The 72,089-nt window shown below is 43.8% G+C and overlaps 3 protein-coding genes across 5 annotated transcripts; 2 read left to right on the top strand and 1 right to left on the bottom strand.

The window, feature by feature from the left end:
• Positions 1 to 21,043: 21,043 nt before the first annotated feature.
• Positions 21,044 to 23,014, bottom strand: LOC146672707 (uncharacterized). Its single transcript, XM_085400900.1, has one exon. The coding sequence runs from the start codon at positions 21,728 to 21,730 to the stop codon at positions 21,044 to 21,046; it is 687 nt and encodes a 228-aa protein (XP_085257026.1). The 5' UTR covers positions 21,731 to 23,014.
• A 25,052-nt stretch (positions 23,015 to 48,066) lies between these two features.
• Positions 48,067 to 71,026, top strand: LOC146672705 (uncharacterized). Of its 3 annotated transcripts, none has more exons than XM_085388650.1 (4): positions 48,067 to 48,152; positions 63,372 to 63,477; positions 66,298 to 67,314; positions 67,640 to 71,026. In XM_085388650.1, exons 2-4 carry the CDS (start codon positions 63,460 to 63,462, stop codon positions 68,270 to 68,272), a joined length of 1,668 nt encoding a protein of 555 aa, XP_085244776.1. In that variant the 5' UTR covers positions 48,067 to 48,152; positions 63,372 to 63,459; the 3' UTR covers positions 68,273 to 71,026. The 3 variants fall into 3 exon arrangements, with proteins under 3 accessions (XP_085244776.1, XP_085244786.1, XP_085244767.1); XM_085388660.1 differs by lacking the exon at positions 48,067 to 48,152 and adding an exon at positions 48,850 to 48,921 and having other exon boundaries at positions 67,643 to 71,026; XM_085388641.1 differs by lacking the exon at positions 48,067 to 48,152 and adding an exon at positions 48,850 to 48,921.
• LOC146672706 (uncharacterized) lies at positions 53,326 to 56,688 on the top strand. Its single transcript, XM_085388629.1, has one exon. It carries the CDS (start codon positions 54,617 to 54,619, stop codon positions 55,763 to 55,765), a length of 1,149 nt encoding a protein of 382 aa, XP_085244755.1. The 5' UTR covers positions 53,326 to 54,616; the 3' UTR covers positions 55,766 to 56,688.
• Positions 71,027 to 72,089: the final 1,063 nt, after the last annotated feature.

Raw genomic sequence — 72,089 nt, 5'->3', positions numbered from 1 at the left:
CAAGGAAGTCCTTTGGGAAAGTGACATGCAGTTCAATGTAGCCTAAGTAAGGCACAGACTGACCGTTGGCACCCTCAACTTCTAAAAGTTCAAACAATGGCTTAATCTCATGAGAGGACAAATGCTGACGATAGTAGGACTCGGGGACTGTAGTCACCTGGGAACCAGTATCTAGCAAACAACTCACTGTGTGACCATTAACTTTCACTTGTGCAGTACTCTTTGTACCAATTAGACCTTTAGGAAAGTCGAAGGAATCTGATCTTGTGTGTGACTTTAGGCTGGCACGCTTTTTAGGTGAAGCTTTTTGTTTAACCTGGGTGGGACGGGTTAATAAAGCATCAGCCTCCATTTGTCCCGCAACGGAGGCAGAATTTAGTTTAAAGAAAGCTGGTCATTCTGCCTGTCCCATATCTGCCTTCTCACTCTTAATTCCCTTCGTTTTGCAACTACAAGGGCAGGATTGGGCTCTGACTCACAAGTGGCTACTATATGTCCATCTTCCCCACAGCGGAAGCAATACCAGGGCTTGGGCCTAGTACTGGGGCGGCTGGGTGGAGGTGAGTTTTCAGGTTTGGCATGGTCAGGTTTTTTATTTTCAGGTTTCCTTGTTCGAACTGTCTTCAGTGTTGCTTGTTTCTTTGGCTTCACAACGGCAGCTAATTGGCTTTTTAGATCGGCAACTTGTTTTTTCAGCTCTTCTAGACTATCTGACTGTGCTTGACAAACATCTGCATTTGTTTCAGTGACCGTCTGTTCATGAGACACTGCTTTCGGTTTCGTGGCGCTAAAGTGTTTCTTCATTCGCGTGTTTTTAACTTCTTGTCGGTTTTCTGCAGTACGCAGGAGAAGCAATAGCTCTGCATAAGTGGGTGGCTCCTTATGCTTTAGCTCCAATTGCAACTCCGTTAGCAAGTTATCATCCCAGCAGCCTCTGTAAAACTGTTTAAGAAGCTGCTTATTTACTTCATGTGGTTCAAGCCCACCTCTGCGCACGGTGTGATTGACTGCCACCTGCAAACGAAGCAGATAAGCAGAGGGCTTTTCACCATGATCTTGGAGGGTGTTCATGAAGCGTACAAACAGTTCCTCACCATCTTCGACGGTGCCAAAAGCTGAATCCAGAAGGTTAAGATAGTCTGCAGGAGTGGCTTCTGGCCCAAGAGGGTGGATGACATCAGAAGCGGGAGCAAGGAGACTTTCAAGAATCTTGCGAGTTTTTTCCAACTCGGACAAAGAAGCATCTTCCATCAACAAGTCAACATGAGAACGCCATGTTTCATAGTCAGCTTCGCTGTAAGGTCTGGGCATCTTACCAGAGAAAGCTCTGAGTCTTAATGTAGAGTGAGCATGTGATGTCTTTTCAACACTCTTGACAACATGCTCGACTACTACTTTCTGAACCTCTGGTGGGTTGAGGTCAGTTGGACTCAACATTTGAGGTGTCAAGTTTGGTCTCATGGGGCGTTGGAATGCGCCCTGAATGGGTTCAGGAGGGTGAGGCAGTTCAGTTAAGACTGAAGGTGAGGCTCCAAGTTGTGTGGATCCTACCACAGGGCAAGTCTGATCAGCAGCATCATTTTCAGGGTTTATCTCAGCTGTCTCAGCAGCTTCGATGGTCTTCCCTATTGTGGATAGGGCCTCCCGCAACACTTCTTCGAAATCCTTCCCACTTAACTTGGCTAAACCCTTCAGGTTGCTAATGTAAGCCTCAGTAACACTGCCCCCTACGGTCTTAGTATAGACGTCAGTTAAGGCTCGAATGCGGTAACTGACATCTGGATTGTCAGTGGACTGTAAGAGGTAAGGCAGCTTAGGTGCTAATATTTCCACGGCTGCACCGGACTCGAACTCTACAATCTGACTTTTGTGGAATGCAGAAGAGTCATCATCGACAGCGAGTACTCTACGAATAGTACCATGTTGCTCCAGAAACTCAAATACCTCTTTGTCTTTATCTCTATCTGTAACACCGCTAACAATAATGGCATTTGGTACTTTAACGGCATACTTCTCGACAAAATCCATTTTCATAGTATGTGAGCGTCTGATCAAGGGTCAAAGAGGATTCCAATGTTGTCACACAACACTCTAGGCTCCTGGCTGGCTCGCCACTTTTTTACTTATGTAACACTGGTGGTGCAATACTAGACCTGTTAGTGCTACTTCTTGCCTTCTTTGCATGTAGTACGGCAGTATAGTTACCTTTAACCACAGTACAAGGACAGAAGGGAAATATGGACCAGATCAGACAGGTTCTAGATTCGTAGGAGCCAAGGGTGTATGACAACAGAGGACTTGTACACAGTAGGTGCAGAAAACACAATTGCATTTATTAACAATTATTAAAGTTGTGCACATTTAACAAAAGTAGAGCGCTCTTCTTGAAAACAAAATAAAATAAACCCCACAAATGGTCGACCTAAGGATATATTGTCTTTTGTGTCTTTTTTAAAGTCAATTTCAGTCTTTCAATGTTCAATAGTCACTCAGTGTGTGTGTAACCAGTCGGGTTACAATCTACCAGTTCATCCGGCTCTTTGGGCTGGGCTCGCCATCCAGTACTGGAAAAGGGATCCTCGATTCTTCTCAGGTCCTCAAAACCAATCCAATCCAAATAAGCAAAGGGAAAAACCTGACCTGGGGACCAGGCCAGAACACAGTAGTTCAACATTTAAGCTATCATGCCTGTAACTTATTATTACTACTGGTTGCTTGTAGTGTTTCTAAATTTCTTTCAAAATATTCTATGTTGTACAACAAATTATTCTCATTTCAAAGGGAAAAAGTACATAGGAAACACACATTTAAAACAATACAAAATAGCTCAGTAGTGCATTAGAAATACACATTGGCTTGAGACTTATCAAGTTTCAGCTAAGTAAAGTGCAGGTGAAGGCACTTAATTTCACATTGCTAATACTTAGTGTGCAGAACTATAATTAGCACCATGAGAGAAGGGAACATGTGCTAACATAACAACATCGCACAAAACCATACATTATACATCAATACCACAGTAATGTGACATAAACCTTTAAAGAACATCTCGTATAAAGTGCAGCAGACTCAGTGCTAATTGCTTTAGCCTCGGAAAAGGCACTTTCATTGCAAAATGGCTAACGGAAGTTAGCATCGGAGCTAGCGGCAAGTAGCATGCTATGCTAGCGCACGTGTGCTGCCTGGGACTTACCATGCGAAGCAACAAATGCTACACGGGGCTTCACAGTGCTCACGTTGGCTCACGGCCTCTGGAATACAGTATCACTCTTATTATTCTTGCCGAAAAAAGGACTTTCACTATCCAGCTAGCTTCTTTGCCACACGGGTAAACTGATCTTTCACCGTCTGTGTCTCTGGCGTATCTGACTGGCACACGAAGGCACACAGGTGTCTGAGCAGCGCACAGACTGGGGGAGGGTCAGACCAGCCAATGATTGGTCGCTGAGTGGATCTGACAAACACACTCTAAAGGACTAAGTCCTGCCCCCACACCATTTATACATTACATATACATATGTACATATTAATTAAACTTATGTTTACATGCTTTTTATCAGTATTTATTATAATTAACTTTGTTTTTATCAATATTTATTCCCATCGTGAGAGTATGAATATTTATACTTTTAATCCTGTTTTTAACACTGGGTTACACTACACAGAGTTGTTACAGACCTCTTAGGATGACACATTCTTTAAATCTACAAATGATTATATACTTCTAAGCATATATGAGTAAATGTTTCTAAGCATAAATGACAATCAACAATACAAACTCTAACATTCCCCCGTTTTTTGGCCTTTATGCTAGAAAAGTTCCCAGTCATGTCTGACAGTTTCAATGCAAACATTTTCATACTCAGCATATGTCAAATCACCCTAAAGTACTGTAAAGATACACAGGTTAACAAATGTATTAGCAGTTATCCTATTCATTGAGCTCATCTCATGGCAAACTGCATCCTACAAGCAAACAAAGAAATTGTTGATTTAATAGTGAAAACAAGAAAGTAACATTTTCAAACACATCTCAGCTTCGTGATGCTTCCTCCAGGTGTGCAAATCACATGTCTCTCTGCAGAGTGGTTTGAGTTCTGCAGGGCGTCATAAATGTCTCTTCCAGTTGTTTCCATCATTGTCCATAGGACCAGAGTCCAAATGTATGTAGAATAAACGTTCAAACATACCAGTTGGTTTTGTTGTTTGTCAACATGGGTCTCAGCTATTTCCAAAGCTGCAGACCTCTCAGCACTCTAGTTTTATGGCCTCCACCAACCCCCATCACCTCGTTCAAGCCTTCGTCCTGTGAGGGGGATATTTATGACTCCTTCATTGTCCACGCTCTGCAGAAAACACCTCCGTGGAAAGGGTGCAGGGTTGTCTTACTGCTGTTATGATCCCAGCAGTTCATAGGAAACTGCTATCATCACCACCATAGCTTCTGGTTCCTGTGCTTTCACAGAATCACGATGTCATCCTCGAACTCCTTCTGTGCTGTCGATGGAGCTTGGCACGCTCCCCTCATTCATCGAGTTTTCATATTCCAACGCTGCTGAAGGTTTAAGGCAGAGCACGTCGTACACCTTAGTTGTCTTCCTCAGCGTCAATATTGAATCTTTCATTTTATTTAAAATCTCCTGGAAGCTCAGTAGCACAGCTCTCTGTGTCATATCTGCTGTGCTGAAGATGATCTCTGATCCTCCTGAAGTCTCTCTCCTGGTCTCAGCTCCCATCCTGTGGATCCTCTCCTCTATTTTGAAGGCAGTTTCATGGTCCTTGCTGTGACTCCAAGGTCTGATTTCATGATGGGCCCCAACCAGCTTGATCTTTGACGTCAACCACTGCCTGGGCTATACCTGGAATGTTTCTGCTTCTCACTGCTGCACCTATATTTCAGAAAGACTTCTATTTGGAGAGCATGTCAACAACCATCAAACCACATTCTTTAGTTCAGTGAACTTCACTTATAGGCCATCAAAGCCTCATCTGAACATGGGTGCACCACTTGCATAGATTTAATACTTGTAAATAAACGGCTAATCACACAAATCACTGCAACACTAATAGTAAACATTGTTTAATGTTACTTCTGGACCCCACCTCTTGACGCATGGACTCTCTCATGCGTCAACTCACCAAACCTGGATCCCTGTCTTAAAAACTGGCTCCACCAGGAGCCTGCATACACACCATCATGGCCTGGAAAACAAGATCTGGAAAAAAAAGCAAACTTCACATGTACAAACAATTATATCAAAAGAGTAATAAGCATTCAGCACGGGCAAGACAAGTGTCATGTGCAGGTTTCCTCAAATCAGGAAACTACAATTATTTCCCTAATTTGCCTCAGACATGGATCATCCCATGTGCTCAGTTAACATTAATGTAATCGGTGACTTCTCTTAAGCAAAGTCACTCCACTCATATATTATTATTATTATTATTATTATTATGGGTTCAAAGTGGCCAGCTAAGAGCCCATATTCAACTTGTCCATAAACACCGTAATCTCTTATTTGTTTCACTCATGTCACTTGTCCGTTTCAGCTGAATCCTCCACATGCAGTCCCAGAAAAAACAAACATAAGCAATACGCATTGACTGTGGTCAGACGGAGGTCAGACACAGGTCAACAGGTTCCAGAGGTGCCATAAAACACCATAAAAATCCATTGCTGTGGAAAATATATTCATATCATCAAAGTAACCGTCACATTTTCCCAAAACACAATGTAACAGCATCACCACTCATAACCTGTAAACACAGTTTTCCTCACACATAAACCCAAAAATCCTGTAGTAGGAAAAACATCAACCAGTTGTCCTGGTATAAATCATGTGATCAAACCACATGAAGAACTGTAATGCTGTAGAAAAGAAAATGCAAATGTTAGCGCTGCGCAGGTGTGTACACCTTTTCACAGTAATTTCTGTGAGCAACACAAGCCCATGAATAACACACCTCTGATAGATTCACAAACATAAAAATGGCATTTAAAAGGTTAAACCATCACGCAACCCCAGATGTTGCTGTCATCTTTCTGCTCCTGTAACAGAGACACACACAGAGATACATCCACCCCTTTGTCAGGTGGGGGTTGACTTCACACAATGGTGTTAAGTCAGTCAGTCTTGTCAGCTTTTACCAGTCAGTCAGTCAGTTTTTATTTCCATTCATTCATTCTTTCTTTCTTTCTTTGCTGATAGTGGAACCTGTCGTCGCATTTAGTTTCCACTCTCAGCAAAATGACGTCATTTCAAAAAGAAAAAGAACTTTAGATAGGATTACATCGCCGAATCCTTTTTTTAGGCCGGGACACTTATAATAAGCAGCCTTCTCCAAAGCCCATTTTAATGTGGAGAAAACTCACTTGACACAATTTTCTCGACGACGTGTAGCACTTTCAATTCCCGACGTGCAGATCTGCTTAAAGAAAAGAAATAGACAAACAAAATCAGTGCCTGTTCAAAAGATAAAAATGAAAAATATCAAACCAAACTCTCAGTGCACTGTGAAAGTATCAAAATAAAAAGGCCTTGTTAAGTCATGACACAAACTCCTCATCTCAGGAGGGTAAATCATACCATTAGCATGGTTCATCATACCATCATACTAATCGGCAGGCTCGACTTCACAACAGAAGAAAAATCATCAGCTAGATTCACTCCAAATCAACCATCAGCTGCACAACACACACATAAGCCTAATGTGTCTTATTAGCTATGAGTTTAATCACCAGGTCTGTGCTCTTCACTCATCTAAATCACAGATCTACTTTATTCAATTTTCCTTTTTCCCTTCATCATAAAACATGTGACATGCTGTCATGCACTTCACAAAAGACGTTTGTTCTGGCGTATTCAGAGTTGTGTATCTAGATACAGAATTCACTCGCACATCAAAGCAGGAAACTCAGTGTTTTAGAGTTTCCACTCAACACACAACACACTCCAACACATCTCATTCACTCGTACTAGAATTCAGTCACCTTTCATTAATCTAAAACCGATCAACTAATTTGCATATCAGCTATTAACCCACTAAGTTGACAGGACGACAGAAAAGCATGTTCAAAATAGTATCACAAAAGACAATTCCCCTCATACAGTAAATCACTTATGCTGCATTAATCAAGCAGGAAGCTTCTCCCAATTTACTATATTAACAACTAAATTTATTGTCTGATCACTGATTGGTCAAACCAGGATTTTTTTTTTTTTTTCAAAAGTTAAATTGCTGTCCTGCAACCTAGAGAGTCAATTTTTTGCATTGTATAAATTCAGTATTTGATAACAAGTGTCTGCTAAATTGACACTATTTTAACACTGATGAAAGATAACAAGCTAATTTTCATTGCATGTCTGTGGAGCTGCATATCCAGCAGAGCATGTAATGTGCTATGAGTTTCACTGGTCTTTGCATCACACGAGGTGACTTGGACAAGATGATAAACAGACTCATACACTTAAAATGTTGTCTAATCTTCATGAGCTCTCTTGTGTTTGGAGTGTTAGTATGGTTAATGCATGTTCTGCTTTTGTGTGTGATTTTGTATATGCTTCTATTTTCGCAGTGTTTAAAACTCCGTCTCAATTTCCCACTTAAGCAGTCAGTTTTCTTTTCCCCAGGTTTGCTAACCCAAATTTTGATTTCCCACATTTAATAACAGCATTCCTCTGTGTTTCCACTTACTCTCACTCTGTTGTCATCTCACTCTGTTGTCCTCTCCCACTTTCAACAGTCCACAGCCGGCAGTTCTCCTTCAGCTTTGTCCTGTGTTCAACTGTCTCTTCTTGCCATCTTACTCCACAGGTGGCAAATGTCAAACTCCAACAGTCTCCTCAGTTCTCCTCAAAAGTTTTCTTCACATGCACAGTGAAGTTGCAGCTTGTTGTAAACACAGTGCCATTCATCCGATCAGTCAGGATGATGGGTTTGCTCTTCTTCTTCTCTGATGCTGTTTGTCCACATTGCTGCCGCTCGCTGAGACGAGACTTTTTGCTCAGGACTTGCTGCTGTCTCTTTATCTGCCATGTTATTGCTTTGGAGCTGCATTCTTCAGGGAGGAGTGAGCTTGCTTGTGAGTTTGAGAGACACATACACATTGCGCTGTAAATAAGTCAGCCAGAACTTGGCCTGCATGTTTCCAATGATGTTTAACTATAAATTTCTTCCGTCCGACCGCTGCATGTGGAAAATTGATACAGGTCTGCTTTTCACCTGAAAGTGACAAACTAAGACATGTTCATTATCATCATCACTGCTTAATCAACACACATCTCTCTCCCTCTCTCTCTCTGTTTTTGTGAACAATCCTTTCTTAAAAGCAGAAAACGACATTGTAGTTGTTTTTCGGCTGATCAACACAAAACCTTTTTCCTATGATTATTTTTCTTCGTCTACAATGTAACTTGTCTCTTTTTCACTCTTTTTTTAAATTTTATTTTATTTCTTTACAATAGCTTGTGAGCCGCAAAATCACCGCTCTCACTCACAATCAAAGGCAATTACTTTTGCACAGTGCACAAAAACACTGTGATGTCAGACACATTCACACTCACTTTTTCATCTGCATAAATAAACCATATGGCTGGAGATATGTGCCATGGTGATCCATAGGCATGATCACACGTTTATTTAAGTATTTTCAACCCAACAAAACAAATAAACAAAAACATGATGTTGATGCTACACACACGAGTCAAGGTGCAGAAAAACTGCTCATGGAGACGCTGAACACTCCAGTTATCACAGTTATCATAACTCTGTTTCCCTCTCTTTGAGCAGCTCTCAGACAGCTCTCGATCTGATAATGTGTAGCCTGCTCATCAGCTCAGAAAAAAACTGCAACGCAACATCACACAGTAGTTGCATGCTCTGCCCACAGCGGCAAAGTCTTACACTTTCATATTCAATACAGCTTCTCCATCATGTACTTCAGCATATTAGTTGTTTTCACAGATGTGCTGCATATCTCAACAATGGCTCATAATAAGACGACAGTCTTTCACACAGGTCAAGTGCCTCTATGCACTTCATTAGTTTAAATATTTACCTATATCACGTCACCTCACATGTCATTGTACTGAATTTAAGCAACCACAAGCTTAATGTAGATTACTTTTAACAACTATCCACCTCAATTACGTCCATGGTCTGGCACACAAGCTAAAGAGTTAACACTTTGTGTCAGCAAAGGGGGTGGGGGAAAACCCACCCACCAGAGCACAGCTGCTGATGTGGGCTGGCCTTCTCCACACACTCCTGGCTGCTTAGGAAACCCATGATAACAACAACAGCTGCTGACGTCACACACCACGCGGTCTGCTCCGCACACACAACAACAACGAGGACGAAAATAACAATAACACAAAATAGGCCTACTGTCCAGCATAATCTGGACCCCGCGGAACTTCTCAACGCCTCACAAAGTGGCGGAGAACTCACCTCTCTCTCCACAAAGCAGCGAGGAACCTCTTACCCCACAAAGCGGTAAGGAACCTCTTGCTGCACACAGCAGCAAGGAACCCGGGTTTCGCTCCACAAAGCAGCGAACTTCTCAACGCCTCACAAAATGGCGGGGACTGCACAACGACACGGTTATAGAGTCGGCCTCTTCAAACTTACTTGGCGTTGCTTAGCGTGTAATATCACCCTCGAATCCCGCCGATCGACATTCATCGAGGAGAAAGATGGACCGCGAATCCACAGGAACTTCCTGGCTGACGTCAGTCTTTCGGCGTGTCCCTCCCCCCCTCGGTGAATGCGATCCCAGGGAACCGGCATAGAAGGACCAATTAATGATAGGTTTTAGAGTATAAACCTATTCGCTGGAACGTTGAAGACAATATAATTACACTGCAAAAGCAAGACACTTGTAGGCAAGCTTCTTCATGTTACTCGTGCACGGGAGAGAACTGGACAACCGCTTGACTCCAGTTGGTCTCGTCCGTCCTCCCATACCACTGTCCTTTTATTGAGGTTACATGAATATGCATAGGTTCATTAACATATGACGTCCACATACACACAAAGAGTACCTTGCCTGTGTATGTGGGTGTGTGTGTGTGTGTGTGTGTGAGGTACTGCTGATCAAAGGGTCATAAAAGCACACAAGCAAACATCCTTGGTCAGGAAGAGGGTAGACTAGACCCCCCCCCCCCCCCCCCCCCCGGTAAGGAAGTCCAGCAGTTCATCTAAACAGAAAAGCACTCAGACTAGAACAGACATAGCTACATTAATCCCACCATAAATCAGCAAGGGAAGATACGATCTCTCCTCTCTTCATGCTACACAGAGTTGTTACAGACCTCTTAGGATGAGACATTCTTTAAATCTACAAATGATTATATACTTCTAAGCATATGTGAGTAAATGTTTCTAAGCATAAATGACAATCAACAATACAACTCTAACAGTCTTCTTAACTCAGGTGAGAATGTTGGCGAGCACGAGGCTGGAGATCATCATGGCTGTATCCCGATTCAGGTTCTGCAGCTTTAAAGTCCTCAAGGGCCGTGTACTCAAAGACCGCTAAGGCCGAAGTGCGAGGCTCGTAGGCTCGTGAAATGGGACGTCTAGCCTCCGTCGCGCTGCCCAGGTTGCCTAGCAACCATGATACTAACAGCTGGAAACGTTTCATACAGCTTTGTTTGACAGAAATGAAGGAGAACATATTTAGTTCATTTGTTTCTACATGAGCTCTGTGTGATTTGATGAGTATCTGAGGCTGAGACCACAGGACTGTGAAACATGATTGTTGGGCTTCATTTCTGTGCTGAACAGTCGTTTAAGATTAGCTGTAAATAACAATTAGCTGATGTTGTTCATGAGACTAAAGTCATCTCACTGTGGTAATGTAAATATAATATGACCAATATTATAGTTATTATATTAATCACTTCACTCACAGACAAGTATCTGTGACAGCGTGTATATAGATGTATCATATATAAGAGACAAATATTGTTCATTTAATATGTTGGTACTAAATTTGGCTCAGTGCTTACATATATGTGTAAAAAGCAAATGTAGGAGCTGTGATAACTGTGTCTGATAGAATGAAGAGTAGACTGATATATGAAATATTCCTTTATTGGGTGAGAAAATCAGACCATGTCATAACTGCTTTAAGTCACACAGAATAGATATCAGAGCCTTAAACAGGCTGACTTCTGCTAAATGGGTCAAACTGGGCAGAAAGTCTACAAACACATAACATCCTTGTAGAATACGATGTAACACTATAGATCAACTTAGCTCAGAATATATAAAGCATATAAACAGTTACAGCAATACGTTGGCGATTCTGTTCTCAGACATGTGAAGCTAGAGACACCGGCAACCATAGTCAATTGTCTTCCAGGGGCCAGAGCAGGCGACATTGAAGGAAATTTAAAACTGCTGGCTAAGGGTAAACGTAAATTCAGTAAAATCATAATTCACGTCGGCAGTAATGACACCCGGTTACGCCAATCGGAGGTCACTAAAATCAATATTGAATCGGTGTGCAACTTTGCCAAAACAATGTCGGACTCTGTAGTTTTCTCTGGTCCCCTCCCCAATCAGACCAGGAGTGACATGTTTAGCCGCATGTTCTCCTTAAATTGCTGGCTGTCTGAGTGGTGTCCCAGAAACGATGTGGGCTTCATAGATAATTGGCAAACCTTCTGGAGGAAACCTGGTCTTGTTACGAGAGACGGCATCCATCCCACTTTGGATGGAGCAGCTCTCATTTCTAGAAATATGGACAAATTTATTAAACCCCCCAAAATATGACTATCCAGAGTTGGGACCAGGAAGCAGAGTTGCAGTCTTACACGCCTCTCTGCAGCTTCTCTCCTCCTGCTACCCCCCCCCCCCCAAAAAACCCATCTCCATAGAGACTGTGTCAGCTTCCAAAAAGACAAAAAACAAACTAAAAACCAGCAACAAACAACTTAAACATAAACAATTACAAAGAAAGAACAATACAGTATCCACATCTGAACCAAAGAGTAAAACAGTGAAATGTGGATTATTAAATATTAGGTTTCTCTCCTCCAAGTCTCTGTTAGTACATGACTTAATAATTGATCAACAAATTGATTTACTCTGCCTTACAGAAACCTGGTTGCAGCAGGATGATTATGTTAGTTTAAATGAATCAACACCCCCGAGTCATTCTAACTACCAGAAATCTCGAAGCACAGGCCGAGGGGGCGGTGTGGCAGCAATTTTTCACACCAGCCTATTAATTAATGAAAGACCAAAACTAGGGATAGGTATTGATAAGATTTTAACGATTCCGATTAGAGCAGGGCGATATGGCCAAAAATATTTATCACGATATATATTTGAAAATTTGCGATAACGATATAACTGACGATATAATTGATGCGAGACAAAATACAACTCCACAACATTACTAGCGCAAAAAGACAACCTTCCATTTATTTTCACTTAAACAAGAAGCTGGTTTTTATGTACATTAAGCTTTATAAAAATGTAACAGTGCAAATGCAAATTCCTTGCTGAAAGTTTAACCAAAAGGCATTTCCAGTAGAAATGGGCTGACATATCCTGAGCATAACCATGTATAATATCGACTGAAGTTAAAAAGAGGTGCTTTGCAACATTAAACTGCAGTGTGCAGTACGTATTTTTCGGACCATAAGGTGCACGTGATTATAAGGCACATTAAGCGAAACAAAGCAGTCAGATAAATCAAACTTTATTAAACTCATTCTTCTTGCTTCCTCCACTTCTGTACCATTGATTCATTAATGTTGAATTCTCTGGCAGCTGTTCTATTCCCATGTTGTTGCAGTATATTAATGACTAACCTTGTATTGTGGATGGATTATCTCAGTTGTTCTCCTGACTGCAGTTTGGTCCGTTTACAGCATCCTGCCATGCGATTGCATTTGTCTCTAACTATCAGGCACGTTAACTTTTCTAAGTGGAAAAGTGTTGGTGTTCGTCCTCCAGCTTCACTGTTTATGTTATGCTAACATAGCTGTGTTGCTAGCGATCACGTAGCATATCGTTATATACCAGTTAGCCCACCTTCAGTAACCCTACAAACGTCACTGCTGTTTAGTTTCCTGTCTTCATTTATGTTGGAAGTGATAGCAGAGCTGTACGTTTGAATTTTTCCAGAAATCTCTGTCAGAACATGGTATATCATGCTTGGGTAACTAGCGAAACTAGCGAGCTAACTTCCGCTAGCTTCCTGCTAACTTCTAACTCCGTTAAATGTAATAACTTTTGTTTTCATGGATGCCTGGAAGCTAAACTTCATAGTTACACCTGGTAAAGCAGCAATGCTGATCGTTTTATTAAAGATGAAAGAATTTAGACAGTTTTTAAGTCTAGGTGATGCTGCAGTGTTCGTTTGACCTATAGCATACGGAGTTTAGGACCCAGATTACTCCCAGATTTAAGAGCATCTTAGTCCGACAAATACGACAATAACGATGGCCGCTTGCATGTTCTGCAAAAAATGTGCTTTGTGTATCTGACGGACAAACACCAAACCAGTTCCACATCACTGAAGTTGCACCATTTTTACAAACCAATTCTGGTTCATTTGTTTCACTCAACAATCGGCCATGTGCGTATGAAAACAAAGGCACTGCGCATGCGCGTTTTACTCATATTCTATCGCGATATTTCATCTTCCTATCGTTGCCTAACTTTATACCGGTATTACCGTGAACGGTATAATATGGCCCAGCCCTAATTCCGATTCCATTTTCGATTCTTTATCGATTCTCTTATCGATTCTTATTTTTTAAAAAGGAGAACACTGAGGTCGATTAGCTTAGAACTTTATTTTTTATCTTCTCTTTGAACAAGATAGAAATTTAGGAGTAACATGGCCTTACAAACCCAACAGTGAGATCTTAAGAGATCCAGCCTGCGGCTCTTCAATGGGGTGTCACAGGGTCCCCAGGAAAAAAATGTAAATGTAAAATAATAAAATAAATATTCTCCTGTAGCAATAACAAAGTGTAACATAAATTATTCTGTAGCAATTACACAAGAATATCCAGTAATGTCCCTGCCTACAATTAAACACATTCACTTACCAAAGTGAAATCGGGGGCATCTGCTGTGGCAAACGGGTGCAAGCCTTTGACCACAAACTCAGTCACTGCTCGGTGACATTCGTCTATCCTGGCCTGAAAGGAGACGCTACCGGTAGACTGCAGTGAGAACTGCCAGCATCTGAGCCAGCCAGACTCTGTCTGTCTCATCACGGTCCCCTAAATGCACAGTAATGGCAGGTTTGTAATAAGGCAGATCGCGCTAACATAATATGCACTGTTAGTTGATTATTTACCTGCCGCATTAACGGGAGAGGACGTGCAAACGTTACTGCTGCTGCTGGGTTGAGATTCACGAGTCCGGAGCGGAATTAAAAACACGACATTCATTTAAGGTTATCACGTGTTTTGTGAGCAAATGCTTTTGCATATTCGTAGTGTTTCCTCCCTTAAATGAAATATCTACTTTGCAAGTATTGCAAGTTGCCCTGTTGTCATCCGTTCTCGTAAAGTATAACCAAGCTTTTGAGCATTTGAGCCGCTGGCGCCGTGTTTCCTGCCAGGTAAATGACGCTCCGCAACGTGGTGACGTCATTCGGGGCGACTGGAATCGATAAGGGAATCGTTTGCAAAAATGGCAAACGATTCCAAGGAATTGAAACAGTGGGAACCGGTTCTCAACAAGAACCGGGTTTCGATACCCATCCCTAACCAAGACAGACTTTTAATTCATTTGAAAGCCTGATGCTTAACATTGTCCACCCCAGCTGTGAAACTCAGAAACCAGTCTTACTTGTTATCATCTATCGTCCACCTGGGCCTTACACAGAGTTTCTGTCTGATTTCTCAGACTGTATATCTAATTTAGTTCTGAGCTCAGATAAAATAATTATTGTGGGTGATTTTAACATCCATGTAGATGCGAAGAATGACAGCCTCAACATGGCATTTAATCTGTTATTAGACTCAATTGGTTTCTCTCAAAATGTAAAAGAACCCACCCACCACTTTAATCACACTCTAGATCTTGTTTTAACATATGGCATCGAACCTGAACATTTAACAGTGTTTCCTGAAAACCCTCTCCTGTCTGATCATTTCCTGATAACATTTACTTTTACAATAATTGATTACACAGCGGTGGAGAGTAGACTTTATCAAAGTAGATGTCTTTCTGAAAGCACTGTAACTAAGTTTAAGAATATAATCCACCCACTGTTATCATCTCCAATGCCCTGTACCAACACAGAGCAGAGCAGCTATCTGAACGCTACCCCAACAGAGGTCGATTATCTTGTTAATAATTTCACCTCCTCACTACGTATGACTCTGGATACTGTAGCTCCTGTGAAAACTAAGGCCTCAAATCAGAAGTACCTGACTCCGTGGTATAATTCTCAAACACGTACCCTAAAGCAGATGACTCGTAATCTGGAGAGGAAATGGCGTGTCACAAATCTAGAGGATCATCATTTAGCCTGGAGAAATAGTTTGCTGCTTTATAAGAAAGCCCTCCGCAAAGCCAGAACATCTTACTATTCATCACTGATTGAAGAAAATAAGAACAACCCTAGGTTTCTCTTCAGCACTGTAGCCAGGCTGACAAAAAGTCAGAGCTCTTTTGAGCCAACCATCCCTTTAACGTTAACTAGTAATGACTTCATGAACTTCTTCACAAATAAAATTTTTATCATTAGAGAAAAAATTACCAATAATCATCCCACAGATGTAATATTATCTACAGTTACTCTTAGTACCATTGATGTTAAGTTAGACTCTTTTTCTCCAATTGATCTTTCTGAGTTAACTTCAATAATTACTTCCTCCAAACCATCAACGTGTCTTTTAGACCCCATTCCTACAAAACTGCTCAAAGAAGTCCTGCCATTAATTAATTCTTCGATCTTAAATATGATCAACCTATCTCTAATAATCGGCTATGTACCACAGGCCTTCAAGCTGGCTGTAGTTAAACCTTTACTCAAAAAGCCATCTCTAGACCCAGCAGTCTTAGCTAATTATAGGCCAATCTCCAACCTTCCTTTCATATCAAAAATCCTTGAAAGAGTAGTTGTCAAACAGCTAACAGATCATCTGCAGAGGAATGGTTTATTTGAAGAGTTTCAGTCAGGTTTCAGAGCTCAGCACAGCACAGAAACAGCCTTAGTGAAGGTTACAAATGATCTTCTTATGGCCTCTGACAGTGGACTCATCTCTGTGCTTGTCCTGCTAGACCTCAGTGCAGCTTTCGATACTGTTGACCATAATATCCTATTAGAGCGATTAGAACATGCTGTAGGTATTACAGGTACTGCACTGCAGTGGTTTGTATCATATCTATCTAATAGACTCCAATTCGTGCATGTAAATGGAGAGTCCTCTTCACACACTGAGGTTAATTATGGAGTTCCACAGGGTTCAGTGCTAGGACCAATTCTGTTTACATTATACATGCTTCCCTTAGGCAGTATCATTAGAAGACATAGCATACATTTTCACTGCTATGCAGATGACACCCAGCTCTATCTGTCCATGAAGCCAGATAACACACACCAATTAGTTAAACTGCAGGAATGTCTTAAAGACATAAAGACCTGGATGGCCGCTAACTTTCTGCTTCTTAATTCAGATAAAACTGAGGTTATTGTACTCGGCCCTGAAAATCTTAGAAATATGGTATCTAACCAGATTCTTACTCTGGATGGCATTACCTTGGCCTCCAGTAACGCGGTGAGGAACCTTGGAGTCATTTTTGACCAGGACATGTCCTTCAACGCACATATTAAACAAATATGTAAGACTGCTTTCTTCCATTTGCGCAACATCTCTAAAATTAGAAATATCCTGTCTCAGAGTGACGCTGAAAAACTAGTTCATGCATTTATTACTTCCAGGCTGGACTACTGTAATTCATTATTATCAGGATGTCCAAAAAACTCACTGAAAAGCCTTCAGCTAATCCAAAATGCTGCAGCAAGAGTCCTGACAGGGACTAGAAAGAGAGAGCATATTTCTCCTGTTTTGGCTTCCCTTCATTGGCTTCCTGTTAAATCCAGAATTGAATTCAAAATCCTGCTCCTCACATACAAGGTCTTAAATAATCAGGCCCCATCTTATCTTAATGACCTTATAGTACCATATCACCCTATTAGAGCGCTCCGCTCTCGCTCTGCAGGCCTACTTGTTGTTCCTAGAGTATTTAAAAGTAGAATGGGAGGGAGAGCCTTCAGTTTTCAGGCCCCTCTTCTGTGGAACCAGCTTCCAGTTTGGATTCGGGAGACAGACACTATCTCTACTTTTAAGATTAGGCTTAAAACTTTCCTTTTTGCTAAAGCATATAGTTAGGGCTGGACCAGGTGACCCTGGATCCTCCCTTAGTTATGCTGCAATAGATGTAGGCTGCCGGGGGATTCCCATGATAGTGTTTGAACAGTCATGAATTATCTTTAACAGCAGGTTGGATGTAATGTGTTAGAACTACCAGCAGGTGGGGATAAGAGACCTTTAAGGTGTTTGGTGCCACGCTCCACCTTCAGGTTTAAAACTAGTGTTAATGGAGTTTGAAGGTTGAGTTTGTTCCACGACTGCATTTCACTCACTGCCTCTGTTTGTATCTCTGTCACTGCAGGACCAACATGGAGCCAGAAGTCAGCGCTCTCAGGAGGCCGACAAACCTCACAGAAGAAAGGGAGAGAAAAAACACACCTGTGACGAGTGTGGGAAGGGTTTTACTGTGAGGGCTTCACTAAAACGGCATCAGGTCATCCACACTGGAGAGAGACCGTTCAGCTGTGACTTGTGTGGAAAGTCTTTTTCCTTGAAGGGTTCCCTAAAACAACACCAACTCATCCACAGTGGAGTTAAAGCGTACAGCTGTGATCAGTGTGGCAGAGCTTTTACTCGCAGTAGCCACTTACAGAGTCATCTAGTTACCCACTCTGGAATTAAGGCATACAGCTGTGATCAGTGTGGCAGAGCTTTTACTCACAGTAGCCACTTACAGAGGCATCTAGTTACCCACTCTGGAATTAAGGCATACAGCTGTGACGAGTGTGGGATGGAGTTTACTCTGAAGGCTTCACTAAAACAGCATCAGGTCATCCACACTGGAGAGAGACCGTTCAGCTGTGACTTGTGTGGAAAGTCTTTTTCCTTCAAGGTTTCCCTAAAACAACACCAACTCATCCACAGTGGAGTTAAAGCGTACAGCTGTGATCAGTGTGGCAGAGCTTTTACTCGCAGTAGCAACTTACAGAGTCATCTAGTTACCCACTCTGGAATTAAGGCATACAGCTGTGACATCTGTGGAAAAACTTTCAGCCAGAGAGGGCACCGAAATACACACCTACGTACACACATGGAAAGAAACTACAGCTGTGACCAGTGTGACAAGAGCTTCAGGAATCTCATATCATACTCTGCACACAAACGATACCACGTTACTAATAAACTGTTTCACTGTTACCAATGTGCCCAAACATTCACCTCATTGTCTGCTCTGTGCAAACATCAGCGCGATCACTCAGGGCTGAAATCACTCCCATCACTGGATCACAGTGAATCTGAAGACACAGAAAGATCCTCTGGTCAGACTCAAAAAGCTTGAGATCAGGCTCCACAGAGTTCAGATAGAATCATTTAAACTTGTGTTGAACTGAACTGGTTGCTGGGCTGAACTTCTACATAATACAGATCTACATGGGATCTTCTTTTCTGTTGTTTTACTGAGTCAGTTTTGTCCTTTTTTCTCTGTCCTGGTTTTGCTCGTCTGTAAATGATTGAAACTCAGTCCAATAGTTCATTGTTCTCCAGCAAAACGTTTTGGAAACTCATGTTTAACCTTTAAAACTCTGACATGTTTTAGCACACAAGGCTTCATCGGGGAGTTCACTCATGATTGGACCATGAGAACAAAGGTTTGTAGTTCTTTCAAAGAGAGTCTTGGAGATGTTTGATGTTTCTGTTTTTTCTACATAAAGGAATAAACTATTTTTCTTGCTTCATGTAGTGTGGAAGTTTTTAATGTTTCTTCATCTGTTATGTTCTTGAATGTGTTCACGTGAAGATGGTACAAATAAACTGTTGTCAGAGATTTACAGTTATCAAACAGTTAGGTGAATAAACAACACTGAGACACTTGGAGACGGTTAACGTGCTGCACGGGTGAGGGCTCAGAGAGGACTCACACTGAGCTGCAGTAGTCGTTTATTATTTATAGCAGGGTGAAACAAGCATAGCAGTTTCCTCTAATTTTGCATATGTGTGTGTGTGTGTGTGTGTCTAAGTTCGTGTAAATGTCATAGGGTGAACTTCCTCTTTCTATAAACAGAGCGAGTAGTACATTTTGTTCTTTTCCTATTAAGAGTAAAATATGAACATATACTTTAATGCAACATAAAACTCATAAAAGCGTTTCTTCTTTAACATCCCCTCCTGATGTTAATATTTTTCACTTAATCATACTTTATTATCAGCCAACAATCACTTGCTTATAACATTTTCAATTGTAGCATCATTCAGTATGTGTGTGTGTGTTTCTATACTAAATCTTCTTCATCCGGTTCATCTTCTAGTGGCAGTCCAACATAGGTAATTACTGTGGCCTGTACCATTTTGTCAATCATGGATCTTATGCATGGTAGGATACATGTAGAAAACAAGCACAATAATAGAAGCAGAACTCCTATCAGTACGAGTCCTTTTATCACGAGGGTCTTCCAGCTGCCACTCAGCAGCCAGGTCAGCCAGTCCTCATTGTTCATGACATAGTCTTGTTGCTGCGCATTACTCAGTTGTCGCAACTTGTCTAGGGCGGTGGTCATGGTCAAGGATTGCACGTTGTCCGGGATATAGGTGCAACAAGTAGTGTTGAATAAGACACAGAGGCCCCCTCTCTCAGCGAGAATCATGTCCAGGGCGACCCTGTGTTGCATGACCACTATTCTGATCGCGTCGATTTCCTCATTCTGAGCCTTACCAAGAGCCTGCACAAGGCCCTGTGCAGGCTCTTGGTAAATGCATTGAGGAAATCAATGACTGGTTGTGCCACAATTTTCTCCAGCTAAACAAAAACAAAACTGAGGTAATAGTCTTTGGCGCCAAACAAAAAACGATTACAGGTCACCAGAGAACTTCAATCTATACATCTAAAAACCACAAACCAGGCGAGAAATTTGGGTGTAGTGATGGATGCAGACCTAAACTTAGAAAAACACATTAAGACAATAACAAAGTCAGCTTACTATCACCTCAAGAATATTTCAAGGATAAAAGATCTGATGTCTCAACAGGAACTGGAAAAACTAGTCCATGCATTCATCTTTAGTAGGCTTGATTACTGTAACATTATCTTTACAGGTCTACCTAAAAAATCTGTCAGACAACTACAGCTCATTCAGAACTCTGCTGCTCGAGTCCTCACTAAGACCAAAAAAGTGGACCACATCAGTCCAGCTCTGAGGTCTTTACACTGGCTGCCTGTCCGTCAGAGGATAGACTTTAAAGTTCTAATGCTGGTCTATAAAGCTCTGAATGGTTTAGGACCAAAATACATCAATGACCTCCTGACCCAGTATGAACCTTCCAGATCCCTCAGGTCATCTGGATCCGGTCTTTTATCAGTTCCCAGAGTCAGAACCAGACACGGAGAAGCTGCATTCAGCTTTTATGCTCCTTATATCTGGAACAAACTCCCAGAAAGCCTCAGATCAGCTGAAACACTCAGTTTATTTAAATCCAGGTTGAAGACTCACCTGTTCTCAGCTGCATTTGAATAAAGCACCAAATCCACACTTTTAAGCTTAAATTTCAAAACATACATTTAACTACTGATTTTATCTACTGTTCTGATTTTATCTGTTTTGATTTTATATACTGTTTTGTTTGTTTGTTTGTTAATTAGTTAGTTAGTTTATTTGCTTGTTTTAATCAATTTTAAATCATGCTTTTTATTTGTTTTTGTTTCTAATGTCTCTGTAAAGCACTTTGAATCACCTTGCTGTTGAATTGTGCTATACAAATAAACTTGCCTTGCCTTGCCTTGCCTTATTCATCTTTGTTGAGCTGTTCAGGAAAAGTCCAAATTGGTAGTCAAGAGTCTCAATTCTTAACGTGTTTTTTCCAGTTCCGACCCATGGGAACAGTGAGTGCAGGACCTTCTGTCCGGTGGTCCACAACTTGAACTCCGCTGGTACATCACTGCCCCAGATTGGGTCATGGGGTTGCACGTCATCAGTGTTCCTCTTGCGTCGTGGTTGGTTCTGATGGAATACTCTGAATGTGTGGTCTGACACTAAAATTGGGGCGCAGAGTCCGGTACTGTTGGGTGGGATGGTGAAGTATGTCCTTGAGCCACATGCCCATGCTGTACCCTGCACCCAATATGTGCCATTCAGGAAGCTTGTCTGTGCCTTTCTGTCCTGCGGCATTCGGAAAGTCTGGGAGCAGTTTCGGTTCCTTCCCAGCTTTCTGTTGCCGTGTGCAAAGTTGAAACACATTGGATGTTGTATTCCTGGTTCCGTTCTGACGTTGAATGTTCCATTGATGGCTTTGGAATATACATAGGGCTTCGGGAAGGCTGGGTGATTTTCCATATAGGGTGGCTTGCATTGCTGTTGTTGGGAGGTGAGAACAGACGTAGCAGCCTGTGTGGTTGTCTTCTGCATGTACTCGGTTGTAGACGTACCGGTACCAGGCATTGTTCAGCCAGGGGTGGTTGTGCTCTTTGTCCATATCCTTCAGGTGTGAGTTGTCATATGACCATTTCTTCTGCAGGTGGTGCTGTGGGACCTCGTCCTTCCAGGTGAGTATCAATAGGCTCACTAGGAGCGCGATGCCAGCCACTATGAGGACAAGTTTCTTCATGATTACCAGGCACACCTAGACTTCTGGTGAGTAGACTACCAGCGAAGTGGAGAGGCGGGATATACCCAATCAGCCCTTCCTCCACCGGTAGATCACCTGGAAGCTAGGGGAACCGGCGTCTAAGCGTCTGGATTGTCACTCACTTTTTTACAGTGGCGTTGGTGGATCCAAGATAGTCTTTCTGATATTTTGCAGGCGGTTGGCGTGGTGAGTAGGACCTGATATAGGCCCTCCCACCTAGGTGAACTCCAATTTTTCCTCTGGAGCACTTTGATCAGGATCCAATCTCCTGGTTGTAACCTGCAAGACACTGGAGAGATATCACTCGGCAGTTGGTTGTTTAGCACAATCTCTTTATTCTCAAGCAAGTGCTTAGGGAGGATATCTGATATTCCCCCCTTTCGACACACGTGTTAATCCGTGTGTCGCTAATGCTGCTGTCTTGTGTAGGGATTTTAGCAATACTGGTTTGCCATTACAGGTCATTAAGTCATTGTGTAGTTCTGCTCCACACTTTAGCCATTTCTTTTGCTCTGCGATAGGTGCGGCTTTCTGTTCATCTTTAAGTACATCAAGTGGTATCAGCTGTGAAGTTTCAGATACTAAAGTTTGTATTGGTTGCTGTGCGGCCTTCTTTGCGGCTCGGTCATTTTGCCATATTTTTGCAAAATGATGCACTGCTGCAAAAACATATTGACTGTCAGTGTGTATATTTATGCACTTCCCCTTGTGCAGCCTGCACGCTCGCACAACAGCCGTCAGTTCCGCACTTTGTGCAGAGTTTGAGGAAGTTAAAGGCTTTGCTTCTATAACTGTTTTTAGATGCTGAGCCATCTACGAAGACGTCTGTAAAGGTAGACTGTGGTATACTGTAAATATCACTTCTCGGTTTCGTTTCCTCTTCCAGTTTTTTTATACAGCAGTGTTTTTCACCATCTACTGATGCGGGGAGAAGTGTGCTAGGGTTCAACTGACCACAATTCTCGATTGTAATGTGTGACTGTGAAAGCAGAATGCCTACATGTGAAAGTTGTCTAGCATGAGTTAAATAAGATAAGTTTTCTTGTAAAGTAAGTAAGTAAACTTTATTTATTAAGCGCTTTTCACAGACAGGCAATCACAAAGCGCTGTACACAAATATTAAAATATTAAAATAAACAATAAAATCAATAGACATTATATACAATGTAAAAGATCAAATGTAGATAATGTAAAAAAAATATAAAATATGTAGATCAACAAAAGGCTTGTTTGAACAGAAGAGTTTTTAACTGTTTTTTAAAAGAATCCACAGAGTCAAGCAAACGTAATTGTAGTGGTAAACTGTTCCACAGCCTTGGTGCAACAGACTGAAAGGCTCTGTCCCCTTGTAGCAAGATGGAGGTTACAGCGTGAGGAACTTCAGCTGATTTTTTAACTGCCTCTGCTGCAGCGGCACAAGCTTGTACACATGTTGGTAAACTTTTTAACTGCCTCTGCTGCAGCGGCACAAGCTTGTACACATGTTGGTAAACCGGAGGCGACTGAGTCTAATTTGCAGGAATAGAATGCAAGTGGGCGTTGTTTTTCCCCGAAAGCTTGCGTTAGAACGGCTTTCATATAACTGGCCACGCCGTCAACATGCAAATAAAAAGTTTTTTCATAGTCTGGCAATGCTAAAACTATGCGCGTCTGCAATGCAAGTTTTAGATCATTAAATGCTTTTTCTGCTTCTGGTGTCCATTCTATTTTATCTTTCAGTGCTAGATTTTTTCCATAAATTAAGTTTTGCAATGGTTCAGCTAACAGAGCATATTCAGGTATCCAGCATCTGCAAAAATTGCAGAGACCTAAATAACTCATCATTTGTTTTTTTGTAAGTGGTTTTGGAGCATTCTGCACTGCTAGTTTTCTGCTGTCTAACAGTGTTCTGCCTTCTCCTGTAAGCTTATGTCCGAGGTACGTGACCTCTTTGCTCCACAACTGTAACTTGTGTTGTGAGACTTTGTGACCTTGCTCTGCTAGATGTTGCAACACTGTCAGTGTGTTGCGTGTCTCCTGTGTGTTTATCCTGGGCTCAGGATAAAGCCCAAGCTCGTCAGGCAGAGTTGGAACTTCGCAGGTTGGAAGCAGAGACAGAAAAGGTGTTAAAGCTGAAAAAGTTGGAGCTGGAGTTGCAGATTGAAAGGGAGGTCAGACTGCGTCAGTTGGAGTTACAGGCACAGACTTCAAGAAGTACTACTACTCAACCTAGTTCTGCAAATTCATCTGTTGGTGAAACAACCTCCTCCCCTGTAAACCCAGGTGGTTTCAATGTGAGTAAAAACATTGTGTTGGTACCTCCATTTCGTGAATCAGAAGTTGATACATATTTCAATGTGTTTGAACGTGTTGCTGCCTCATTGCACTGGCCGAGAGAAGTTTGGCCATTGCTTCTTCAGTGCAAATTGGTAGGCAAAGCACAAGAAGTCTGTTCTGCTTTGTCTTTGGAAGAAAGTTTGAAATATGATGTAGTGAAGTCTGCTATCCTTGCTGCTTATGAACTTGTTCCCGAAGCGTATAGGCAACGCTTTCGCAATCACAAAAGAACAGCAAATCAGACTTTTGTAGAGTTTACTCGTGAAAAAGCTACTCTTTTTGATAGATGGATAACAGCAAGTAAAGTTCCTGACTACAACTCCTTACGTGAACTGATACTGCTGGAAGAGTTCAAAAATGGCCTGCCAGAACGCATTGTTGTACACCTTAATGAACAGAAGGTTTCCACTTTGAAAGAAGCAGCTGTGATAGCTGATGAATTTGTGCTGACTCATAAAACTGTTTTTGTGCAGAAACGTGAAGTTACCACCAGAGAACCTCCCCCACGAAAGGATCCTTCAAGCCCACGACAGACTTTTGCTCCAAGGACTGAAAGGGAATGTTTCTATTGTCATAAACTTGGTAATGTTGTTGTTGAATGTCCCGCTTTGAAGCGCAAGAACCAGTCACCAAAAGGAGTAGGCTTAATTAAAACCATCCGTGCTGAGAGAAGGGACCAAAGTGAAGGAGTTGATCCCTGCTTCAAACCCTTCCTCTTAGATGGCACTGTGTCATTGACTGGGAAGCCTGAGGATGAAAAACCCATTCGAATACTCCGAGATACGGGAGGGTCAAGATCTGTGATTTTATCTGATGTATTACCCCTGAGTGACCATTCCTCTTGTCATGGTAGTATTCTGATTCAAGGAGTTGAAATGGGCTATGTCGAAGCTCCTTTGCATTATGTACACATCAAGTCAAAGTTGGTTAATGGCATCTTCTCTGTGGCAGTACGCCCCTCACTTCCCATAAAAGGGGTGCAGTTCATTTTGGGAAATGATATTGCTGGTGGAAAAGTGCAACCTGTTCCCGAAGTAACAAATGATCCAGAATCAAACTTGAAGAGCAACGACCTAGCAACATGTTTCCCATCTGTTTTTCCTGCTTGTGTTCTCACCAGGGCTCAAGCAAGACGTAAAGCTGCAGAAATTGATTTGTCAGACTCTTCGTTGGCTCAGGCTCTGGCTACAGATGATTTGCAAACCCTGATTGATCTTAAAAGTGGTTCAAAGGATACTACTGAGAAGTGGAAGGATCTACATCTCCCACAGTTAGACTTGCCAGTCACACGTGAAAGCCTTGTTGCTTCTCAGAAGTCTGATCCCTCATTGACTAAATGCTTTACTTCTCTTTCTGAAACAGGAAATAAAAAGGCTTCTTATTTCTTGGAAGATGGGGTCTTGATGCGCAAGTGGACTGCCCACCCAAGTCTAACAGCGGACGTAGAGGAAAGCTGTTCTGTGATGCCAGCTACCAGTATGCTTAATTCTGAGGTACTGTCCCAGTTGTCTATATATCTGTCTCACTTGACCCGTGAGCAACAGTTGGACATTGAAAGGCTCGTCACCATTCATTTAACACTCTTTGGGGACATGCCTTCCTGTACTACTGTAATAGAGCACGACATTGATGTTGGGAATGCGGTGCCTATTAAGCAGCATGCTGTCACAGGCTGGGTCTCCGACCCAGCACTCTGAGTTTTCTTTGTATTTTTTGATATGTTATTAGTTTGTGTTATTTCCTATTTGCCTTTAGTTTAGGCAGTTATTGTTCCTGGGTTTTCTATGTTTTGGGGTTTTCTATTTATTTCATCACGTATTAGGTCTGTTAAGTTGTGTTGTCATTTCCTGTTTTATTCTGACAATGTCATGTGTTCTTTGTTCATTATATTTAGCTTTCCTCTCCTGGTCCTGTCATTAGGTTTATGTCTGTCAGCTGTTTCCCCCATGTGTCCCTACTTCCCCTGATCACCTCATGTCTGTATTTAAGCCTTTTGTTTTCTTCATGCCATTGTCGGTTCGTCTGTTTACATCACCGCAGTCATAGTTCTAGTTTTCGTCTGTTTATTTCACCAGAGTTACAGTTACAGTTATAGTCTTAGTCTGTTTATTTTCCACCTCAGTTATAGTTTTTGGTCTTAGTACCTTTAGTGTTTTGTTTCTTAGTGTTTTGCCAGCTTAGTGTTTTGTTTCTTAGTGTTTTTCCTGTTTGTTTTGGTCTCTTGGTTCATTTCCTGCCGTCATCGCAATAAAGGTTCACTTTTCTGTTAATCATTACAATTCCTCGTCATCATCTGCTTTTGGGTCCTGTTTCCACATACATCGGCGCACCACGCCGTGACACATGCTTACCGTGTGAATATGGCAAAAAGGGAAATGATGAACACAGAAGTAGACTACCTTCTGAAGCATGGATTGGCTATCCCAAGCTATAGTCCATGGAGTTCTCCGTGCCTGGTTACGCCAAAATCAGATGGAACACCTCGCTTTTGCACAGATTTCCGCAAGGTAAATGCAGTAACAGTACCTGATTCCTTCCCACTACCCTGTGTTGAGGACTGTATTGACAGCGTCGGATCTGCTGCTTATATGAGTAAGCTTGACCTTCTTAAAGGTTATTGGCAAGTACCTCTGACAGAAAGAGCATCAGAAATCTCAGCTTTCGTAACACCTGATCACTTTTTTTACATGCCATGACTTTTTTACAGTCATGGCATTTGGAATGAAAAATGCTCCTGCTACCTTTCAGAGGTTAATGTCAACTGTATTATCTGGTGTGGCGAATTGTAATGTTTATCTTGATTATGTGGTCATCTATTCTTCCAACTGGTCAGAGCATGTCGACACTTTAACTACTGTGTTCAAGCGTTTAGCTGATGCTTCCTTGACCCTCAACTTGGCTAAATGCGAGTTTGGTAAGGCTACAGTGACCTACCTTGGAAAGGAAGTTGGACAGGGCAAGGTTCGCCCTATCAGTGCAAAGGTTAATGCCATCCTCAACTGTCCTGTGCCAACAACACGCCGTGAGCTGCGCAGATTTCTGGGGATGGTTGGTTACTACAGGTGTTTCTGTAGGAATTTTTCTGAAGTTGTAACACCACTGACAAACCTGTGCAGCCCGAAGGTACCATTCATTTGGAGTCCTGAGTGTCAACATGCTTTTGAATGTGCAAAAGGTCTTCTGTCGAGTTCACCTGTTCTTGTCACTCCAGACTTTTCTAAACCTTTCAAGCTTGAAGTGGATGCCAGTGGGGCGGGGGCTGGAGCTGTTCTTCTTCAGGATGATGGACAAGGAGTGAGTCATCCTGTCTGCTTCTTTGGCAAGAAGTTCGATACTCATCAAAGGCGGTACTCGACAATTGAAAAGGAGACTCTGGCCATGCTTCTGGCTCTTCAGCATTTTGACGTGTATGTGGGATCTACTTCCCAACCTGTAGAGGTCTTCACTGATCACAATCCTCTCATGTTCCTCTCTCGTATGTATAACAACAATCAGCGACTGATGAGGTGGGCTTTAATTTCACAAAACTACAACATTGAAACTAGAAAGCGAAAATTTCTGAAGAAATTTTAAGTGTGCCTATGCCGCCGCTAATCAGTATAGTTTGCCATTCAAACGGCTACAGAGAGCAAAACTCACCGGAGCAGCCATTCTCCACCATGAACTATGGTAAAACCAAACACCGCTCGCGCCTCACAGATGACAGCTTACAGTTTTGTGTAAAGATGAGGTGACTTCGTACAGCCCCAATTTGTAGACGCTGTGCGCAGAGGTTCATAAGCAGACCCGACAATGTTTGCATGAACACACTTTGAAGCATTACGTTATGGACCACTTTTCACACATAGTTGCTGTACCCACACAGCCGGCTGTAGCTTTTCATCTCATAGCCCGACACATACACAAAAAAAAAAAAAAAAAAACAAAAGCAGAGAGAGCACAGACTTTACGCCTGAGAGGCGTGATTGCAGATGCCGCTGAGGTGGGTCCACCTCCCCTGCAGCGGCACTGCAGACCACGCCCTGCCACACACATCAAACACGTAAAATAAATATTTATGCACTTTTCATTCACTTTTTGTTTTTTGTTATTTTTACACAGTGTTCTGAATGATTAACAATGGTCTACAGCCAATCTTGTGTATTATTATACAAACTTTGGTTGTAAGATTCAGATAACTATTTAATAAAAGCTAAATATTTTATATGAGAGTAAGAAAGAAATTTTTTTTTCCACATCGACCAGCATCATCGGCCCATATAAACGAAAAATAAGTCCAGCTAAGACAAAGACTGTTTGCGGAGCGATCGGGGGTGAAAGGAGTTAGAGACGCCTCACTGAAAGCCAAGCCTGGGTGCTTTTGAGCAAAGCGGCGCTAGCTAGCCGAGCTAGCTAGCCGGCCGGCCAAACTAGCTAGCCGGCTAGCAGCAACATCGTGAGAAATCTGTTGCTAATATGGGATGTTTTGACAAAACGAACAGATATTTGACGTTTACACACCTACATTCTCACCTGAAAACCGGTCGATCGGCGGCCGCCTCACATGTTTCTTTCCCCACATATGAGGGGAAAGAGACACATACCGGTGGCTAGCTAGCTCCGCGTTAGCCACCACCAAACAACTCAGTTAGTTTTTCTTCATCGACCAGCATCATCGGCCCATATAAACGAAAAATAAGTCCAGTGTGAAACAGTCGCTTGGCGAGCGATCGGGTGGTTTAGCGAGTGTCAGCCTCTTAAGTTTAAGACAAGCCCGGCTGCTTTTTAAGCGACGCGGCGCTAGCTACCCAGCTAGCGTCAGTACACAGGAACTACTTCCGGTAGTTATATAAAATAAAAGCGTCCACAGGGACACAGTGGCCGCCTCGCATTACTCCCGACATACCACTAGAGTGAGCCAGCACACCACAAATGAAGTTTTCTTGTTCTCCATTCATTTCAATGGGAAAAAACTTGCATTAAAATATTCATATTTAAAAAACTATAGAAGTAATAAACACCAAAAGTCATAGCAACTCATTCCAGCTCCAGCCGCACACAATGATATATCATATGTGAACCTTGTCTCAAAACTGTGGGGCGAGTTAAGGTCCAAAATTTCAGGCGGAAAAAGAATAATAATAATAATAATAACTAGAAAGCGAAAATTTCTGAAGAAATTTTAAGTGTGCCTATGCCGCCGCTAATCAGTATAGTTTGCCATTCAAACGGCTACAGAGAGCAAAACTCAGCAGAGCAGCCATTCTCCACCATGAACTATGGTAAAACCAAACACCGCTCGCGCCTCACAGATGACATCTTACGGTTTTGTGTAAAGATGAGGTGACTTCGTACAGCCCCAATTTGTAGACGCTGTGCGCAGAGGTTCATAAGCAGACCCGACAATGTTTGCATGAACACACTTTGAAGCATTACGTTATGGACCACTTTTCACACATAGTTGCTGTACCCACACAGCCGGCTGTAGCTTTTCATCTCATAGCCCGACACATACACACAAAAAAAAAAAAAAAAAAAAAAAAAAGCAGAGAGAGCACAGACTTTACACCTGAGAGGCGTGATTGCAGATGCCGCTGAGGTGGGTCCAGCTCCCCTGCAGCGGCACTGCAGACCACGCCCTGCCACACACATCAAACACGTAAAATAAATATTTATGCACTTTTCATTCACTTTTTGTTTTTTGTTATTTTTACACAGTGTTCTGAATGATTAACAATGGTCTACAGCCAATCTTGTGTATTATTATACAAACTTTGGTTGTAAGATTCAGATAACTATTTAATAAAAGCTAAATATTTTATATGAGAGTAAGAAAGAAAAGTATATCTTTGTCTCATACTCTCATCAGACAATACATGAACCTCTCAATAAACAAAATATATGCTCGGCTTAAATAACAAACCGCTATTTTACACAGTGGAACACTTATTTTTAAACAAAACCAATGCAGTTCGCCACTGACAGTGCTTACCTTTGCACATCACAGTAAACACTGAACCAAGATGGCGCCCACGCGAACGAGAAATCTGAACTACGGTGTCCTGCAGAGGACAAATGGTCAAAATTGCTAAAATTTACAACATATATGCAGCTCAACAGCGACACCTTGTGACTTATTCCAGTCACTACCTTACATATACATAACGTCTTACCTGACATTCAGTTCACCGGACATTCAGTTCACCGGACACTCATACTGAATCACCAGCCCATATAAATGAAAAATAACACGACAGCGTGAGCGGGCCTGGGTGTCAGCCAGCCCAGCCTGGGTGGCAGCCAGCCCGACCTGGGTGGCAGCCAAGCCGCGCTAGCCAGCTAGCCGGCTAGCTGCCATGCGGCGGTGAAACGTGAGCGTGAGCCGGCCTGGGTATCAGTCAGCCCGGCCTAGGTGTCAGCCAAGCCGCCCTAGCCAGCTAGCTGCCATGCGGCGCTAGCAGTAACATCGTGAGAGATATGGGACTTCTTGATAAAATATGGGACTTCTTGATAAAACGAGCAGATATTTGAAGTTTACACCCCTACATTCTCGCCTGAAAATAGGGGAGGCTGTCATAAAGTTCAAAAATCAGTAACTTAGCGCGCACAGCTGTATAGAAACTCCGTCGTGCTAGCTAGCACGCAGTACAGTTATTGTAACTGTCAGCACAACGAAAATAAACTACACCTAAACTCGGTTTATATCTGACCCAAATAGAGTGCAGTTAATAACGTCTTACCTGAAATTCAGTTCACCAGCCGCCTGCTTCTCCTGCATTGGGTTTCCCTTATCCACGATTGAGCTCCGCGTTAGCCACCACCGGTCGATCGGTGTTTCTTTTCCCGCATACGAGGGGAAGAGACATATACCGGTGGCTAACGCGGAGCTAGCTAGCCACCGGTATATGAACAACTCAGTTATTTTTTCCACATCGACCAGCATCATCGGCCCATATAAACGAAAAATAAGTCCAGCTAAGACAAAGACTGTTTGCGGAGCGATCGGGGGTGAAAGGAGTTAGAGACGCCTCACTGAAAGCCAAGCCTGGGTGCTTTTGAGCGAAGCAGCGCTAGCTAGCCGAGCTAGCTAGCCGGCCGAACTAGCTAGCCGGCTAGCAGCAACATCGTGAGAAATCTGTTGCTAATATGGGATGTTTTGACAAAACGAGCAGATATTTGACGTTTACACACCTACATTCTCACCTGAAAATATCTTAAAAGTTTACTTTGTGACCTAGAAACACAAATAAGAGGAATATATTAAACCAAGTGGCAGCCGCCATTGTTTGACTGGTAGAGGCGTGCTTTGAATTGTGGGATATGCAGTTTTCCACCAAGCGTACACCATTGCCGTTACCGTAACTATTCAATGCTTCGTGCAACCTTAAGAATTCCAATGGTTCCTGAAAGCACCAACGCTGTGCGCGCCGTTCGTATTGTTGTCATTATGGTAATCCAAATACGGGGACATACCACTAGAGTGAGCCAACACACCACAAATTAAGTGAGTGAGCAAACACACCACAAAGTAAGTAAAGTTTCACTTTCGTTCGTTCCCATTCATTTGAATGGGCAAAAACTTGCATTAAAATATTCATATTTAAAAAACTATAGAAGTAATAAACACCAAAAGTCATAGCAACTCATTCCAGCTCCAGCCGCACACAATGATATATCATATGTGAACCTTGTCTCAAAACTGTGGGGCGAGTTAAGGTCCAAAATTTCAGGCGGAAAAAGAATAATAATAATAATAATAAATCCGAGCAATAGTAATAAGTGTGCCTTCGCATAGGCACACTTAATAATAATAAATCCGAGCAATAGTAATAAGTGTGCCTTCGCATAGGCACACTTAATAAATAATAATAATAAATCCGAGCAATAGTAATAAGTGTGCCTTCGCATAGGCACACTTAATAAAGCATAAAAGAGGATGTGAAACTATTGTGGCCGATGCCCTCTCAAGAATGTGATGGTGTAAGGTTAACAAACTTATACGTTTGTTTTTCTGGGTGGGGGTGTTACATCCCCCAGGAGGATGTCTCTTCTCCCTATTAACCCTTTGTTTTGTCCAGGCTCCACCTCCTCTGTCCTGATCGAGGACGCTGAAGATATCTACCTATTCGGAACCATGATAACAGGGTTCATGCTGATCGGCGTTGGCTTAGCCCTGGTTTATCAGAGAAATAAGAAAGCGGAACCGGCTGTTCAAACCCCCCCAAGGCTGCCCGCTGGATTCGAAGCGACGGGACGAGGTGCGACCTCTCACAACGAACGTAATATGGTCAACACTTTGGAGACGCTTACAGCTGCCGTGAAGGCTCAAAACAACACCATTGAGCGTATGACGGGATACATCAGAGAGAGGCCTGCTCAAAATGAGACCCTTGAGCGACAGTTGGAAAACATCGTGGAACGGATCACTGCAGCTGTGAGGTCTCAGAATCAAAAGACTGACAACACCACGGAACAGAAGTTTGATACCATCATGGGGAGGCTCGCAGCTCTTCAACGGGAGATCGAGAGACCAGTCTCGGAGTGCTAGAATTCGAGCTGCTCACAAAGGAGAAATCAACAATATTCAACATTTGGACACCACGGCGCCAGCTGCAGGCCCAAGGCTGGAGCCGAACAATCACTCCCTGATAACGACTGTGTTACGGCTGTTCTTCCCGTCCCATGAAGGACACCTGGATTGGCTGGAGGACTGTTTACTTAGCCTGATAGGCCGAAGGACACTGTCTCAGCTAAACTATGGACACGCACACACACACACTTACACTGATAAGCACTCACTCATCCCCCCTCCCTTCCAAACGCCTTTGATGCTTGTGCCCTACCGGGGAAGATGGCAGTCAACTGGACCAGCACAGATGCTGCAGGACCGGATGCGCTGTCTACGCCGGCTCTCTCTCACCTTTACCCGCCCCTGTTGCTTGTCTCGTGTTTCTGTGGTGTGTTGATAGTCATGTGCTTTTGTGCTGAGGTGTTTTTTCTGTTATCAAACTGTTCTCCCACTAGGAGCTCAGTCTGAGTGGAGTTTTTTTTCTCCTCCTCTTACCTCATGTAGTGTATTTTCGTTGTTTTTTCCTATCAGCCTACCTTCTGACATGTCTGCCCAATGTGATGTTTGTATGAAGTTGGTCAGAAGGTTCCTTTGTAAGTGCGCATGCGCCATTAGCGTGCTGCCTGCTGTAACCCTAATTTCCCTCGGGATGAATAAAGTATTCTGATTCTGATTCTGATTGGATGTTGCGCAGAGTCTGGCTGATTGGTAATCAGCAGAGCACTATTTAAGGCCTGTGGAGCTGTGCTTCTGGGCCCTCCGGCCATTTTGGTTGCCATACTTGTGCAGGCTTGCATGCCTTTGTATTTTGTGTGAGCATTATTGTTTCATGTTCAGACTGCTTGTAGGGGAGAGCTGCCTTTTGTTTTGACACCCTGTTTTCTCCTGTTTATGTGTTGTTAGGTAGGTTATGGTTATAGGTTGTATATTTTGTTTCTTTGGAGTTAGGTAAGTTTCTTTTATTTCTACGTCAGGGATGTTTTGTTTGTTATGTTGGCCTTGGCTCTCCCTGACGTTACACCTCGGTCTGAACCCACGTCCCATCACCAGTATTAAATAAACCTTTTAAATTTACCATCTTGGCTCCTCCTTCTCTATCCATATTTATGTTCGTCACTTCAACCCCCTAGACTAGCCAGGGGACGTAACACCTGTAACGAGAATATCATCAACGTATAGAAAAAAAAAACTGACCTGTGGCAGGGAGCGTGCATAATGACATAGATTTCTTTAATGCCTCTGCATTCAGGGTGGGGCTATTTTGAAAACCCTGCGGCAGTCTGGTGTAGGTGTACTTTTCATTGTCAAAAGTGAATCCGAACGGGTTTTGTAAATCTGGGTGTAATGGCACAGAGAAACGCATTTGAGAGATCTACAACTGAGAACCATTGTTCTTTTGGTGTCACTTGATTTAAAATTGTGTGTATTTGCTACCACAGGTGGGATTTGTTCTGTTACCTCGTTTATTGCTCTAAGATCATGAACTAGACGATATTTTTCTGTGTTTGCTTTTTTCACTCCCTGGTCACTTGCTGTTCCTATCGTCTTCTTCCTCACTGTCATTCCTTTTCCTTTGCCTACACTCGCGGGCAAAATGCCCTTGTTTTCCACAGTTGTAGCAAATTGTATTTTTTGTTCTACGATCTGTGTTCCTTCGACCTGCCTTTCCCTTCCCTTTGTAGGGGCCTGGCTTATGTCTCCTATGTTCACCAGAAAATGCTACAAATCCTGTTGCAGGATCTACGGTAAAAACTCCTCCTTTTTGTTTTTGTACTTTAACCGCATGTTCAGCGTATTGTAAGGCGTCTGGCAGACTTCCTGTATTTTGGGTCCTTACTTTTGGGAGGAGGCCATTTAAAAATGCATTTTTTTTATTGTTGTTGATTAGATGCCAATGCATTCTAATTAGCTCAACTGCTTCTCTCCACGACTCAAAACCTTCATTTAATGGCAGAACGTCTTTCAAAACATTTTCACTTGAGGCATTTTCAGATACCTCCTAGTTTTTCAAAGAATCCACACATCTTACATATGTCAAACTTTGAAGTTAGGGTTTTGTGTGTGTGTATGTGTGTATATGTGTGTGTGTGTGTGTGTGTGTGTGTGTGTGTGTGTGTACATATAAATAAATAATTAAACTTTACATAGCTCACAGCTCTAAAACTGGGCATTTGTAAATCTTATGCCTAATCACTATGTGTCACTGTGATCCACAAGTATTGGCACAAATTTGTTTCCAAAATAATCAAACAAAACAAAAACATACATGAGTCAGGACACAAAAAGACAAAGAAAAAATGCTGCCAGAAAGAAAGCAGAAGTGTGAGGGGAAACTGAGCTCACAGACAGCTGCATGTGTTGGCTTTTAATAGCATGCAGCCTCTGCTCTAAAAAACAAATAAAAAAGAAAATGTGTAACATGCTGTTATGGTTCAAAAATATTGGGGATGGAGACAAGAGAAAAACCACAATAACAACACTGGTCCGGTCGGGTTGAGTCAAACGATGATTTTAATGATCACACACGTGGGAGATGGAAACTGTATGCAGACAGCATCAGATCTCAAAATGGTGGAGCATTGCTCAAACTTTTATAGCCTCTGGTGTCTCCACCTTATCATACAAAGCCTAAACATTCACATGCTTTCTCTCACACAGCGCCTAAGCTACGACCTTGGCTCCCTGTTTATCTGCTCCTGCTGAGATGGGGCAGAAAACTCCAGCATATTCTGTTCTCTTCTAATCAGACAAATAAGGCGATGACTTTCTGCAAACAGTATTTCTTATAACTCAGCAGTATAATGCATCATAAAACAATATCATTCATTCACAATAAGTCAACAGTTTAATATAATGCACATCAGTTTAACTAATGCAATAGTTATCAGCTTCTTCTAATTCAGGAGAATAATGCAAACTAAAACTACATAATAATTCACAATCTTTAATTAGGGGTATAACATGGCATAAAATAATATTATAATCTAACAATTCCCCCTGATGAGCTCATTAGAATAATGACCTCACCAACACCCTTCAATTCAGTGTGGCCGGGTTCATCTCTTCTCACTCCTGAGGTCTTCTGTCCCCCTGAGGGGCGAACCATATGTGGGATGACCTCTGTGTTTGCGCAGTTCAGATGCAAGAAAAACTATTATTCCAACAATAGCGGGTACAGATGACACTCCCCAGGTCTCCCACAGCTTTTAGCCTTTATTTGTTAGGTTAGCTGGATTACACAGATGGATTACGTGGCAGAAACACACACGGACGCAGAATAGTTTGTGATGCAAGTTTTTATATACACGAGTAAGGGGGAATATTTACAAGGGAAAGGGCTATATACAGTGATAAATAAAAATGTGCCAGGAGAAAAACACCGAGGCGATGAGATGGAGCCGAAGCATACAGGTAGGTAGCAGACGCACCGGAGCTACCTGACAACAGGGAACAAAACAGGGTTTATGGCGTACCGTTGATAGCCGAACGTTAAACACAAGTGGACGGAGAGAGTTGGAGAGCTTACTTGACCACCCAAACCACAGCCGCTGCGGTGATCGCCGCCTGATGGTACGTAGCACTCCGTCGCGGATCCAGAATAGCCAACACAAAATCCTATGTAGGCGGGCAGGCGATGGAACAGGCTAAGACAAAGAAAAGTAGGCGAAACGTGGATCCTTTAAAACATACAGCTCCACAGTGTAAAATCAACAGATGCAGCCTGTGCTAACTCGTTACCACTTGTGACAGCGATAATACTCCGACACCAGACGTCCGTGACTCTGCTCCCTAAAAGCGCTCACTGATGACGTCCGATGCGTCGCAGGTGTGTTGGAATGCCATCAAGCCCCGCCTCGCCTACCTATAACCAAAAGGAAAACAAAACCCAAACAACAACAGTACACCTACCCACCACCTCCTAACAGTATCCCCCCTCAAGGAACACCACCCGGCGGTCCTCCAGGCTTGTCAGGATGCCTCCTGTAAAAATCCACAATAAGCGCTGGGTCCACAATGAAGGCCCTCGAGACCCAGGAGCGCTCCTCCGGGCCATACCCCTCCCAGTCCACCAGAAACTGGAAACATCGGCCACGACGGCGCACATCCAGCAGCCGCCGGACTGAATAGACAGGACCCCCGTCCACCACCCGGGCGGGCGGAGGAGGTTCCACGGGCGGGCACAGTGGGCTGCGAGAGACTGGCTGCAGTTGAGAAACATGGAACGTAGGATGAATCCTCATAGAAGCCGGTAGTTGCAGCCTCACAGAAACAGGATTGATGATGCGTTGGATGGTGAAAGGACCCAGGAAGCGAGGGGCAAGCTTCCTGGCCACGCACTTCAAAGGAACATTCGCAGAGGACAGCCAAACCTGTTGGCCCACGGTGTATTGAGGCGCAGGCGTTCTCCTCCGATCAGCAGCCCGGCGAGTCTGAGACACGGTCCGGAGCAGTGCCGCCTTGGTCCGGCGCCAAATCCTCCGACTGCGACGTAGATGATCCCGCACGGCCGGAACCGCAATCTCCGCCTCCTGAGAAGGAAACAACGGCGGCTGATATCCCAGACAGACCTCAAACGGAGAAAACCCCGTAGCTGCCGAGGTGAGAGAGTTATAAGCATACTCAATCCAAGCAAGATGACCACTCCAGGAAGCGGGGTCAGAGGAGGCCACACAGCGCAAGGCGGACTCCAGCTGCTGATTGGCCCTTTCAGTCTGTCCATTAGACTGTGGGTGATAGCCTGAGGAAAGGCTCACCCCCACTCCCAACGCGGTACAAAAAGCCTTCCACACCCGAGAAACAAACTGAGGCCCCCGGTCCGACACAATGTCCAAAGGAAGTCCATGTAACCGAAAAACATGATCCACGAGCACGCGAGCAGTTTCCAGGGCAGAAGGAAGTTTAGACAGAGGGACAAAATGCGCCGCCTTGGAGAACCTGTCCACAATGGTGAGGATCACCGAGTGACCAGCGGAACGCGGCAACCCGGTAACAAAGTCAACTGCAATATGCGACCAAGGTCGACCAGGGACAGGCAGGGGATGCAGCAACCCGGGAGGGGCCAGGTGACGGCTCTTATTGCGCGCACAAGTGTCACAGGCCAGCACATACTCGCGGGCATCCCTCGCCAAAGCGGGCCACCAAAAGGAGCGCTGTAGCAGGGAAACCGTACGACGCACGCCAGGATGACAAGCAAAACGAGACGCGTGCGCCCAGTGCAAGACACACGCGCGCACGGCCGCCGGAACAAACAGTTTACCCTGCGGGCCCGAACCTGGGTCCGGATCCTGCCGCTGTGCCTGGCGCACCAAGCTCTCGATCTCCCATGTCACGGCCCCCACCACGCAAGACGAGGGGATGATCGGAACCACCCCCGTAGACTCAGACGCGGGGGAAAACTGACGGGACAAAGCGTCCGGCTTAACATTGCGAGAACCCGGGCGAAACGAGATCGTAAAATGGAACCGGCTAAAAAACAGCTGCCACCTGGCCTGCCTGGAGTTAAGCCGCTTCGCACTCCGAATATAAGAGAGGTTCCTATGGTCCGTCCAAACCACAAACGGCTGTTCCGCCCCCTCCAACCAGTGACGCCACTCCTCCAAAGCCAGCTTAACCGCCAGCAGCTCACGATTACCCACGTCATAGTTCCGCTCAGCTGGAGAAAACCGCCGCGAAAAAAATGCGCACGGATGGAGACGGCCATCATCGGGCGAGCGCTGCGACAACACCGCCCCCGCACCCACATCAGAAGCATCCACCTCCACCACAAACTGTCTGGCACCATCCGGGTGGGCGAGAATGGGCACGGAACAAAACAACTCCTTCAACCGAGCAAACGCCTGCTCGGCCTCAGGAGACCAACAGAAAACTCGAGCCGAGGACGTAAGCCGGGTGAGCGGAAGGGTGATCTGACTGAAGTTCTTAATAAATCGGCGATAAAAATTAGCAAACCCCAAAAACCTCTGCAGGTGTTTGCGCGAGGAAGGAGTCAGCCAATCAGCAATCGCCCTGATTTTGCCAGGATCCGGCCCCACCCGCCCCTTAGCAAAGACATAGCCCAGGAACGACACAGAATGAGCATGAAACTCACACTTCTCCGCTTTCACAAAAAGTTTGTTTTCCAGGAGGCGCTGCAAAACGCTGCGCACCTGCTGAACATGGTCCTCAAACGACCGCGAAAAAACAAGGATGTCATCCAAATAAACGAACACACACCGATTCAAAAAGTCCCGAAGCACATCATTAATCAACGCCTGAAACACTGCCGGCGCATTCGTCAGACCAAAAGGCATTACCAAGTATTCGTAATGTCCACGGTGAGTGTTAAAGGCCGTCTTCCACTCATCTCCCTGGCGCATGCGCACCAGATTGTACGCATTGCGAAGGTCCAGCTTCGTAAAAATGACCGCGTCCTGTAAAGGTTCAAAAGCAGAAGAGATCAGGGGAAGAGGATATTTGTTTTTCACAGTAATGTCATTAAGACCCCGAAAATCAATGCAGGGTCGGAGAGATCCATCTTTCTTATCCACAAAGAAAAAACCCGCCGCCAACGGCGAAGACGATGGACGAATCAGGCCCGCCTCCAGTGACTCCGTAATATACCTCTCCATGGCTGCCTTCTCTGGACCAGAGAGGTTATACAGCCGGCTGGTGGGCAAAGGAGCTCCAGGTAACAGTTCAATGCCACAATCATAAGGGCGATGGGGGGGAAGCGAGAGCGCACAGCGTTTACTGAAAACCGCCCCCAGATCATGATATTGTTCAGGTACAGACGAAAGATCCACCTCCTCGGGCGCCAGCTTAGACGAGCAGACAGGCGAAGGCGGAAGAGCAGACTGTAAACAGTGAGACAAGCAGTGGCTACTCCAACTCTCAATGCGACGGGAGGACCAATTGATATGAGGATTATGACGCTCGAACCACGGATAACCTAAAACGATGGGAGACTCCGGGGAGGAAAAAACAAAAAAACGAAGAACCTCACGATGATTACCAGAAAGAATCAACGAAACCGGTTCAGTCTCATGAGTGACGGAGGGCAGTAACTGACCGGTGAGAGCCACAACAGAGACGGGAACCCGCAAGGGTATAGTCTTAATCCCGAGGCGCCTCGTGAGACCGCCGTCAATAAAATTCTGCTCAGCGCCAGAATCCAAAAGCGCGTTAGTAGAGAAAGCGCCAGACGTGGCATTCACGACAGCAGGAAGTTGCATGCGGGGAATTTGCGAAAGAGAGGAAGTGCCACCCACCAGTACCCCCACGGTTACTGGTGGGCACCGCCTTTTGACCGCAACGGGCAGGTGGACACAAAATGGCCCGACTGGCCACAATACAAACACAACCGTCCCTCAAACCGCCTCCGACGCTCCTCCAGCGTCAGCCGTGTACGACCCAACTGCATAGGCTCCTCAGCGGCGGACGCCGGAGGAGACCGTGCGCGGGCCGGACCGGGAGGAGGACGGAATACTGTGCGCACCGCGGCGCGCTCAGCACTTCCAGCACAGACCCGGCCACCCCTCTCCCTCTCACGCTCGCGAAGGCGATTATCGATACGAATAGCCAGATTAACTAGAGCCTCGAAACTCTCCGGTTCGTCACGAGTGGCGAGCTCATCCTTCATGCGATCGTCCAATCCAATGACGAAAGCCCCGCGCAACGCGTCCTCACCCCACCCCGTCTCCGCGGCTTTAACCCAGAAATCAATAGAAAACTCCGCCACCGACCGGCCCCCTTGGCGGAGCCCGTGCAGTTGCCGCGCGGCCTCATCCGAGCGCAGGGGGTGGTGAAAAACCGCCTTAAAATCCCGAACAAACTGCTCATACGTGACAGTCTCCACGGGATGCAGAGCGAGATAAGACTCGGCCCAGTCCAAAGCACGATCACGAAGGGCACCGATAACATGAGAAATCTTAACAGCATCAGTGGAAAACGCTTGGGGATAACGCTGAAAAAGCAGAGAAACCTGAATCAAAAAACCCCCGCAACGGCCCAACTCTCCCGTAAAAGGCACCAGAGCCGGGGGAGCGGGGTCACGAACAGAGCCCACACTCAGTGAGGCAGACGGTACGGGCGGGGGAGCAGGAACAGCGGGAGCAGTAGGAGGAACTAGCCGAGCCAAAGTCTCTTGAATGGCCGACAGGGTCTCATTAACTCGGCCTGCCCATTGCTCGGACGCCGCCAACTGCCGAGACAAGCTAGACAAAGACTCCTCGTGTTTCCAGTGATCTGAGACCGAGACACTAACCCAGGATCATGATATGATGTTGTGAGAGTTTCACTAAGAATTAGCTCTGATTACAAGATTTCAATCTATCGTAACTCTAATTTGTATTTACTTCAGTTTGTTCATCTTGGAGCTGTGTGCAGCTGAGGACAGTCTTATTATTACCAGGTGAGGATATGTAACAGCCACAGTCTGTAGAGATGATGTCACCATGGAGTGGTGATGTCACTGGAGCTGCCAATATGTGCTCCAGCCAAAGCTACACCAGAGGGTTGTGCTGTGTAACAGGTTGGTGCAGGTGGTGTTATCTACATTTGAACATTAGGCAACAGTCTCATGAAGACACTTTATATTGTTCACTAAAGACCAACAATAACAGAGACAAAGGGAGAGCAGCAGAACTAGTGCTAACAATTAGCACTGCTAGCCTGCCCACCAACACCAGCTAATGTTCTAAAAACGATGATCAATGATTTTGCTGTAACGGCTCCAGCTGTCTGTGTCAGGGACACGTTGGAGATGAAGTGAGTGATCCAGTGACAAAGGTTTGGAAACCTGCAGTCAGCTGAGACTAAAGGAGTCACCTGACCGAGAGACCAAATGTTTCACTGAGAACGTCCAGATGAACAGAATCAACCTTTGGGATAATCTGTTCCACACATCCATGTTTCACTTACTGCATTATATTTCCTCATTGCTGTGCACACAGGCCTGTGGCTTATAACCAACTCCAAGTTCAGACTCAGAGGCTGCTGAAGCTGTTTTCTGGAACAGAGACGTGTTGGATATAAAACCAACTCTTCTCTATGTGTCAGCACTGAGGAAAGGAGCAGCTTCGTTTCTAAGTGTATGAAGGACTGTAGCAGTGTGTGTGTGAGGTTTATTTCACAGACAGAACCATGTCAAAAACACAACTTCAGGTAAAAACAATACAAAATCAAAGAGTCTGATCAGAAGGATTAAACAGAGGAGTGTGGGACTGTTTTTAACAGACAGCAGGTTAAGCCAGGCTGGAGGAGTAAACTGAGCCTCGGTGTGAGCAGCAGTGTGTTTGACAGGAAGCTGAGATAAACAGTCTGGAGCCCATTTAGTGCTTCATATGAAAGTGTGAGGATTTGAAAGCAAATCTAAAATCAAGCAGGAGTCAGTGTGAGAATGATTTCTGCTTTTCCTCAGTCAGATGCTGGGAGTTTCAGTTCATCCATGTTCAGCGTGCTGTGCTTTGTGTAACAGGAGAATATGACAGTATAAATCAAGTCTTCATGTCACTGAAAGCCTCCACAGTCTGCTATGGAGGTGCATCAGTTTGGATTTACAAGAAGAACATTTCTTAAACCTGCCACAAGATGGCGCTCCAACAGAAGGGATGTCCACAGTGTAACACAGACACACACATACTGTGTGAATGTGTGAGTGAATGGGCTTTCAACACAAGGCTTCTGCTGCTACCTTTAATTACATAATTAGCTAACAAGAACAAACTGTTAATTACCACCAAAGAACGGCTCCAGATTTTAGCTGCTGACCATTTTGTGAAACGTTGATTACATCAGCTTATTGTTGATTTTTCAACCTTAATATCAGCTGCTTTAAAGGAGCCTCGTTCTCTCGCAGTAACACTTTTCTTCACTAGATGCAGTGCAGGCACAGTCTGTGTTTCTAAACTACACACTAATGTTCATTGTTGTGCAGCTAAATCCTCCCTCTGGATGGGAAGAATCCCTGTCAGGCTTCAAACACCTGGCTTGGTGTTCTGGAGCTAATGTGTCACCTGTGAGGACTCTGAGATGAACACACAGCAGACACTTCAGTTCTCCGTCTGTGTGTCCTCAGTTTCCCAGCATGCCTTGGCTGTGGTGGTGGAGGTGAATGAGGGGGAACATGCTGCTCTGTCAGCACTCAGGTTTCATACCTGGTGATCTCAGAGGACAAAGCGGCGTTACAGCAGCGCACGTTGATGAGACCTGATGCTCTGAACAGTTCAGACTTCAGCCTCACTCTGAGAAAACAAACGACTGACTGTCAGCAGCAACTACACCTGCTCCATCAGTGACGGAGAGAAGAACTGAGACTGAGAGACATACAGCTGCAGGTCAAAGGTCAGAAACGCCCGCTCTTTGTACGGGTCAGGAGTTAGTACTGCAGAGGTCAGAGGTCAGCTTGCTGACAAACCATTTGAAACAGTTTGGAGCTAAAAGCACAACAGCAGAGGAAAGAAGAGACACTGCAGAGATGATGCAAAATATTGTGTTTTGTTCTCAGCTGTCAAAAAGTGTAACACACGTGTTCCAGCACAGCCTTTGTGTACTTTCACTTCTCCATACTGTCCATTGGAAATCCTGTTTGTTACTTTTTGATTTCAGTCCATGTGTCCAAAGCAAACTTCTGTCCCACACTTTCTCTGCTGACTCTTCACCGATGCTCAGATGATCTCAGATGATTTCACCAGAACTCATCAAAATTCGGGCTCCACAGAAACCCAGACGTCACTAAACAAGCGTAACAAGCAAAGTGAAAACTGGTCGTTCAGCTTTATTGACCAAAGATAAGCTCACATGTCACCTCATGACACAGACACTTATTTCCACAGCATGCACGAGGACTGACAATAAGTGTCTATAAAGCCACTTCTATCTGCCACACCTGTGCTTCTGTCATGGTTGCTCTCCTCTCACTCTGTCATTTATCCACAGTCTGCCTCCCTCTGCTCCGTCAGCTGACGTCCTCTCTACACCACCTGCTGTGTTTTATCCTGCAAAAACACATTTAAGAAGCGTTGCACCGAGTAACGGGAGGAACTGCTATAAAATCCATTTAAAGGAGGTGGTGCTGAGTGCTGTGACTGGGGTCCCACCACTGACATCACGGGTGGAGGACATGTTGGAAAACTGCTACAAAGTGCTGTGCAGCCAGCAGAGCTTACAGTCTGTCCTGTGTGTCATACAGGCTCTCACACTTAGTGTTTCTGTGACACATTGAAGAGAAGTTTGTGTTGTTCACAGTTGTGCTTGTACTGAGTGACAGCTGACATGACCTAACAGGAATAATGTGTCTGTGCTGAATGAGAAGTAACACACAATGAAGTCTTGATGCATCTCAATCATCCAGGAAAGTGAGTCTGTTGGTTCTGTTCATCTGGACGCAGCGTTTTGTGGGAGAAACGTGTCGTCATCATCAGGTGACGTCTTCAGTCTCAGCTGCAGGTTTCAGTCTTACAAACAGGACATTTGCATAAAGACTGAAAGCAGCTGCAGGAACGATGGGCTGGGAGCTCCGTTCCTTCATCTTAATTATGCAGATTCTCAGGACCATTGATCAACAACCACTGATCCATGTCCATGAGTCCCATTCACAGAGATGTGGGAATGGCTGCAGTCACAGCATGTAAGATGGAAATAAATGAGAAGTATTTAGCTGAAGTGGATTTGATTTATGTTAGTTCTTTTTTAACTTGTAGTTCTACATTGGAAGATTATTGTGATATTGAAATATAAAAATTAATTTATATTCTATTATTTTCTTTCTCAAAATAAGCGTCACACTCGTGGAAGCCGGTGTAGCCGCCGAAACGCCTGCATTTATGGAGACTTTCAGCCCCAGGTAGGCCAGTTATGGATCTTGGATCCACATTATGTCAGCATAAAATACATACTTAGGCAGAATTTTGCAAATATCTATTTTTCATTTTGTAGCAGCATAGAGCTTTTTTCCAATTATTTTTTAAAAGTCAGGTCAACGCTCCAAAAGCCCAAAGGCGATATAACAGTTTGTGTTTGCTACATGGATCATTGTAGTTCAGCTTTCCTTTGTTATATTTCTTTAAGAGCTCAAAATGTGTTCATTACATAAATCAAATGTAATTTTCTCTGTAGCACTTCATGGATTTCATAAGCAACACACTGTAGTTGTTCACACAAAGCATAAAGGTAAAAACAATATACACAGTGTTATCTTCATTTTAGATGTCACAAAGTATTTGCGGCTCCCAGTGTTTTCCCGAACCCTGACCCTTTGCGTGGAAACCGGGTCCAAAAGGCTCTTTGGGTGTTAAAGGCTGCTGACCCCTGCACTAGGCCCAACTGACACATATATTTGATTCCAAATACAAAAAATAATGTGTAACCTGCTGGAAGAATGTAGGAGGTTGAGACAGGATCTCAACACTTGGTGTCTGCAACAAAAGACAACAATATGTGAGCCGATCGTGGCTCAAGAGTTGGCAGCTCGTCTTGTAATCGGAAGGTTGCCGGTTCGAGCCCCGGCTTGGACAGTCTCGGTCGTTGTGTCCTTGGGCAAAAAAGCACTTTGGGGTCCTTAGGGACGAGTAAAGCGCTCTACAAATACAGGCCATGTAATGGCAGAAACATTCTCTAGTGTAAATCCTGACTAGTTCATTAACTACAGATCAGTTTCAGTGAACATTATTCACAGAGGGATCTGAGTTCCTTATACCAGACTCTACAGAAACTGTAACACTGTACAGCTCTGCGACTCAACAATATGACAACAATGTAACACACACTAGAATCATCAAATAAAGCCCCACTAACCACTAGAACTAGAACTAACTAACTAGCACTGGACACTTGCATATTAGAGATTTCTACCACCATAGGAGGCGAGATATCATCCTTGAACCAGAGCATCCAGCCCTCAATTTCGGACATAAAAAGCGACGTGGCCAGGCATGATAACACTTTGACTGAACTGCAGGACTGTGCCTCGAACCACTCTGACACCATCGCCACTCTCCAGGCCACTGTGGAGCGTTTGTCTGCGGAGGTAAAGAAGTTAGATGAGAGATGTGGAGCTCTTGAGGCACTCCAGGAGGAATAATTTAAGAACTGCAGGAATACCAGAAGGCACAGAGGGACCCAAGATGACTGAGTTGGTTCACACCTGTTGGCGGAGGCGCTATCTCTCGAGGAGAAGCCACTCATCGATCGAGCACATAGAGTGAATCGCCAGCGTCCCAAACAAAGTCATCTTCCTCATCATCTTGAGATTGCACTACTACCACATTGGTGAGGAAATTCTGCTGAAAGCTGCAGAGAACAAGAACCTGATGTATAAGGGTTTTTAAAATAAACATCCTCCCAGATTTCCCTCCCTCTGTTGGAAACGCAGAGCCGCATTTGCAAATATGAGAGGAAGACTACGTGGGATGACCGGCGTCAGGTACAGACTGCTATACCCTGCAAAGCTGTTAGTGACCCATGGTGATGTGAGGAAAAGCTTTACCGATCCCAAAGAGACCGTAGACTACGCGGAGAAGCACCTCTCCCACCCACCTTCAAATGTATTAAAAGCAAGGATATATCTATATGTCTAACGCTGACACAGCACTGTGTTTCTTCTTTTCCCTTTATATTCCATGTAAAGGTGAATATGGAGCGTTTATGGAGCTCGTTTATTGACCAGCTGTCAGTTAGAAGGTAAGAGTTACTAGGTTAACAGAGGTTAGCAGTAACAGTACGGGGAAGTATATTGTGTTGTTCTTTTGTTATTTTTTATTTTATCGTACTTTACTTTGTTATTTTGATTTTACCTGTTGTGAGTGCTTCCCGTAATTCTCCTTTTTCTTGCGCCGCTGCGGCCAGAGTTCACAACATTACATATTTTTGTATCTATAAAAAGGAAGCTGACACTCTCCAGACTTTATCAAAGGTGTGAGCGTCACAGCAGAGGCCTTTGTGTCAACGTAGCTGAAGACAAAACACAGAAACACATGAAGGAGATTTTCCTGGCCTGGATTTTATACAAATATTCTGCAGTACATCAAAAATGAAAGAAAACCATTAGTCAACATATGAACATCACCTCTGAAGTTACAGAGCTTTGATTGGAGACACAGCTGAGCGTTTTGCATTTTGCATAATTAATTACATAATTAATTATGTAACCATAATTAAATGGTTACATCATCTTTAAAGTCCCCAGAGATCAGGAAAAGGGCCTGAGGGTGCTGTGTTTGGAGTCTGCTGGTTACAGTGTGCAGGACCTCACAGGCTGCTGCAGCGTTAGCAGAGGGCGGGACATACACAGCTATCATAATCACGTGTGTAAACTCTCGTGGTAGATAGTACGGTCTCATGCTAACCGCTAGCAGCTCAATGTCCTTACAGCATAGCGTCTCTTTGATAGAGAAATGCCCAGAGTTACACCATCTATCGTTCACAAACACAGCCAGACCCCCTCCTCCCTTCTTACCACTCTCCGCTGTTCTGTCATAAGAGGCTCAGCAGCTAAAGCAGCACACCTGGGTCTCCCAGCCTATTAAAAGCAGCCCTTTGCTTCACCTGCTTCACTAAACATTATTATTTTAAGCAGAGTGGTGTGATTTATGTAGGCATTGCTGTGTGACAGGATGACTTTTCTTGCACACCCACCAAATGAGGGCGCACATGCTTCCACGCCCACTGGTGACTGCACACATCCTTTCAAGGAAGCATTTCATTCATCCCTAACAAATGGAAGAAAACACTGTGCAGCGTGTTCAGGTTTGAACGTGGCCCTGGCCTCTCTCTGCATCCACCTGGCACATGCAACACACATCCACTCCCTGCTGAACTGCTTGTATTTGATGTGTTGAAGTTTTGGTAAAGTTTGAATAAATTCCACTTTATTTATAGGAACATTTCATCTGTGGACTCCTGCTTCCCCTCTCCTTGAGCCAGTTTGTGACGGGAACATGACATAAGAAAACTAATTTATCCCTTTTTGATTCTGTGTATCTGGCGCTCATCCAGTGAGTTCACACTTGGCAGAAACAGACTGAATTTGTCTGGAGAACTTTGGCTTCAGCCAAGTTAGATAAACACACTGTGTCTCTGTCAAAACAGCAGTGTAGTTGTGGCACCCCTGTGAGGGAATGACCACATTAATATTATTTTGTGTAAAACACTCATGTAACGGGACATTTTTCATTGCTATATGTATTTATTTTCAGTTTCTTTAAGAGGATAGAAAATCCATGTAACAGGGATTCATTTTATGTTAGAAAGCAGTGAGGGCGGAACTGTGGTGCTTGCTCCGGGGTTTCGGGGAGCAGTAAGTGGAGCCCACCTTCCGCTGCTTCCTCAGACACGTTCTGGAGGAAAGCAGAGACGCATCGTGTCTTCCTTACTCTGCTCTTCACCTGCTTTTACAGGTCGGTACACGGTGCTCGCACCGAAAATGTTGTTTATTGTCACCATGGTTACCCACGTTAATGTGAATGGGAGAGTTAAGGCGGTCCGCCAAAGTTATTTATATGTAAACACGGGAGAAAACCAGAGGAGTGTCCCGCGCGACCGCACCGCGAGCCCGCTCGTTAGGTGGAGCGCTCGTGAAGCAGAGTCAGTGCGCTCCTATGCTCTGTGCAAACGTGTTGTAATGCTCCAATCAAATCAGTTCTGTGAGATGTGAATGTTAATAGTTCTGTTAAAGTGACTGAGTAGATTAGCTAGTGTAACACAAGCACTCTGAGCAACTCTGTGTAGCTAACAGAGGCATTCATGGGTTGATTAAACAAGCTGTGTTTCATGATGCACTAAATAGTGATTTTGCCAGTAAATTACTGGAGGGAACAAATGTAATGTATTTACCAATGCTGTTATTGAATAGAACTGTTTAGCCAGTAAGACACTGCAGAAGACAATGTGATGTGTTTATTGATATGATAAAAGGATGTAGCTGTTATGGAAAGAAGTGTGAACTTGAGAAAGTGAACCAGTTAAAAAGAGTATATTTCACTGATGTTGTGAAATAAGTAAATGTAATTGATGTGAATGAGGAACCAGCTGAACAGCATATTGAAAGCTCATGTTTAGTGTTTTATAGCATTTATTTGTGTGAAATAAATCAGACTCAGACACGTTCTGGAGGAAAGCAGAGACGCATCGTGTCTTCCTTACTCTGCTCTTCACCTGCTTTTACAGGTAACATATTTGTCATCGAGGTCTTCATCCTTGGGACCCGTAACATAGTAACTTCTTCATTGTTATACTTCTATAGTTTTCCCATTTTGTGAGCTGTGGATGTGGAAAGTGTCTCAGTGACACATCCACATGAAAACGGCGTTACCTTCGTTCATTTGCACGTCAAATGAACGAGCTGTTTGGACTTTAACGTCACAGCTGATGCTTCGATACTCGAACTCAAGAGTTCAGCTTCCACTCAGAGGTACAAGTACACACAGCAAAGATAAACGTGTACACAAGGTTGAACCCACAAGTGCACAGCTCCAACCAGAGATGGGCAGTAATCCGATTACTTTTTTCAAGAAACGAGTAAAGTGAGGGATTACTATTGCAAAAAAGGTAATTAGATTACTGTTACTTTCCCGTAAGCACGCTGCGTTACTGCGTTACTAAAACCGCAGCTGTGTGCAGATGAACAATGGATAATCTATCGAGTGTGGAGAGAGTGTGAGCGTGCAGCGTTTAAAGCGTGGAAGCACTGACCTTACTTTGAGTTTGACTCTGTAAAAAGTGACAAAAACATTAGCATCCGCTGTTCACTGCGTGGGAAGACAACATGCTCACTCACTATGTGTTAATGGGCATGCTTATTTATAACTTTGATAAAATGTCATAAAAATAATTCCATGCCAGCTCACCATTGGTGATCAGGTAGTTTCTGTTCCAGTTCCAGTCCCATAAATCATGAAGCTTGCTGCCAGAAAAGCTTCAAATCTCCTTTGAAAGCTGTTTGTGGTCTTGATTGTGGGAGCTTCAGTTGTCTGACTCCAGCTGCCACACAGTGCTCACTGATATCATTTGCAAAAACCCCAGTGTGACAATATTTATCAGTGAAGCAGAAATCAGGAAGTGACGACTTTTCTTTGAACATTTGCTCAGGCTAAGCTGTGCTTTCTACCACAGTTGGGAATTTCCTGGTTTACAACAAATTATTGTGTCAACACCGCATAAGATTTCAAACTACAGGAAAATCACTGGAGTTATAAGAGGCAGACAACGACACACACACCACATGCATGCTGTTGCTATTTATTGTGGATTAACCTGTCAAGGGCAAGAACAAAATAATTCTGCCTCAAATACAGGAAATCATAGCTTTCCTGTATTTCCTCCATTGTTGGCATGCTGGTTAGTGCTGTTGCTCCACAGTAAGAAGGTCCTGGGCTAAATTATCCATGAATGTAAACGGCTGTGTGTTTCTATCTGATAGACTGGTGAGCTGTCCAGGGTGTACCCTGCCTGGTAACCTATCACTTCAGGGTTATTTCCCAGCCCTGCTGCAACCAGGATAGAGATAGGAGGATGGTAGTTGTTGTAGACCCATTCAATTTCAATTGAAGGATTAAAATGTTCCAGGAGCTCAACTTACTCCATCTGAACATGTTTCAATCGTGTTTTATGAACACAACATGCAGCTTTACTGAATATGAAAAGGTTGTGTTGATTTAACTCAGTTGTTTAAGTTTCTGCCAAAGCAAAACCTTTGTGTGCAACCAGTGTCCACTATTGAATCAAGTCAATCCAACATGTTTTTGTCAGTGCAAAAGGAGTTACAGTGCCTGTATTCCTGCACAATATTGTCCCGGGAGGGAGGAAAACTTTCTGGTGAAGTTTTGGTTGATTTTTGGGTTTTGCTTGACACTAGGTTGATTTTTTCAGTGAGGTTTGGATTGTTTTCTTTCTCTAAGATAGAGAAAGATGGTTTTATGCTTGGACATGTTTGCAATGGGCCCCAGTATTTGTTACTTTATTAGTATTTTATTGGTTGCGTTTGTTTGTGCTTTTGTTACAGTGCACTGAGATAAGAACATCTGAGAGGTGTGATCCACCGGTGGTGATATTTTGGTATTTTGTGAGTTCCCGATTTAACAAATCAGCTCTTTAATCCAGACCTGAGAGGTTGAACTTTAAAGCGCTATAAAATATTCTTACTGGAAACAGTGGCAAAGTGTTTTTCTCCATGATTATAATAGGCTTGGGAGAAATTCACTTATATGTGACATTGATCACATGAGAAGTCCTGAGCCTAAAAGGATTGCAGCGAGTCAATCCAGTCCAAAAACAAGGAGCTGTTTTCCTTTAAAATGATGACGTCATCTTGCTGGTGATGGAGGCTCGAATAGGCTGCGCGTGAGACTCCATTATCAGCAATATCTGGTATGAATGTGTGTGGATGTATGCATGTGACTGGACTGTGATGGACTGACGACTAAAAGTTTAACTGACTTGATACTGAGACAAAAACGGTGCCGACTTTAGGATTAGTGAATGTCCACAACAATTCACCCAGCCTGTAGAAGAAGGGTGGAGGTTTTGTCTTGCTTTGTTTGTGCAGGAGCAGAAGGATGACAGAGACTAAAGGGGGAGGCTGTAGCTTCACATGAGTGTGAGCTGCAGACTGAACCCTTTGGTTGCTAATATTGAGTCACTGATGTTTGCATTAAGAAAATTGTGTTTTATTAGCTGTGTTTTAATTAAGGTATCACATTATATTGTTGGGAATGTTAAATGCTAAAGTGAAGAAAAGCTTTGATTTCACTCATGACTGAACATGTTATTATTAACCATAGCAGGCCACTGTAAAGAGTCAATTAACTGTTATAGAGGAAAAAAAGGCCAAAAACTCTGTTAATACCTATGAATAACAGGCAATGATAGACTTGTCACATTCAAAATAGAGATATGTAATAACAAACACGGGTCCGTGTCATTTAGGTTCTCCATTGAAATAGTCAATCATTTAGAAAAGTAGAATATATATATATATGTCTCAACGCTGTTTCTCAATAATATTAAAAACCTAAAAACTATTGTTGTGGAAGATAGAAGTCACTGTGACAGCCCTCTGACTGTGGAGGACGTTTGTAATCCTATTTCTGCACTTAAGGCCAACAAATCTCCCGGCACAGATGGTTTAACTGCAGAGTTTTATGAATCATTTTCTAATCTCCTGGCTCCGTTCTTACTGCAGCTTTTCATAGGAAGTGTAGAGAATAACATCCTCCCTCCTACTCTTACTCAGGGTCTCATAACACTTATTCCAAAGCCAAACAAAGACTTACTTCTTATTGATAATTGGAGACCCATCTGTCTGCTCAATGATGACTATGAGATTATGGCTTTAGTACTTGCTAACAGAATGAAAGAGTTCTTGGACACAATTATCGATGAGACACAATCAGGCTTTATGAGAAACAGACACCTTTCTAAGAACATGAGACTGGTTTTAGATCTACTTGATTACTCTGATTTGGTATCTGACTATAGCTTCATTCTCTTCCTGGATTTTTAAAAGGCTTTTGATACAATTGAACATCAATTTATTTTCCAGTCTTTGGAAAAATTTGGCATTTTTCTGTAAAGCTATCAAAACATTGTACACGAATGGTAATAGCTCAATTAAAATGATTAAGACTCCACCCCGAGATTTGACCTGTTATACAAGGAATCAGCACAGCTGATAAGGAGCTCATCATCAGCCAGCTAGCTGATGACACCACACTCTTCTTGAAGAATGCAAATCAAATCCGTCCAGCCCTTAGTGTTATTAGTGATTTCTCTGAGGCATCTGCTTTATGTCGAAATCTAAAAAAATGTGAATTACTAGCAATTAAAGGCTGCACTGCAAATGCTCTCTGTAACATTTCTGTTAAACAAGAAGTCACATATCCAGGACTGTTGATATCCAAAGACCAAAAGTCAAGATGCTCGTCAAACTTGTCAAACAGTGTTGGGGAATTCTCAATGGTGCTTGGTGCCATACCCTCAGGGACTTTAATGTTATATAAAAACACTGACAGCTCAATATCTGCCTCAGTCACTCTCCCTGATCCAGCTGAGTCAGCAGTGGGAAAAATCTGCTTTTCACAGGAACTTGGTAACAGCAATAAGAGAATACGTAGTTTATTCCAAGAAGATATCATGTCTCTCCCATATATAGAATATCTTACTGGAACCGACATGTTCCAGATATCACCTGGAAGACAGTCTGGATGATCCCATAAATATCTAATTGTGAACAAGGTGAAGGAAATCTCATATAAAATTCTTCATAAATGTTACCCAGCCAGTCACTATATGGTAACATTTAAAAGAGACATAAATACTAATTGAACTTTCTGTGGGGATCATCCAGAAACTGTGGCACATGTCTTTTGGTTCCTCTACACAGAGATTCTGGAAGAATTTAGCAGTTTTGTTATTGTCCATATTTTAAGGGAGTTTTCTTTACGATGGGAAAATGTTTTATTCTTTTTCTTTAAGTTCCGCAGGAAGAATGAAAAATGTTTTTTTTATAAAATATTTGTTAATACTTTTAGCTATTTTATATCCATAAATGTAAGTTTATTAATAAAACACCATATTTCTGCCTTTTTATAAGGATATGAATTGTACATACAATCAATTTCAGACTCAACCAACAAAAAGCCTCTCAGAACAATATTTATATTGTAACAGTTGCTATTGTAATGCAGTGTATCACCACATGGCGGCGCCTCCTGTCTCACGACTGGTGTCACCCCCTTTTTGTTCTTCTTCGCACTCCTCCTGTAATGGATGCTCCCGTGTGTACGCGGACTAGTGTGCTCTTTAGTAATGTGTGGTAGAGGTAGCACTTATTTTTGATATTGTAAATAAATGAGTACTTTTTGGAAAGTCAGAAGCTGTTGCTCATTCGCTATCCACCTGCACACCTCCGCGGCTGGCTTCATCTCCACTGCACGTTACAACTGGCGCCCGAACTTTTTCCCCTTGGACTTCAGACGATTTTTGCATCCCGCCGAGGATTCTTCTCTTCTAGCACGTGAACTGTCTCGGAAATCCCCCCAGTTTTGCGGACGCTCGGACGTTTTCTCCAGCCATGGCCGCAGCCTCAGCTCAGGTGGGACCCGAATAATTTCTGGATACCGTGGTGTGCCGCTGCTCCGCTTGGGAGAAAGAAAAAGAGAGAAGCTGACTCCGCGACGCGAATGGACTCCGTGGATTTGTTATTTGTTGTTGGTTTCGTCTTCTAAGGATTAATTCTTCTGTGGAGAGCCTGGACATGAACATTTCTGCTGGCTTTTCATTCCCCTTTCCCTCTGCTGAGACTGACTGTAGCACATGTAAGTGATAGCTTGGCCGACTACAACCGTTGGTGCTGGTCTTCGGCTCAGTATAACGAAACGACTTAAAACTAATCTTGCATTGAGCTCTAGTGTTGCAGACATGCTATTGTAATAACATGGTTCTGATCACTCCAGTCTAATTTCAGTTGTTGGGCGAAATTTTATATGTGGTTTTTCTAAATTTAATCTTGAACGTATTTTTGCAGTTTTGTCTTTCTAGTCTGACCTAACTGACTCTTTTACTGCTAAATCAATAACTGCGCTGTGCCCTGGAGCGGCTTAATTTTTTTGAAATCGCAATGGCACACTGCCCAGACGACTCTGACTCAGACATGGAACTTACCTCGTTACCTATGTGCTAGATAGTTGAAAATGTGACTCCTAGCCTTAGCCAACAAGTGGTGGAGTTAAGAACTGAGGTGAATAAGCTTAGTGATTGTTTACGTGACTCACTGAACATACAGCAGAGTTTACTAAGGCAGTGGGACCAACTCACAACGGGGAACTCTCCCCCTCCTGCAGTCCCACAGTCTCCTGTTTTCCCAATGGCCACATCGACACCTCATGTTCATGTGATGGACAAAACTGAACCCACCAACAGTACCAATCCGTTCCTGCCCAGCAACCCATTTCAACCTACAAATCCTTTCCTCCCATCTCACTCACTTGAACTCAGCAGCACTTCCAGAGTGATTGCGGCAGCTTTACATCACGCAAAGCTGGAGCCTCCTGTGTATGCTGGGGACGGAAAAGTGCAACCTGAGGACTGGTTAAATGCAGTTGGCACATACAAAGCCTCATTGAACCTAACTGATGGGCAATTGCTAAAGGAACTGCCACACTTTCTTGCAAAAGAGCCCGGGAAATGGTTCAAGGCACTGAGCTCCCACATCACATCATGGGCTAAATTCTGTCAACTGTTTAAGAAAGTTTTTCTGCCCTCCGACAACCAAGAACGCATCCTGAGAGGAATTTTGGATCGTGTTCAGGCTCAGGACGAGCCGCTCCCAACCTTTGTCGCCCACATGTTGAGTGAGTTTGACAAACTGAAGAGGCCCCCACCTGAAAAAGACAGAATTGACCTAATTAGTAAACATGCTCTCGAAAAATACAGAGTTGCCCTGTATGGCGCTAATGTCACTTCTGTAATGGACCTGCTGCTACGCGCTCATGAGCTTCACTCAGTGCTTGGACCACAAAGACCACAGCCTGCTTTATGTAGCAAAGACAACTATAAGCCTGAACCTTACTGCTTCAAATGCTCTCAGCCAGGGTTCACTACACGCACCTGCCCAAACTGTAACACCCAACCTCATTTGCCACAACGAGCCTCGAACACCGCTAGGCATGGCCCAGTCCAGCCATTGCCAGCACCTGGCACCTCTGACCCTGGCCATGAAAAGGTGGAATTAAGCAGCACCACATCCCAGCCACAATACAGGCAGTCGGGAAACTACAGGGGGGGAGGACATTTCACAGAGGCCAACCTTCCCCCAGTTACTAACGGAGCCTCACACGCCCGATTCACTACAGGGTGGACACAGTCTTGGACACTTGGAAGACAATTTTTCACAAGTCCACTGGAATACCCCACTAAGAACGAAAGTGAACTTCAATGCTTCATCTGTGGATGCTACCCTCGACACGGGTGCTTCCCTCTCGGCTGTACGAGCAGATCTCATTCAAGTAAATGACTCTTACCCTAGAAACACAAGTGAGTGGAATGGTCCTGCAGTTAACCTCGCCAATAATGCTCCCTGTATCCCTGTTGGTGTTATTTGGCTCAATATTGGATTCATGAACAAGAACTTTTACCAGCTTTTTGCCATAATACCAGATTTGTCCTCTCCTTTCATTCTGGGAATGGATTTTATGGCAAGAGCTTCTGTTTCTATTCACATTCCCACTAGAACAGTCTACATTGAGGACATCCCCTGCCCACTCGCAGACAATGAAGAGGACCTTCAAAATGATTACTCACATTCACCTGGAACACTGATGTCTTTGGACTTGGTTCGCTCAGACTTAACAGCCAAACTGTCTGAAGCAAGTCTCTCAGAGAACAACAAGGATGCTTTACTAAATCTGCTCAGCAAGTTTAGCTCCTTGTTTGATGGTCAACTTGGTCGAACGGCTCTCACTGAGCACGCCATAGAGACTGGCAATGCAACACCTGTCAAACTCCCACCCTATCGCACGTCACCTGCTAAGAAACGTGTGATTGAAGAACAAGTGCAACAAATGTTGAAGGACAACATCACTGAACCTTCCACAAGCCCTTGGGCAGCTCCTGTAGTCATTGTAAATAGAGCGGCCACAGAACCAAGGTTTTGTGTGGACTTTCGAGGGCTCAACCAAGTTACCCGAAAAGACTCTTATCCCCTGCCTCGTGTAGATGAGTCTTTGGACTTTCTGGCAAGAGGAAAGTTTGTCTCGACATTGGACTTAGCGCGAGGCTATTGGCAGGTTGCTGTAGCAGAGGACTCGAAGCCTAAAACTGCCTTCATCTCTCACTGCGGTCTCTTCCAGTTTCGGGTGCTGCCCTTTGGGCTCTGCAACGCACCTGCAACTTTTCAGAGACTCATGAACTCTGTGCTTGCTGGCCTCATTTGCAAAACGTGCGCAGTCTACCTGGATGACATTGTTATCTTTTTTTTTTTTTTTTTTTTTTTTTTTTTTTTTTTTTTGGCCTGTCCCGTTTGGCTCTTTTGCCATCAGAATTGTTGTCTAAAGGCAAAGAAAGATGCCCAACGGATTTACTTTACCAAACTGACCATCCCAGCCTTGCCGTAATGGTCCATTTGATTCACCTTTTATTGTTTATTTTATTTTCACTTACTGAATACGGGACAGACTTGACTGGGGGAAAGAAGGGGAGAAAGAAAGAGGGAAAGAGAAACAGCTGAGAAGAGGGACGGGGGAGAAGGGCAAAAGACAAAAACCAACAGAACGGGCAGAGAAAAAAAATGCATATATCAATCACCTGGATCACCTGCTGAGAAAGAAAAAAGAAAGCAAGCAGAAGAGAACAAGAGTAATAGAATAAACAACATCACAATGATATATGGGAATATGACAGTAAATATTAAATGTTAAACATTATTGTGCAGCACATAAGATCAACAGAACACAGTGTGCTTTGAGGTAGGAGCCAAAAAGGGTGTAGTTTGTGGGTGTGATCACCCGTGTGTACACCTGTGAGCATGGACGCGCTTGTTTTTTGTTTTTTTAAAAGGTTCCTTCATGTAATAATCTGCTAGAGGGTGTGGGGGGGCCACAGCCCCGTCCTCCAGGGCGTGAAGCAGGTGTGGAGGAGATCAAAACTCCAGACATCCAGAGGCCCCCAGAACACAAGAGACCAAGGAAGACCAACAGAGGGGCAGCTGCGCCACTGTCCCGGAAAGAGCTCAGGAGAGTCCCAGATGAGGGCTCACTCAGCAGCCGCGGAGCAGAAGCCAGGGGGAGTTGCAGTGACGCGCCCGTGAGCTCCGCCGGCAGCCAGCTGCGCCTGAGTGACCGAGCCCCAGGCCGAGAGGCCGGGGGCACCCCACCTCCGAAGTGGCCCGAGCGAGCCCCAGGCTCCAGGCCCCGATAAGCGGCCGCCAAGGAGTGAGCCGGTGTGTACCTGGACGCCCATCCCCGGACACAAAGAACCACCAACGCACCGATGTCTGAGGGGGTCCGCCACTGGCAGGGGAAGTGGTGGTAGGGGGAGATAGGCCTCCAAACCTTGGAGGGCCTGAGATGTCCCCAGAGAGGTGGCGCCTGACACCCAACCTGACATATAGACACAGACATACAGGCACACACAGATACAAACATCCATTCCCACCCTCATGCTCTCATATGCACTTACTCCACACTCAACCAACGTGGAGACAGACATAAAGAGACGTTGTACACACGATCACACTCCCCAAGCGTACTCTACAAACCGGGTCTAGGTGCCCTCGCCCCTGGAGGGGGGAACTGCACCCAGACCCAGGTGATGACATTGTTATCGCCTCACCTACCTTTGAACAGCACTTAGTGGATCTTGAGGAGGTGCTGGGCAGACTCCAGGCTGCTGGCTTGTCATTGAAGCTCAAAAAGTGCCAATTCTGCCTCGATGAATTCACCTTTCTCGGGTACCGCATCACATCATCAGGTGTTAAGCCCGATCCGGACAAAGTAAAGGCGGTTAAGGAGTTTGATACCCCAACCTCAGTGAAACACGTCCGTCAGTTCCTTGGCTTGACTGGCTATTATCGACGCTTCATTCAGAATTATGTCCACCATGCCGAACCTCTTCACGCCATCACCAGAAAGGACAATGCTTTCCACTGGGACGACAGCTGTCGAAGGGCCATGGACACTTTGAAGGATCATGTCACATCAGCCCCGATCCTGTCATTTCCAGACTTCAACCGTCCCTTTTCCATTCACGCCGATGCATGTGACATTGGTCTTGGGGCAGTGTTGATGCAAAAGGATGACAAGGGTCGTGAGTACGTTGTGGCTTTTGCTAGTCGCTCCCTTCACAAAGCTGAACTCCCCTACTGCACTTCAGAGAAGGAGTGCCTCGCTGTGATATGGGCTCTGGAACACTTCCGCCCATATGTTGAAGGTGTTCATGTTACTATCTTCACTGACCAAAACAGTCTCAGGTGGCTTATGTCTCGTCAAAACCCAACGGGCCGACTCGCCCGCTGGTCACTTCGTTTGCAGGACTTTGATTTCACAATAGTGCACAAACCTGGTGCACAGAACAAAGTTCCCGACGCACTGTCACGCAACCCTTTGCCTCTGACCTGTGACAGGCCGACTGATCTTTTACCAGATCATGCTGTTATGGGCAGCCTGGACATTCGTACTCTGCCCCCCGTCATTCTGGCTGACCGTTCACAATTCAGACAGCTGCAGTTAGACGATCATGTCACAGGTCCACTGCTCAGAGACATTGAAGCAGACTCTCTGAACAGCTCGGACAATGCCACCTTGTTACAGTATGTTGTGTATGACTCTCTTTTCTATCACAGAGAACCCAAGTCCACATGTGCTTTGCACCCTTTGAAAGAGCTGAAACTGTTTGCCCCTACTGCCATGAGAGGCACCTTGCTGGACTATTACCATGACCACCCCACAGCAGGTCACTTGGGTGTTTCTAAGACATTGGCGAGACTGCGTTTTAGGTTTTTCTGGCCCAAAATGGCAGCTGATGTGAAACGCTATGTGATTTCATGCTCAGTGTGCCAACTCACCAAGCCAAGTCAGAAAAAAGCAGCCGGTCTTATGGTTCCCATTGTCCCCCAGAAACCCTGGGAGTATGTGGGTGTGGATTTTGTTGGGCCACTTCCCCGCACCCCCACTGGTAATGCTTATTTGATCCTTTTGTGAGTGAGCTTTTTGAACATGTTGTTTCTGCCTTAGGCTTGGTGCACAGACTCACTACGGCATATCACCCTCAGACAAATGCTACTGAACGCGTCAACCGGACTCTGAAAACTGCAATCCGTGCTTATGTAGGTGATAAGCACACATCATGGGACAAGTTTCTCCCTCAGATTTGCTTTGCTCTGCGCACCGCCCCCCCATGACAGTACAGGTATGACTCCTGCCATGATGCTTTATGGTCGTGAGTTAGACACCCCGCTTGACCTTATCACTCAGCCTTCTACAGCAGGTGTTGATGAACCGGGTGTGCCTTACCCCGAGACTCTGAGAGCCTCCCTGCAGGAAGCTCACGGCCACGCCAAAGCAGCTTTGGACTATAGCCATGACAGACAAAAACATTACTATGACTTGAGACATCGACATGCCACGTTTCGTGTTGGTGACCTTGTGAGAGTTAAGACGCACCCCAGGTCAGACGCTCAGTCTAACTTTACTGCTAAACTTGCACCACTGTTTCAGGGACCATTGTGTGTATCTCAGAGACTCAGTGATGTTAATTACAGGCTCACTTGGGTGGACTCCGGTGTGGATGCAGGTGTTTATCATGTTGTGAACATGCAACCGTTCCATACCTGGGACTCTCTCACTTCCAAAGAACATTCTGTTTCATTGCCTGCTGAGAGAGAGACCGCAGAGGGTCTGAACTCTGACTCTCAGGCCCACCCTGGCCCCCCTGCAGACACTGACATTGACTCTGAGCCATTCCCCTTTGATTTACCGGACATTGACTCTTCTTCTGGTGTGGGCGCTGTTCCAGAGAGTGTTTCACCCAGATCTGTCCAGCACCCAGCTGCTGGTGGACATTACAATCTCAGGCCCAGACGTTTCCCCAGAGTTACGTCTGGCTGGAGCAACAAAAGATGGACTAATGATTTTCACACAACCAGGCTTGATTTGAAGTGAAATGTTTTGGTTAAACCTGTTTGATGCTGTCTTGTTGCATTGCTACTTTGAGTCATGATATGTAGATGTTTCTGTTTGCTCTACCAGTTTTATGGCTCTTTCGTGCGTTAAGGTTCATTCTTGGCATTTACTTAGAAAAAAAAAGAACAAAAGAAAAAAGTGAAAAAAACTAAGAAAACTGATTTTCCACTGTACATATTCGTCTTATTTTCACCAATTTCATTTTTAAATTGTCTTTTGCCCTGTGTGTGTGCACCAATCTTAGCTGTAACCTCTATGTATAGGGTACTGTTAGGTGTGGTGTGTGCTTTTTCAGCTGTGTACGGCTGAGGACAGCCTTTTTCTCACCGGGGGGGACTATGTAACAGTTGCTATTGTAATGCAGTGTATCACCACATGGCGGCGCCTCCTGTCTCACGACTGGTGTCACCCCCTTTTTGTTCTTCTTCGCACTCCTCCTGTAATGGATGCTCCCGTGTGTACGCGGACTAGTGTACTCTTTAGTAATGTGTGGTAGAGGTAGCACTTTTATTTTTGATATTGTAAATAAATGAGTACTTTTTGGAAAGTCAGAAGCTGTTGCTCATTCGCTATCCACCTGCACACCTCCGCGGCTGGCTTCATCTCCACTGCACGTTACAATATGTTGATTTTTTTCGCCTACTCATATCATAATTTTTTTACTCCTTGTTCTGTATGTTCATGTTCTGTTCTTTTGTAAACTTCATCTGTTTGTATGTTGTATACTCATTGTGTTTCAATAAAGTTCGATTTAAAAAAAGGTACGTTCTAAACGAAGCTTCAGACGTCACTGATCACGTGATTCTGGCCAAACGAATCAAGCCTCGACACGGTGCTTCTGAAGCAGCGCGTTGATCTTTCTGACACACGCACCGGAGCGTCAGCTTCAAGCGGACCATCACTACCTCTCACATCTAAAGGTCTCAAGGTAACTTTGAACTGAGTTCAGTCAATCTGGAGTTTTTCCAAGTTTTCTGTTGCTCTCTGTGAGAGAAGAGCGTTAAAGGCGGGGCTCTCCAGAGTCCAGCAAAACAGGAAACCACAGCTGGGTGTGTGTAAGTGTGCAAACCAATAGAATGCATCGTGGTGGGGGGGGGGCATCACGGGCATTGGCAAGAAAAAAATAAAATAATCGGTCGTACCCATGCTTCCCCGACGTCATGCCAGCGCATATTGGGAAATTCGTAGGCACCGATCGGTTTTCTATCAGCCATTTGCTGGGAGTAAGGGCGCCCTCCGTTTGCGAGGTGCGCCTGCTGCTGGCGGCACAGGGAGGAGAGGGCGGGGCGGCGGGGAGTCTCTGGCTGGCTGGAGCGGCATCTAATAACCAACTCGCAAAACAAAATAAAAACAACACAACAAACAGATATTATGATACAGACTTATAATCTGCACCGATGTTTTTTCTAAATTCTATAAAGTGAGCGCGAGAGCCCTCGGTGCGCCTGTGCGCTGCTGAAGTCAAAGTAAACTTTATTGTTATCTCCGCTACAGACAGTCCAGCATATAGAGAGACGAGACGACGAGGCTGCAGTTACAGCGGTGCAAGTAAACAAACAATAAATATAAGAAGAGTAAGAAAATAAATCTACACTTTAGGACTCGGGGTAAAGGATCAATAACAATTTAAATTTATAATTTACAGTTTGATGATTTAAAGTCTCACACAACCCGTCAAAAGGGGCGGGGCCGGCTGCTTCCAAGTAGAGCACATTTCATTTATAATGATGTAAATCCAAGCCCATAATGGATTCACGATCTGAATCCTGGGTTGTGTGAAATCCCAGAAATCAACCTTAGACAAAGTGAATCTGTGAACTAAGGTGTAGGTCTGTTAGGTTAATTGTGCTGATCCTCGGGTTGGGGGATTTGTGTTTGTACTGGAGCGCAAAATTCAAACCAATGGAAGATGGACAACAAAAGTTCAAAGCCATCAGGTGCTCAGGTTAGAAAAAAGAGAAAAGATGCAGGTAAGCAGACGTGTGATTGGATAATGGCAGCTCATCCTGAACCAATCAGACTAAACTCCAAACAATACATTATGTTACAGATTTTAATATTAATTAGTCATTGTTACTTGTTGATTTGTCCTTTTCTCATTGTGTGACGAATTATGACGACTGTTTGGTAGCTGTTATTGTCTCTCTCTCTCTCTTCATGTGTGTTTCTCTGGTGAAACAATAGTTTTGTGTTAATGTTAGGGCTGCACGATTTTGCATAAAATGAGAATCACGATTTTTTTGCTTAGAATTGAGATCATGATTCTCTCATAACAATAAATAAACATAAAACAACAAATGTCTCACGTTTTGTTGTTGCAGCAAAATGTTGTCCTGCTTGAAATTCCGTCTCCACCGTTGCTCGACGCTGCGTGTACAGAGCAGGTAGTGCAACAATAGAAAAATAGTTGCTGGACGGCACTGTGTAGCGTTTGTCTAGGGTGGTATAAGGCTCCGCCCTTGTCATTTGTTGAGCAGGAAGAGTGAGCGCTTGTTTTCATGCAGAGTACGTCCCGGATCAAAATGTGAAGTTTTACAAATCACCACTTCTTTAGTGAATATCATTTCAGTCTCAGACAACCTCGTTTCTCTTACAGAGGTTGAATGCACCTTCTGCGGATGGCGGTACCACACAGTGTGCGTGGACTTCCCCTGCACAGAAGGCAACTACAAATGCTGTGAATGCTTAATAAACAGAAACAAATGATCCCTGTTGTCTTTGCTTGATGATTGGTTTGAGTCTTGACAATCCACATTGCTGGCGTTGCATCTTTCAATGGCAGCAATGGCAGGTATCAGTGCTCAAAGCTTTTGTGTTTGTTTCCAACAAGTTGCCCACCTCGGGAAACAAAAATGTGTTCTTTTACTTGTCAGATGAACATATGAGACACTTTGACTCTTCAGTGCAGTGTGGAGCCTAACAAAGATCTGTTTTGTGTCCCAGCTGATCAGCAGGAGGAGGAGAGTCTGACGGAGCAGCAGAGGAACATTTTCAGCTACTTGGACTCAGCTCAGCCACTACAGAGGAAACAATGAGCTCAACACAGAAGGTGACAGACAGAGCAGGACCATATGACCAAAGATATTTATCACCATATACATTTGAACATTTGCCATAACGATGTAGCTGACGATAGAATTGACACCAGACAAAATACTTTACAGCTGCACAACTTTATTAAAAACCCATCAATGTATTTTCACTGAAACAAGCAGCTGTTGTTTATGTGCATTAAAGTTATATAAAAATGTAACAGTGCAAATGCAAATTCCTCGCTGACAGTTTAACCAAAAGGCGTTTCCAGTGGAAACTGGCCGACACATCCTGAGCATAACCATGTATAATATCCACTAAACTTCAGAAGAGGTTATACAGTCGTGGCCAAAAGGTTTGAGAATTGCATAAATATTGGAACCTGGAGAAGTTGCTGCTTAAGATTTTATAATACAGATTTGTACTTTATTTCAGATTGAACCTTTAAAGGGGCATTTCTGGACTTTTAAAGACCAGTAATGTACTTTTAAGGGAACATTTTAAAAAAAATGTTCCTATAGGTACAAAAATGTTCTTCTCTCGTACCTCCATTTCTGAGAGTGTATCATGTAACACTATAGATCAACTTAGCTCAGAATATATAAAGCATATAAACAGTTACAGCAATATGATGCAACAAACACAGCAGCTACTGATCCAAAATACTCAAAGCTTCATAGAACTGAAACCAACATTTATTTTTAGCTCCATTCTGCTGCTGATACAGACTTTAGGTTTCTGAACATTAAACTTATTGCTGCCTTTCATAGTGTGTAACTTGAAGGCCCTGAGTACTTTCTCCCACACTGAAAACACTGGGATGATCACATTATTTGAACATTACCTAATAAGACTGATTCAGCACAGACAGTTATGTTAAACTTTCCTAGCAGTCCTTCACAAACAGGGAACAGTCTGTCTATTCTCTCCATCTGTCAGCTGCTGCTGGCTCTTCCTCCTCCTCTTCCTCACACACTGCTGAGTTTGTCCTGGTGGATCATCAGGGCTGCAAAGCCTCACAGATGATGTGCAGCAGTGGCTCCCTCAGTCTGTCCTCACTCTGGACACTTGCAGTCGTCACACATGGAAATCAAATGTGTGATAAGCTGCAGGATTCAAACACAAGTGTAACTTATAAACACATGTTCATTCTTTTATTCCACAATCAGAGAGAAAGAAACAGAGAGAGAGTGCAGGACAGACAGACAGGTGACAGTCTCAGGTGTACACACTGCTACACAACAGCACCAGAGAAGCAGGATTTAGTGTTTGTGTTATTACGAGTGTAAACAAGAAGAGTTCCAGATGGTGCAGTGGACACATGTGTGACTGCTGTGATTAAAGCATCTTTCTTTCAGCTTAACGAGTGAACCGTCAGCTCGTTCAAACACACGTTAAAGTGCGTTTGGCTCGACACCACCGAACAGAGGCAGCAATATAACACAGCTAACATTAACAGTGCAGTGGATCCTGCTTGTGCCGTGATGTTCAGGACTGCAAACCGAGCAGCATCACTGACTTTCAGCTTGTTGTGTTTGTGGATATATGACTGACTTTAATTATCCACAAAATCATCACATTCTCTGTCAGATTAAGGTCGACTATTGAACGGCGTATATTTTAAAGGCTTTAAAACCAAGTTAACGCTGAAAGTACAAACATCACTAATGTCACATAACTCTGCCGACAAGGCATAGCTATGGCTATGAAATGCTCTTTGTGTATCACTTCTTCATTATGAAAGATGTCATTAATGCACTAGTAATGTCTCATCTGGAGTATTGTTCAATCATTTGGTCAGCAGCTAATAAGACAGATCTTAACAGACTTCAGTTAGTCCAGAATAAGGCGTCCAGATTAGTGTGAAGATGTTCATACTATACTAATATTGATAAAATGCATAATAACCTTTCTTGGCTTCCTGTACAGGCTAAAATATTCTATGGCTTACTTGTAGTTCTAAAGAAAGCAATTCTGTTAAACACACCACATTTATTCTGCTCAGCTGCAGTATCCAGATGAAATACATCATCATATTACACAGTTTTCAACAAGCTGTAATTTAGTAAATGCTCGAGTTAAAAGTAACGTTTTGTAAAACTGTTACATTTAGAGCAACTTTTAAGTGGAATAAGTTGCCTTAAAAAATTAGAGAATTATTCAAAACTTCAATGAACACTTAAAAGCCGATTTACAGAGCTTTTAGTTGTTGTAAATATTGTAAGACATGATTTGTTTTTGAAATTTGTGTAATGTGCCTCAATGTTATTGATATTATTATTATTATTATTGATTGCTTATATTTGAACAATTGTGAAACCTCACTGTGGATGTAAGAGTGAAATTATGTGGATATCTTGAATCCACTTTATTGTGTAATATTTTATGTGAGTATTTGACGGAAGACGAGCAACATCTGTTGTGGAAGCTAACGGGGTTCCTTTAGAATAAAAAACATAGGATTTATTATCACTGAATAATTCTGTATAAATCTATACAAATTATAGAAATATGTAATAGGAAACAACGAAATAATCTAAATTATAAAATAATGTGTGTGTGTGTGCGTGTGTGTGTGTGTGTGTGTGTGTGTGTGTGTGTACAATCAGGAAGGATGGGCATGATTTTAGTGTTTGAACAGTCATGAATTATCTTTAACAGCAGGTTGGATGTAATGTGTTAGAACTACCAGCAGGTGGGGATAAGAGACCTTTAAGGTGTTTGGTGCCACGGTCCACCTTCAGGTTTAAAACTAGTGTTAATGGAGTTTGAAGGTTGAGTTTGTTCCACGACTGCATTTCACTCACTGCCTCTGTTTGTATCTCTGTCACTGCAGGACCAACATGGAGCCAGAAGTCAGCGCTCTCAGGAGGCCGACAAACCTCACAGAAGAAAGGGAGAGAAAAAACACACCTGTGACGAGTGTGGGAAGGGTTTTACTGTGAGGGCTAAACTAAAACGGCATCAGGTCATCCACACTGGAGAGAGACCGTTCAGCTGTGACTTGTGTGGAAAGTCTTTTTCCTTCAAGGGTCACCTAAAAACACACCAACTCATCCACAGTGGAGTTAAAGCGTACAGCTGTGATCAGTGTGGGAAGGGTTTTACTCTGAAGGCTTCACTAAAACAGCATCAGGTCATCCACACTGGAGAGAGACCGTTCAGCTGTGACTTGTGTGGAAAGTCTTTTTCCTTGAAGGGTCACCTAAAAACACACCAACTCATCCACAGTGGAGTTAAAGCGTACAGCTGTGATCAGTGTGGCAGAGCTTTTACTCGCAGTAGCCACTTACAGAGTCATCTAGGTACCCACTCTGGAATTAAGCCATACAGCTGTGACGAGTGTGGGAAGGGTTTTACTGTGAGGGCTAAACTAAAACAGCATCAGGTCATCCACACTGGAGAGAGACCGTTCAGCTGTGACTTGTGTGGAAAGTCTTTTTCCTTGAAGCGTTCCCTAAAACAACACCAACTCATCCACAGTGGAGTTAAAGCGTACAGCTGTGATCAGTGTGGCAGAGCTTTTACTCAAAGTAGCCACTTACAGAGGCATCTAGTTACCCACTCTGGAATTAAGCCATACAGCTGTGACATCTGTGGAAAAACTTTCAGCCAGAGAGGGAGACGAAATGAACACCTACGCATTCACACCAGACATGATGTGTACTGCTGTGAACAGTGTGGCAAATACTTTACAACTCACACACACTTACAAGAACACATGTTTACCCACACTGAGGAGAGACCTTATCAATGTGACCTGTGTGACAAGACTTTTAAAACTCCACAGCACCTGAGACAACACCAACAGATCCACACCAGAAAGAGACTCTACAAGTGCAGCTACTGTGAGGTATGTATTTATATTGTTATCTTGTCATTTTAGCCTGACTGTTTGGAACAACTCTGCTCATTAAACTGTGTTAGCATGTTAGCAATTCTACTCCATGGAAAAGCAGCTCTGAGTGATTATTCAGATTTTCCTTTCAGTTATGATTTTAGTATTACTGTAGTATTATGGTGGTAGTATTGTAGTTATTGCAGCCCAGTAAACTGAGTGTGTTAACTGAAACAGTCAAATGTAGTTGGACGTCTGCAGAGATGCTCTTTATTTCAGGCGACGTTCAGGATACAAATGTTGAAGGACTGACTTACACTGTCTTTGTGTCTTTGTTTAGAAGCAGAGTGACACAGATGGATCCAGTTCTCAACCCTGTCATCACTGTGGTGGTGGGAAAGACTTTCATTGTGACCTCTGTGGAAAAACTTTCAGTTGGCAAAAGGCCCTAAAAAGACATCAACGTAGACACACTGGAGACAAACTGAAATACTGCAAAGAATGTGGGAGAAGCTTCACCACATCAAGTGAGTTAAAACAACATGAACTGATTCACAGTGGGGTTAAAAAGCACCTCTGTGATCAGTGTGGGTCATCCTTCACCACTGCAAGTCAGCTTAAAACACACAAAGGAGTCCACACAGGAGAGAAACCACACAAGTGCAGACACTGTGAGAGAAGCTTCTCACAGTCAGGTAATCGTAACATTCATGAACGTGGACACATGGAAGGAAACTACAGCTGTGACCAGTGTGACAAGAGCTTCAGGAATCTCAGTTCATACTCTGCACACAAACGATCCCACGTTACTAATAAACTGTTTCACTGTTACCAATGTGCCCAAACATTCACCTCATTGTCTGCTCTGTGCAAACATCAGCGCGATCACTCAGGGCTGAAATCACTCCCATCACTGGATCACAGTGAATCTGAAGACACAGAAAGATCCTCTGGTCAGACTCAAAAAGCTTGAGATCAGGCTCCACAGAGTTCAGATAGAATCATTTAAACTTGTGTTGAACTGAACTGGTTGCTGGGCTGAACTTCTACATAATACAGATCTACATGGGATCTTCTTTTCTGTTGTTTTACTGGGTCAGTTTTGTCCTTTTTTCTCTGTCCTGGTTTTGCTCGTCTGTAAATGATTGAAACTCAGTCAAATAGTTCATTGTTCTCCAGCAAAACGTTTTGGAAACTCATGTTTAACCTTTAAAACTCTGACATGTTTTAGCACACAAGGCTTCATCGGGGAGTTCACTCATGATTGGACCATGAGAACAAAGGTTTTTAGTTCTTTCAAAGAGAGTCTTGGAGATGTTTGATGTTTCTGTTTTTCTGAAACCACCTGAAAGAAAAACTATTTTTCTTGCTTTATGTAGTGTGGAAGTTTTTAATGTTTCTTCATCTGTGATGTTCTTGAATGTGTTCACGTGAAGATGGTACAAATAAACTGTCCTTTCAGCTTTAGCTCCTAATTTATTCATTATTTATGGATGTAGCACAGGACTAATTTGCCCACTCAGTAAATCTCACTCATGGCCAAGAAATTGAAATAAACCTTGTTTCCCTGCTGGATAGTGATCCACTGTAACTCTGCTCCTCCTTCCTGTTTAGGATTTCTGTGGCTGAAGTAAAATTCCCTCCATCCATCACTTATCCCAGCTAACCCAAAGCGGGAACGTAACAAGTGGGGGCTCGTCCGGGATCTTTGAAAAGGGAGTTCTGTGTTGGATTTGGTTTTCTTTTTGATTATCTCGCTTTGGCACCTTTTAGAGATTAATAACTTCCCAGTTAAGGTAGGTGAGGGCCCAGCTGAGCTTTTTAAGTTCCTCCTTCGGGCAGTCTTTTGTTATTTTGCCTTTGTTGTTTTAGGAGTAATCCTGGGTGGGGATTAATTCTCTGTTGGGGGTAAGCAATTCAGGGCTGCGGTCGCTGAAGTTCTGCCTTTAAAGTTGCCTCGAGCCCAGCACGCTCCGGAAGATAGACAGGGCAAGGTTTTGGAACTGGGTAAGTTGTTTTGTTAACGTGTGTGTGGCGGAAGGTACGTTGGTCAGCTAAAGTAAGTTGTGTAGTGGTCTGTTAACTGTCTTAATTAGGTTGCGTTTTGCTAACTCTTCACCATCCCCAAAATGGTTGACACAGCTGCTAGTGTACAGGTGTCTAGAGGCTTGTTTGTGAGCAATAACATTCACCTGGTTCCAGACTTCTGTGAATCCAGTGTTCACAGCTTTTTCAGTGTGTTCGAACGCTTGGCAACTGCACTGCAGTGGCCTCAAGATGTGTGGGGGGTGATGTTGCTGTGTCGGTTGACAGGTAAGGCTCAAGAAGCGTGTTCTTGTCTGTCTAGGCAGGACGGCCTGGTTTATGGAAAGATCAAAAGTGCCGTCCTCCAAGCCTATGAACTGGTACCTGAGGCCTATAGGCAGAGGGTTGGAGTTGGCACAGGGACAGTCTTGACTTCGCCAGGGAGAAGGCGAGGCTCTTTGATAGGTGGTGTGCGGCAACCCAGGTTAATGATGTGGGGTCCATACGTGAGCTTATGCTGGTGGAGGATTTTAAAATCTCTGTCCCTAAGTCTGTGGCCCTTTATTTAAGTGAACAGAGGGTTACAACTCTACAGCAAGCTGCCACCCTGGCAGATGAGTTTAAGCTGACTCACACAGCAAGTGCGGTAGAACAGGATATCCCTCTGCACTATAGCGCAGCCTGGACAGGTAAAAGTGGGCCAGCTAAGAAGGAAAATGCAGTTATGGTGTTAAGACCTAGGCCCAAACTGTGTTTTTTCTGTCACAAGCCTGGCCATGTGGTTGCCAATTGTGTCAAACTGGCACTCAAACAGAAAGCCCACTCAACACAAAAGGGGCCTGTTTTGAGAAAAGTCAGTCGTGGCTCTCAAACTGACAAGCTTGCCAGGCCTACGGAAAGGCTAAACCTGGAGCATAATTGCTCGGTAGCACCCCGTAATCAGTGTACGAGGCCAACTAACCCTGAGCTGCCGCTGGTTGACCCTTTCTCCGGTTCATGTTCAAAACCACCCTTCAGATCTGCACCCCTTGCTAACAAGTATGTCTGTGTTTCAGCGAAGCCTGCTAGCTGCCTGCTGGGTTCTCCACACGTGATAGTTCGAAGCCCTGGCTATCCCATGGGACACTGTTTCGAGGGTTTGGGGCCACTCTCTGGGAATGTTGTGAACCCACTGAGATGGGATTGGCAGCTCCCGCAGGTAATGCCTAACCGGTGCTATGGGGTTTGGTAGGTGGAAACCCTGCAATTTCTTCATGAAACGGCTATGGACTCACTTTGTGTTATCGTAAATTTGACAAACCATGGGTTTGCATTTATGGGAGGGGGTGTTACGGCCCTAGCAGGGCCTCTCTCTCTCCTGAGGATGCCTGTGTGGGAGTGTCCCACTACTTCCTGCCCGAAGTGCCACCTTTCCCTCCTGTACAGCTGACTCCCATCAGCAATTAAAGGTATTTAAGCCCAGAGCAGGGTGAGCTCTGGGCCAGAGTGCCATTTGTGTGGGTACAGCTAGTGAGCTGAGTGTTTTTGCGGTGTTTCCAGCTGGTGAGCTGTGTTTTGTGGTTTTCAGCTAGTGAGCTGCGTTTTCCTTTTGACATTTTGCATTACTGACCAACGCCTGAGTTTTGTTTGTGTTACTCTTATGGTGATAGCGGCTTGTCCGTCTCTTTTAGTTTAATTACTTCAATAAAACTGTTTTATTTAACTGTTTCGCCTCCTTGATTCCTTTTTCTGACCCGGTCACTTTTGTTACTTCCCCCTCCCCGCCTAGACCCCAGGGGAACGTAACACAAATGGAAACATGTTTAAAAAACACAATGTGAGAGAGACGTTGAGGTCCTTAGAAGTTGCCCTGGGTTTTTCTGTCACCCTGCTAGATGTTACACACCTTGTTATTGGACTGATTTCTACTGCTGGACTACTCCTGCGGAGAGTAACAATACTCTTACTAATTAGCTCCCTTTCACACCTTTGGGGATATTTATTTTTGTGTTTGCAGCGCTGTGAGCCAGAAAAGCGAGAGAAAAATCTGCAACAGCGACGAGCCGAATGCTTACGTGAATCGCAGCAGCTGCACATGTGCTACGCTGAATTAGAGGATATCTTTGCTCTGGATTTCTATTTCTACTTTTTCATTTCTATATGATTCTTCTTGCATCTAAACAAAGATGATTCAATTTGCTAAATGTTGATGGCTCTTCGTGCTCAGGTGTAAATGAGACGTAATATTTGCTCTTGGTTTGGTTCTCCTGTACAGAACCTTGCAGTACAACAGAAACCTAAAAACATTATTTGTAGTTGTTATTCTTAGTTGTTCTGCTGCCTAAATACCACAGGGTCTGATTATGAAGTTATTGAGCTGCACATACGTTACGACCTGCTTAAGTTCGAGGTCACAGCGTCTGTAGAGCAGCTGGAACATAATGAAGTCTACAAGGTTAAAGTTTTCTCTTCAGTTATTGTTCTTTCTGCTGCTTGGTTTGATGGATCTGAGTGCTTTTGTTTTTATTATTGTTATTATAATTATCATTAATATTTTACTCTCTAGAAGCTTTAAAATAGTGTTTGTGTTTGAAAAAATTGATTTAAGAATTGAACAGAAACATCTGTCCTTCTGAAAATCGCCCAAAGGCACGGAGACAAAGTCAAAGGATGCAACCTGTAACTTTCTCTTCCTTCATGTCAGGACCATCATCCATGATTTATATAAAATGCATATAGCAACAGTAGCACTTTAGTTTGGACTTTATGATTTCTGTAACTGGAAA

The sequence above is a fragment of the Rhamphochromis longiceps genome, linkage group LG3 (genome assembly GCF_057381845.1).
Source record: "Rhamphochromis longiceps isolate RC_006_pf linkage group LG3, R_longiceps_female_GT1.1, whole genome shotgun sequence".
Lineage (NCBI taxonomy): Eukaryota > Metazoa > Chordata > Actinopteri > Cichliformes > Cichlidae > Rhamphochromis > Rhamphochromis longiceps.
The sequence above is the reverse complement of the archived record's forward strand: the minus strand, read 5'-3'. Positions and strand labels throughout refer to the sequence as shown.

Bases quoted from the DNA above. Each gene is read 5' to 3' on its own strand.
- LOC146672707 (XM_085400900.1), bottom strand. From the start codon at position 21,730: ATGCCTGGTACCGGTACGTCTACAACCGAGTACATGCAGAAGACAACC.
- LOC146672706 (XM_085388629.1), top strand. From the start codon at position 54,617: ATGGCCACATCGACACCTCATGTTCATGTGATGGACAAAACTGAACCC.
- LOC146672705 (XM_085388650.1), top strand. The intron at 67,315-67,639 runs GTATGTATTTAT...GTCTTTGTTTAG, and splicing joins ACAAGTGCAGCTACTGTGAG to AAGCAGAGTGACACAGATGG.